This window comes from Nuphar pumila, chromosome 7 (genome assembly GCF_984573655.1).
Source record: "Nuphar pumila chromosome 7, dmNupPumi1.hap1.1, whole genome shotgun sequence".
Taxonomy (NCBI): domain Eukaryota; kingdom Viridiplantae; phylum Streptophyta; class Magnoliopsida; order Nymphaeales; family Nymphaeaceae; genus Nuphar; species Nuphar pumila.
In genome coordinates, this window is record NC_143255.1 from 37,970,205 (window position 1) to 38,042,293 (window position 72,089).

Below are 72,089 nucleotides of genomic sequence, written 5' to 3' on the forward strand. Positions count from 1 at the left end.
TCCTATGTAATGAGTAGAATTTTTGAAAAATCTTGAGACTTTATGAGAAAATATTGTTATTTGAAAGGTCATTGTTTTCTACAACAAATGGTAAGTGCATTCATCTTCCAGCTAGCAAGCAAATACTAATATGCATAAACCTGCGGAAAACAGTGCAGAAACTGCTGAAAAGTTCAAGTTTCAAAACCATAGTTATAAGAAACAAGCAGGCACAAGAAAAGATACATGAAACATCGAAAGAGAGAATGGAGTATCTAAGAAATGCCGTTTGGGATGCATGAGAAAAAGTAAAAAACAAAGAAAACAATAAGAAAATAACACGATTGCAGTTACAACTTTTTAAATTAAAATTTATTTTTAACTTTTTATCAAGAATGTTGATTATATACGTAGATTTTACGAGTATAGTTTAAAAAATGAAAAGCAGATTCTGTACTGTTTTCTGCAGGTTTTTGTTTTTAATGATGAAGGAAAACCCAAGCAGAAAACCAGGTCACTTAATGGGCCTAACTGGAAGATGATTGCAGTTACCATTTGTTGCAAACAACAATGCCCTTCCAAATCACAATCTTCTCTCATAAAATGTTTTCAGAAAAGAGTTTCTTAAGCTTGAAAGAAGCATGCAGTTACAGGCTTAGAAGCATTGCAAGATACGAAGGTTTTAAGAAGCTTCTGGTGACTGCTCAAAAACTGCTTTAAGGGCTAATTTGCACAAGAGGCTGCAGCCTTTATTTTACAAGAGTGTTTTTTCTGCAAAAAAGGACACCAACTTTGAATCAGTTTCTGCCAATTTTGGCAAGCAGAAGCGGCTTTCCTTGCAGAAAGTGGTTCCCAAGTCTTGGTGGATGCCTGTGGCAGCGGTGAGATCTGTCAAGAGGAAGATGGATGTCGGTCATTTTTATATTAACGCTTTGCATGTCATGAAAACACCACAATAGATCATTGCTATAACTCGCCATATCCTTTGCAGAAAAAAGGACAGTAGAACCTTTATCACCATTATCTTGATGAGCAGTACATAGAAAAATAACAGATGATTGATAAACAAATCAAGATTTGAAAGAATGAATCAGAACCAAAAATCACCAGCATAACTCAATTATACACAATTGAAGAAAAGAAATAAGGCGCAACAAAAATTGTGTATGACATTAAGACCTAAATGCCCAGAAATACAGCAGTGACATGCAAATGCTGATCATGGATTGAATAATTTCCGGAAAGGCCCGTCTTTACGGTCTTTCGCTGCCTCTGTCAGGGCAAGAAACCGTTTGAAGCCAGTAGTCGCTGCACCCCGGCCCAGAGCAGCTGCACGGGTGATCACATCTTCTCTGGTGGCAATGGTGGTGGTAGATGCAGGTGATGTGGTGACAGCTGGGGCAGCAGGAGTGACTGCTGCCGGAATGGGAGGAGGCTGTTGGGTGATTCCAGAACTGTGCTTGTTGAAATCGTCCAGTATAGCTTGCTGGTCCGTCTTCTTCAATCCCTGAAATATGCGATTGTGACCTCAGCAATTTGGAAATTCACTGAGTTGATTGGCAAATCTTGAAACAAATTAGTATATATATAGAGTCAATACATACTAAGTAGACTCTCATTTGGCAGGCTACTAAAGACTCGGCTTCTTATTGAAACAATAAATAACTTTTTATCCATCAGAACCATAATTTTACACCACAATCAACGTCCAAAAATCTGTATTTCTTTATCACATATAACCAAAACTCCGCCTGTGTTTAACTGTTTAGTTATACACTGCCAGTCCCAAGCCCGGATAAAGCAGGAGGGTTGCGTTAGGCCAGTGACAACCAGCATAAAAACTTAGTCACACCCTATGTATATGAACCACTATGAGTTTTGGTTCATATCGCCGACCCCAATTGTTTTGGGATGAAGGCGTAGTGAAGGAGACATATAACCAAGATACAGGCAGGCCCACAGAGGGCTCTCTGCACCTGGTTAGGTGGGTTGGCTTAAGGCATTCAAGCTGAAGGATGACAAGCACTTGATACCCAGGGTGTGCACCCCTTGCCACAAGGCCAAAGGCCTACGGAAAACTGTCCAGTTGAGCAGGGGTGGAGTACTCATGGCGTTTTACATCACCGGCATCAAAACAGAGTCATGGTCATCCGTGCCCCTAAGGGGATGTCCATACCAATGTGGTGGTTTCTCCCCATTATGGGGAGAGAGAGAGACTACTTTGTCTGGCAATGCCATGCTGTAATGGTCATTTCATAATTTGAAAAAGAAAAGGATGAAGTTCATGTATTTCATTCATGCAATAACCTAACTTTTAGTGCTTCATGGGAAGAGAATACCATGTTTTTCAATGTTCACCCTGTCACATGGATATGGATGAGGATACAGGGACAACCATTTTTTTAGAGTTTCTAATATGACTTGCATATAAGGCTTTGCTTGGGAGCAGGGTACTAGAGGAGTTGGAGATGATTACATGATGTGGCAGGGTCCAAAAGGATTTGGACTGTGTTTGGGACAAGGGAGTGAAGGTCGGCTGGGAATCACCCAACTCCAAATCCTAAAAACTTCAAATTTCAACTCCTCTGATAAAGAGGAGTTTACAACTCCTTGAATTATGAGGATTCTAGTGGGTCCCTGAATTTCCGATGGTTCAAAATTTTTACGGTATTTACCTCAGTAAATCCCCTATTCATCATGTCTCCCTTCCTCCTTAAACCCAATCTACTTGGTTGCTTCACTCAAGAGGCTAACTACGGTCACCTACAGCCAAGCATGGTGAGGAATCAGGAATTGAAAGCCTGAATCCTTAAAGGAGTTATGCTTCCAAACAATAGAGGGTATCCACAACTCCTTTGAAATGCATTTCTCTTGAAGTCTAGTTTTTGTATTTCCCCCGACTCCCTTGCAAATTCCTCCAACACCGGTTCCCAAACAGAACCTAAAGGGATATGGAACGGGAGTCAAAATGGAGTATCCGTGTGACAATGTTCACCACATGACAACTTCCATCCTATGTCACACGGACTCTTCTAACAGGGCACCGCACCCGCGTTGGACACAGCTTCCTTTGTGTTAGGTGAACTGAACCACACTGAGGTCCATTTCTATCCAAAAGTAGATTCAATTAACCCTAATCAAGTCTATTTTTATCTATATTATATATATATATATAAATGCATAAACGCACACACATACCCGTGGTGTTAACTTAAAACTGTTAAAAATTATATATATATATATATATATATATATATATATATACATATATACCCTCCCCGCACCCCCGCGCCCAAGTTTTTTTTAAAGTACCACATCGCCGCATCGCCGCATCCGTACCCGCACCTATGTGACATAGCTTCCATCCTTTTTCTAAGAATAGATTTTAACACCTTTCTGTTTTTATCTTTTCCTCCTTTTCCTATTTTTGGTTTTTCGGTAGGCAAACTGGGGGTGCAGGATTCAAAACAAAAATCCATTTGTTCATGATACCACAACCTAACCACCCAGCTATGGCCCCTAATATTTGCCATAATTGTAGTAATCAAAATGCCACTTTTGTAGTTAAGTTAGAGTTGATAAGCATAGTTGCCTCAGTATGGATCCAGAGGCCAGGATTGTAAAACTCACAGTACAAAATGAAATGAACTTTTGAGAGAGAGAGAGAGACCTTGAGTTCAAGAATCCGCTGGAAGTCTGAAGGTGTCCCTTCCGGTAAAAGGGCACGATATGTGTCAGCTACAGATTCAACAGGAGACAAAATAACCTAGAAAAAAATAAAGAACTTATTGTCGATGATATTTTGAAAATTCACAGAATTTCTCCAATTAAACAGGTTGCTACCTTCAAGAGTGCCTCAGCTTTACTCATCTCACGACTGACAAATTTTGAGTAGCCAGCAGCACCAGATGTCTGTAGCAAGAAGCAATTTGAATAACCAATGGCACAGGAAAAGGGATTTAAGAAAAAATTTATAATATGGACAATACTCAAAAAACTATATAGATAATTGACAACAAAATCCAACTATATATCCAATTACACAATTATATAAGTGAGAAACATCATGAAACTTTGAGGGCTAAATACATTTTTACTTACACAAGTGGTAGGGTTTTTACCTGCCTTCCAAGAGTTGGGATTTCCAAAAGAATTGTCTTTACAGCCTGCGTATCTAGCAGCATCTGCAATCAAACCCGTACAGGCCACCAAGAGAATATTCTAAGAATTAGAAAAGTTTCCAACATTGAACAAAGATGTACAACAGCTCAAGCAAATCGTGGATAAATAATTACTGTAGTTTCATCTATGACATTAATATTTCACTTGGAAAATTTCAGAAGAGTTACCTTGATCATCTATTAAAATGATAAAAAAATGCTATTAATGGCAATTGTACTTCCCAAAGGCTAAGTGAACATACTAGCATTAATGAGCACGAAATTTTATAGAGGCATTGTGTAGTTCTAGTGTTTGTTCTTTTGTAAGTAATGTATGATAGGTGGCATACCCTTCATCACCCTATTCTATGCATGTTGAGCCATCCTGCGAAAGTCATTCAATCATCTGTTCCTTTCAACATCTAACAATATAAATGCCAACGTCGAGATGACATCACCAACCACAAAAGCATTATAAGTATACAAATTTTATGAATTAGAATGAAGCATTTATATCTGACCATTTATTTGAGTTGATCTGACCCACACCTGAGCCATATTAACACTCTTTTTGCTTGTGAAAGTAAATTTTTTGAGAAGACTGTAATTTCTTTAGGCACGTTTAGTAAACACAAAAAACATGATCTTTTTGTGAACTAGAAAGAGAAAAAACGTGAAATAAACAACATTTTGCAGGTGAAATTTTAACTGTTTAAATTTACCAAATGAATAAAACTCACTACTCAAATAAATTCATAAATTTATAAATCAGACATCCAAAGTAACTGTCAAGGATTTTGCATTAAACTTGACAAATTGAGTTTTTCATTTTTCCTAAGTGTGCTGGATAAGGGAGACATACTTGTAATGAGATGTGCGGAAATAAGAAATGGTTCAATAATGAACCAAATAACACAAACACTTAATGTGCAAATCACATAAAACCCACAATGGAATGAAGGCCGAAAGGCAAAAGAATACTATTCAAGAAGAAATAGAGGAGAGAACACCTTACAAATGAGAGAGGGGGAGATCCCTATTTATACAAGAGAGAAGGCATAAAGGGGGGCCATTGGGGCTCCCCTTAATGAACGTTGGGGAGCCCCAACGTCCCACTAAGCGGGGGCCCCAATGGTCCCAAAAGAAGGAAAAGAAAAAAATAAAAAGAGAAAAAATAAAAAGGAAAAAAAAAATTAAGATCCTAAAAATTACATGTGAAAAGACCAAAATACCCCTATCGGGTATTTTGGTATAAATGCACAGAATAGTACACACACACACACACACACACACACATATATATATATATATATATATATATATATATATATATATTTTTTTTTTTAACACCCCTCCTCAAACTTTACGAGGAGAAGACCGAAAGTTTGCTAAGAAGAAACATAAAACGAGGAGATGGAAGAGCTTTGGTGAAGAAGTCGGTTAGCTGATATTCTGATGTAACATAAGGCAATGTAATAGTCCGCCTGAGGTATTCATCTTGAACATAATGACAGTCCATTTCAATATGTTTGGTGCGCTCATGTAATGTATGATTGCTTGAAATGTAGATCGCACTTATGTTGTCACAACACATCTTGAAAAGAGTTGAAATGACAATCCCCATATCACAAAGTAGACTTCTAAGCCAAACAATTTTCATAGTTGTAGTTGACATGGCACGATATTCAACTTCTGTTGATGGCAATGATACCTTTTGTTGCTTCTTGCACCTTCATGAAATAAGCGAATCACCTAAGAAAATGCAAAAAACAGTAATTGAGATACAATCATTGGAATTACCTCCCCAATCTGCATCAGTATAAGCAGTTAAATCAAAAGAAGAAGAGGATAAGAAAAGCCCTTTTGAGATATTATTCTTGATGTATCGCACAATTCTCATGACAACTGCCATATGAACTGTCGTAGGGGCATACTGAAACTGGCTTACTGAATGAACTGCATGTGCGATATCTGGTTGGGTGATAGATAAATAAGTAAGTGATCCAATTAATTGGGGATAAGGATTGGGATCACCAAGTAGAACACTATCTTCAAGCCTTAATTTGGCATTTATAACTTCAGTCTCTACTTTCTTATCATCTGAAATCCCGGACTTAGCACAAATATCTGATGCCAGCTTCATTTGAGATAGAATATATCCTCACTATGAATAGGTCACCTCAATACCTAAAAAGTACCTCAGAAAACCCAGGTCAGACATATCAAAAGTTTTCTTTAACATAGATTTAATGACGTCTACTCCCTCTTTATCACTTCCAGTGATGATCATAAAGAAGTAGAATTACAATAGAATCACATGTTTTCTTAACAAAGACAGCAGTGCCAGTATAACATGAAACAAAACCCAAATTAATCAATACACTACTAAACTTGTCATACCAAGCCTTGGGAGCTTGTTTAAGACCATACAAAGCTTTTTTTAGTTTCAAAACCTTTCCATTTAAACTCATACCAAGAGGAGGATCCATATAAACCTCTTCACTAAGATCACCATTCAAAAAAACATTTTTAACATCAAGTTGATTGATATGCCATTTTTTGATAAAAGCAATCGCAATAAGAGTTCGGACACTTGTCATCCGAGCAACTGGAGCGAATGTCTCATCATAATCTACCCCATACTCTTGAGCATATCCTTTAGCTACTAATCTGGCTTTATATTTTTCTAACGATCCATCACTTTTCATTTTTACCTTAAAGACTCATCCACATCCTATGGGTTTCTTTCCCTGAGGAAGATCTACAACTTCCCAGGTTTGGGCTTTCATAAGAGCATTTAGTTCATGTTTCATTGCTGCATTCCAATGTGTATATTGTTTAGCATCATTATAGTGAGATGGTTCGTAAAAGGAGTGAATGGCTAATAAACAAGTTCTAAAATGTGACGAAAAAGACTCATAAGACACAAACCTATTTAGTGCTTTAGAAATACGATTTGACCTTCTTTGAGATGATTCTTCCACAAACATATTTTGAGAGAATTGAACAAAAGCACATGGATGAGAGTTTTCACTTCTCCTAGTATAAACTTGATTGTTGTTTGTCATATGTTCATCTACACTTTCATGAGATTCATTTCTTTCATTGTCAGAGACTTGATCATTTTGATTTTCAATTTCATTAAAAGGCTCAATATTTTCAATTAAATCTGATTCATCTTGTCGGGGCAGTAAATCAAATAAAAATGCATAGTTATTGTTTTCTTTTGGCTCAAGATTTGCAAAACCATCTTCTTCTTCAAGGTTTTTAGAGATATAAAGTTTATTATTTGTTAGATCAAAGCATCGATATCCTTTTTGTTTTTCACAGTATCCTAAGAAAACACATTCAATAGCTTTTGGAGAAAGCTTGTCATTTTTGTGTGTAAGTGCATAATATTTACAACCAAAAACTCTTAATCTTTTAAAATCCGAAGACATGTTATAGAGCTTTTCGAAAGGAGAGACATTGTTTAGAGATGACGAAGGAATTCTATTAATAAGGTATGTTGAAGTTAAAGCGCCTTCGGCCCAGAAAGGCTTTAGAATATTTTTTGAAATCAGAAGAGTTCTAGTTGTTTCCATAATGTACCTATGTTCTCTCTGAAAGACCATTTTGTTGCAGTATGTTAGGACAAGATCTTTGGTGACAATTTCCATTTTGTCTTAAATAAGTTTGAAATTCGTTTGACATATACTCTCCTCCAGAATCTGATCTTAAAATAGACAAAGTACTTAGAAATGGATTTTTGATCATTGCATGAAAATCTTTAAAGGTGGAAAACACATCGGATTTTCTACTTAGAAAGAAAAACCATGTGTACCTAGTGAAATCATCCACAAAGATTACGTAATATAAGAAACCTCCCTTAGACATAACAGGAGAAGGACCCCAAACATCAGAATGGACGGTCGAGTAGAGACAAAGCTTCTTTGAGGAAAAGGAGTGGCTTTCAATTTACCAAAGATGCAATCTTTACAAGTCATAACTTTTTCATTACAGGATTTTCCCAAAAAAGAGAAGAGACGTCTTTGAAAAATTCGGATGGCCAAGTCTCTTGTGCCATACATCTATACTTTTGTCATTTACAAAACTACAAAATGACTTGGAGGGAAGAGACAAAAAATTCATAAAATACAGATCGCCCCTCCTATGGCCTTGCCCAATCAGCTTTCCTGACTGGAGATACTGCACGGAGCAATCCTTAGGTGAGAAAGAGACTCGGCATCCAAGATCGATAATTTGAGAGACCGAAAATAAGTTTAAATTGATTTTTGGAACCACCCTTACTTTTGAAACCAAAAAATTTTGAGGATGTTTTAAATCAAGTGTTCCAATATTTTCAATTTTCAAAGAAGATCCATTGGCCGTTGAAACATAAGATGTTATGGGGGTGGAATGCACATTAGAAAGGATGTGTTTATAAGATGTCATGTGAAAAGAAGCACCGGAGTCTAAAATCCACATACCAGGAGGAGATGAAGAGGTTGTGATAGCGGCACCCGAAGTAGAGAAATTTTTAAGATGTTGGAGTGCCTCTGAAATTTGATTTAGTGTGTCTTTAATGACTCTTCCATTGTTGTTGACTTCACTTTGAACATTCTCACCAACTGCGGCCACTTTCCCTTTGAGCTTAGGACATACCGATTTGATGTGACCCGGCAAATAACACCCTTTCTAAAGCCATTATTTTTAGCAAAATGAGGAGGCCTATAAGGCTTAACATTGGATCTCGGCCTAATAACGGCCAAAATTTCATCATTTTTATGAGTCATGCCAAGGCGAGTTTCCTCTTGACATACTTCGGCAAAAGCATCTTCAATAGGTAAGGCCTTGCTTCTATGAAGAAGGGATGCCCTTGTTCAAATTCCGGCCTAATACCGTGGAGAAATTGAAAGAAATGTTCTTTCTCAATTTGTTCTCTTCTTAACTCAACATCTTTCGGAACCACCCACTTGGGCGAAAGTAGAGCAAGCTCATCCCAAAGAGGGGATAGAGCACTAAAGTAATCCCGGACACTCATGTCCCCTTGTTTAGTAGACCAAATTTTTTCTTGACAAAAAAATTGTCTAGCTAAATTTTTTTTTGTATACATTCCCTTAAGAAAGAACCAAGCTTCATTGGCTATTCTAAACTTGGCAATGTTGGCACAAATTTTTATGTCAACATTGTTCATGAACCATGACAAAATTTTGGCGTGATTACTCTCCCAATCTTCTACCTTAGATTGATGATCATTTATTGCCTTAATGTGATCTTCTCCATCAAGAGCATTTTCGACACCACCTTCAATCTTGGTGAGCTTCAATGTTGGCTCAAGAGACGTCCCCATCACGAAGCCCCATAGCTTTTTGCCACGAAGGTGATTCTCCATGGCCGACGCCCACATCAAATAATTTGATCCATTGAGCTTGAAAGAGAGTTCAACTCTTGTGTCGTGCTCCATGATGACAAAGAGAGGTAGAAATGAAAAAAAGGACAAAGAAACAAGCACCTTCAAGACAACAAGAAATTCAACCGTGCTCTGATACCATGTAATGAGATGTGCGAAAATAAGAAATGGTTCAATAATGAACCAAATAACACAAACACTTAATATGCAAATCATATAAAACCCACAATGGAACGAAGGCCGAAAGGCAAAAAAATATTATTCAAGAAGAAATAGAGGAGAGAACACCTTACAAATGAGAGAGGGGGAGACCCCTATTTATACAAGAGAGAAGGCATAAAAAGGGGCCATTGGGGCTCCCCTTAGTGAACGTTGGGGAGCCCCAACGGTCAACGATCATAAATATGACCGTTGGGGACCCCACCGTCCCACTAAGTGGGGCCCCCAATGGTCCCAAAAGAAGGAAAAGAAAAAAATAAAAAGAGAAAAAATTAAAAGGAAAAAATTAATAAAAAATAAAAATTAAGATCCTAAAAATTATATATGATAAGACCAAAATACCCCTATCGGGTATTTTGGTATAAATGCACAGAATAGTATATATATATATATATATATATTAACAATACTGATGAATGTCTAATCTCCGTCAGTTAACTTGTAAGTTTTAGCATCATCAAGGTGGGAAGTCACCCTCTATGAAACATCCAGGCATCTGCTTAATATTTTAGTGATCATTAAACAAACATAAATTGAATAATGTGCAAACCAAAAAAATATGATCAAGTCAAAGCAGAGCCCAAGTCAAAACAGAAGGTTAGAGTAGTCATGTACCTGCTGAGCTCCAGTTTCAGATATCTGCTTGCATTTGTATATGTTTTGATAAAAGCGTGGGCCCAAAGATGCAGCTAACTACGATGAATTACTTCAAAAGATTAGGTACATATATAACTTTTTATTTGGGAAAAATAGAGATAATATAAGACTGTTCCATGTAAAACTCATCATAGAAAACAGCTATCATGAAGCATGCAGTTTAGAAGATTAAACTTCAGCCCAACTGTTTCAGACAGCCTTACTTTGAAAAAGAGGACCTTTTCATATAATAGTATGAACCCTGTGCACATTGCTTGAATAACTCGAGCAGTTGACATGATACTTCATTGTATGAATTGTTTAGACACTTATTCCTTTGAATTGGTTCAGCATTATCTACACCAAGCAGCCAGACACTGTTGATTTGTACTCATCTCTATGAAGAAGATATACAGGACATGCACCATATGCTCCGGTGTCCTCATATTACTAAATAGTAGACATAATAACTTATAAAACGTTTACATAAATTCATAAAGTGTCCAGATGCAACCAAAAGCTGAATTCCTTTTCATCACTCATAGGAAATAATCATGCCATAGCTCAACAGGTTAGCATAAAGATCATCTCAAATCTGACAAACCTTGTCCAGGAAAAACTGAAAATATATAGCAGAAAGCAAGCTTCCAAGCACTGGAATACTGGTCGTAAGAATTGCATTAATTCCATTGACATACCTACAGGGAAGCTTGTTAAATACTTGAAAACTTTATGAGAGCAAGAAAAGAGAGAAATAGTAAAATATAGAAAGGATATAGAAACCAACAAAGTAAATAGCATCTCACTCACTCTGATTGATCACCAACACTTTCAATTGTGCCCCAAGGAACTCGTGTCATAGCAGCCATTTCAGCTTCAAATTTTGTTTCCAAACCTTGCACCAATGTCATTAATGATTTGGTGATTACTGCTGAGAACTCATCCTGTCAAACCCATTCGATTGTCATGCATGTAGTATGTCATCTATCTGATATTTACATGGATCCTGATAATATGAACATGTACCTGGACTTCTGACATATCCACCTTCTCTGAAAATTGTGAATCAATGATCTTTGCAATGCTGTCAGCAAGTTCACCAGACTGATCACAGGTAGAAGATAATTCAACGCAATCCCATGCAGAAAATAAAGAAAAAGTTCATTGCAGTGAATCTGACTGTAGCTTTGAGGTTGATGAAAAATCACTAAATTCTGACTCAGAAAAAAAATCCATGCATGAATCTATCTATTCCTCCCTAGAAGTAATAAATGCCAAGATAAAGAGTGATCATGGGGAACCAGAGTTACCGGAAGCTTCTTAGATAGGTGGGAAGCACGATACTCCTCGCTTCTGAAACTTGATGAGAACCTCGATTCTCCCACGCTTCTCCTATACTTTCCACACGCTTCATATATTCTTCTTATATGTTGTCTTACTCAACTTTTCATGTTTTTTATGTATTCTCTCTCACTCTTCTCACTCACTTTCATGTGCTTTCTATAAATTGGTAGCCATAACTTTTAAATTTTGTTAAAAAATTAATTCTTACACAAAAAAATGATGAACTTTAATATTAATCATTTTTATTTGTGTTTCATTTTGATTCACATTCAATTCTTATATTTATTTTTTTATACCTCGCTTCCCGCTTCCTATACATTTTAAAATGCATCGCTTCTCGCTCCCACTTCCCGTATTGTTTCCCGCTTTCGCTTCCTAGTCTGACAACCTTGTGGGGGAATCTCTAGAAAACCCTACACCATATCGACAATTAGTTGGAGTTCTCACTTGCTTGTCAATTATCAGACCTGATATTGCGCATATCGCTCCCGCTACTAGTGAATTCCAACATGCGCCTACTTCTCCTCATATGCGTGTTGTTTTGCATATAGTTAGATATATTAAATATTCTATTAGTAAATGGCTCTTTTTATCATACCTCTCCCCTTGATTTTGATTGTTTACACTGATTCTAATAGGAGAGCTATGTCACATGGGTGCGGGTGCGGCACTTTCAAAAAACTTGGGTGCGGGGGTGCGGCAAATATATATATATATATATATATATATATATATATATATATATATATATATATATATATATATATATATAGTCCAAAAGTTGACCGCACCCGTGTGCCGCACCAGCGTCGAGCGGCACCCAGTTGGCTGAGTCCCTGTGACATAGTTGGAGAGAAGACCCAAATGATAAATGCTCAACCACAAGTTTTTGTGTGTTTGTAAGTGACTTCTTGATCTCGTGGAAGTGCAAAAAGCAATAAAAAGTGTCCATATCGTCAACATAAGTGAAATACCGAGCCATGTCCACTACAATATCCGAGCAGCTGTGGTTGAGACAATTACTAGAAGACCTAGGAGTTCACATGGCATTCCCTAAAGATTATATTGCAACAACAAAAGCGCTATCTATATCGCAGGAAACCATACATTTCATGAAATGACCAAACATATATAAATAGATTGTCATTATATTCGTGAAGAAATTTTGAAGACCATCTCATTGTCATATGTGAGATTGAAATATCATTTGAAGGACTTCTTCACCAAAGCTCTTCCTTCCATAGGATTTTATTTTATCTTTAGCAAACTTTCAGTTGTAACACCGTAAGTTTGCAATAAGTTTGAGGGGGAGTGTTAAATTGTAATTTTGTATTTTGTAAATATGTATATATATATATATATGTGTGTGTGTGTATATACATATAACGTATATATATATGTACATTATGTGTATGTATTTGTAGTATGTTTATAGGTAAAAAATGTAACTTTTTTTGTTTTCCTCTATTTATTATTTTGTATTTTTAAATGCTAGGTTGGACAAGTCATTAGACTAGTCTATTGGCTAGTCCTAGTCATTCTAGTCGTAGACTAGTCTAATGGCTAGTCTTTAGCTTCCTTTGTATATATAATGAGATTCAAGGTTACCAAACTAGGAAGTGGGAAACGAAATGAGAAGTGGATTTATAAGAAGTGAAAAGCAATGAATCAATTTAAAAGCAAAATAGGAATAAAAGAGAAAGTGACATGGGATCAAATAGGAATCAAAATACAAATCAAAGGAGAAAGAAATAAAAACTAAAATAAAAATAAATATTCTTAAATTTTGTGATTTCATAATGTAAAAATTAAATTCTTCTCAAAATCTAAAACTGATGGTTGCCAGTTTAAAGAAAGTACATGAGAAGTGAACAGAAAGCGTGAAAGAAAGCAGATGAAAAACATAAAAAGAAGCATATAGGAATGATGTAAGGAAGCAGGGAAGAAACATGTGGGAAACATAGAAGAGTGGGAGAATCGAGATTCCTATAAAGTTTCGAAAATGAGTTGCACGCTTCTGAAGTGAGTTTTGGGGAAGCATGGTTCTCACCTATCTATGAAGCTTACGGTAACTCTGATGAGATCTCCCTATTTTGTTCTTATACATTCTTCTTGACGCATTTCTATGTTAATACAATAACACTTTTCACATTGTCGTGTATCTTTAATCCATGCAGAAAACTTACTGCCTTCTTTTTCACAACCCTATTCCTCTCTCTATCTCTATCTCTATCTCTATCTCTATCTCTATCTCTATCTCTCAGCACGTGTTGTGGGAGCTTAGCTTAAACCTTGTAGTTTCCTCCATGGTCAGGTGAGTTGTTTTTTTCTTTTCTTTTCTTTTTTTTGTGATCTCTTCTTTGCTGTCATGGTTATGATAGTAGAGTTTTGATAGCAAACAGAGAATCTGAGATCCTAGGATCGGATTTGAGATCCTAGTATCTCAGATCCATTCAAATCTAAGATCCGAGGTATTCAAACGCACCCTCAAGGAATTTGGTTATCTTAACAAACCTAAGAGGCTAAACCATATGATCACTGGCTGATGTCATACGCTTCAAATTAGAATGTCAAGTATCCAAACTCCCTTATTAAGCACATTTCAAATAGCCAACTTGAAATAGTATAGTCAGACATTTCAAATAACTGGAACAGAAGTTTTTAAATAGTATAATCATCTAAGAATAAGTTCTCAAACTGTATGCACAAACTTAGACAACTCAACACATTGTCATGACCTTCAGTCATCGAAGAATCAGAGTTGGATGAGATTTATTCAAAAGCACCACATAAGAAATTTCTTTCTTGTTTTTTTTTATAGTTTGAAGGCCAGGATGCTAGGTTTTATATGCAATAAAGTAGTAAGAGAATCCAAGCACCTCATAAATCCAATGGATCATAATAGCCCATGCTGCTCAGATAATTTCAAATTGCATAAACAGAAAAGAGAGACCAAAAGGTGAAGGTACCGTCTTATGACAATACTCTGCTGTGTTCACAATATAGCATATCACCCTCTCATCTCTGTCAGATATCTGCCAGACATTGCAAATTTGCAATAAGAAAAAGAGGTACTCATGACAGAAGGAATTTTTTGCATGCCCGCCCTAGAAAAAGAAAAAGAGACTCCAAATACCATACCTTGATCTGTCCATCAGTGCCAGTTGCAGCTGCAACAATCCCCGTACCACCTTTAGGCAGTTTAACAGAAAGTTTTGTCGCATATGCTTTAAGTATTTTTTGAAATACCTGTTGAAAAAGGCGAAGTATACAATTGCTCACTATTTCAGTATGTTGTTATCAATAACTTGTAGATACATAATATGATGTCTACATATAAAATCCCTAAGGTGCCATCAAGTAACTGTTATGAACTGTTAAATAAATTGAACAGTAGCCAAAGTAATAATTTTAAATTTCATCATATGGTATTTAAATAATTGTACAAAGAATACGTTTACTAATTGTACTTATGAAACGAAGGACATCTCTTGATGTGCTGCTTTTGTAGTTTACTACAATGACATTCATGATGAGAAAAATAAGATATGAAACATCATGCTATTTCTAAATTTGTTAGGTTCAAAAAACATGTAGTGAACTTGTTAGGTCAAAACAACCAGGTACAACAAAAAGATTACCTGTAGCAAAATACACTGCAAAAAGCAAGCAAAACCAGGTCATGTGATAATCAAAGTGCTAACTTTCAACCAGGCAAGAAGCAAAATCATAAAATGATGACAGATCATAAGTATTTTGATCTGTAAAAAGGGACAATGTGGTCATACCCATGTTTGAGGAAAACAAATCAGCTTAGATGAGTACTAATTTCGTTGCTAATTGCTAATCAACTCCTACAAAATGGATGAACCTTTTGGCACTAAAGAGAAGTCTACCTTGGTCCAGCTGGGCAGATTTTACTCCTGGCATTGAGTAATATATAACATCGAATTATAAAGTGAGAATCATGTTAATCAAACTTCCATACAACTACAAGATCCTCGTATGATGCAAGATATTAAAAAACTGCACTTCTAAACATCATGTGTGTTGAATTGTTTTCTAATATGCATTATATTGAAAAAAAACTGATGCAATATGAGATTATGTGAAGCAGTTTATCAGTAAACAATACCAAGTCGTGATGTAAAAATTCATGAGGGATCAGAATATAGGAATTTTCTTTCGTGATTATATTCTTCAGTAATGTCATGGACAAATTGATGCTTAAATTTAACTGGTCGGGTTTCAAATTGAAAATTTAGGAAAAAAATAGTGAGACGTGATACTGAGAATCACTTTGATATCAAGAAATTTTAAAACTAAATACAGAATCAATGATGAAATTTAAGGAGCTTATTTTATTTGTAGGCATTAGTTATGGACAATCAATGCTCAAATTTAACTAATGTCAATTACAGACAGGTTTCAATTAACCTACAAATGTGAAAATTTAGGATGGAAATAGTGAGGTGTTACTACCACTTTGATGCCAAGCATTTGAGGAATTTTATAACTAAATATAGAATCAGTGATGAAATTCAAGAAGCTTATTTAAAGGAATTGGACTATCATTATAAAACACTGCAAAAATAATAAAACACCACTATGTGGCAATTTTCCCAAAGAAACTGCATAAGCACCTTGAATAAGTTGAACAATGTCTCGTTCTTGGTCAATGCACTACAACGCTTCAAGCTTCTCCTAATTATCAAAAATACCTGCAGCAAATTAGAGGAAGAAATGAGGCCTTAACCAAATTATGAAAATAACCTTTACAAAATCTTTTCATCTTTTCTCTTAGGCTTTTTTTGAACAAAAAAACTTTTTCTGAGCAAAAGAAGAAGAGAAAAAACTCATGCAAACCATGCGAGAACAAGTTAACCAAAAAATCATGACAAATAGAACACATGATATAACTAATGTTGGACGTGCAAGATCTTCAAATGCTTTTCTTGTATGTAGCATGCACAGAAATGTAAACATAAGAAAAAGCTTCAGATGCCAGAAAGATGGACATGACTTACTTGCATACTACTTGAAAGAATGTTAGTTTGACTGCCCTCCTCAGTTTCCCATGTTTCATCCTAATGAAAAATAACAAAGCAAAGAATATTGAAGCAAAAATTCATACATGGTAACAGAGAAATAAGGATTAAAAATATGTCCGGTGCTTCAAGCATCACCCAAAAGTACCTGTACAAGTTTCTCCAGATTCTCCATCAAGGTTTTCTCCTCTAATTCGACATATACAGTCAAGTGAGATTCAAAACAAGATGATATGATTCCACGAAAATTGAACTGCAAAGACAGTTTACCATTTGTCAATGACTTTTACTTGTGGGCATCTCCTGTTAATTGAAAATGCAGGTTTTAGAAAAATGACTCCTTAAGAATAAGGACCAAAAAAGAAATCATAAAAAGTGGTGACTCTGCCCCTTAAGTACCAGAGTTCAAGCAAACAGCAGTGAAAAAGACAATGTGCTGTTTAATAAGAAAATGAATGAACAACTGCATACCCCTGCTCCAGTGACAGACAACTCTCTGGCGTTCTCATGTTCCTGTCATTTGCAATATAACAAGCTGATTAGGTATATTTAACTCATATTAGGAAGAAAAATATTCAAGATTTTAGAGCATACAGGATCAGTTCCACTTCCATGGTGGACAGCCAGCTTCTTTTCGTACTTTTTGCGTATGTCTGACACTGTTTGGCTACTATTCTCTCCTTTGCCATTATCAGTTTCCTCAGCATCCACTCCAATTTCTTTGTTTAGAGTGTTGGTCTTTCCTCCACCAAACTTCTCAGCCAGTTCCTCCTCAAACTCGAGAGTTTTATGTAGTGCCTACAAATTGTCCAAAAGCAACAGCAAATACAATCAAATGTTGAATTATGACAAAGACGAAACAGCCAACACACCAGCTGTCAAGTATGAACTAATCCTTTTCACAATTTGTTAAGACCAGAGTTACCAGAAGCGCCTATACCATAGGGAAAGCGTGCTTCCCCGATACGCGTTGCGCTTCCGAAACGCGCAGGGAAGCGTCCCTTTTTTTTGGGAAGCGCATTTCCCTTTTATGGGAAACGCGCTTCCCCCACGCTTCTTTTTTATTTTATTTTATTTATTTATTTTTTATTAATTTCTTCTTCTCTTTTCGCTTCCCCCTCGCTTCCTAGGTCGCTTCCGAGACGGTTCGTGATTCGCTTCTAAGTCATCCCACGCTTCCCGCTTCCTAAAATTTTGAAAGTGCCTCGCTTTCCGCTCCTGCTTCCCGTATCGCTTCCTGCTCCCGCTTCCTCGACTGGCAACCATGGTTAAGACACACTAATGTATAGGAGAAAATCATGTGTATCGAAATATCATATTCCATAAATGAATGCAACATCATTTTTTCACAACCTTAGGGCATGTTGGACAGTCGAATTAATTGCATGTCACTACCGTATTTTTGCAGTCTAAGGCCTTCACATATTTTCACCATCAGTTGAAGATAAATTGCTCTCTTCATTTTATTTAACCCTAATGTCCAGCAACTTTTAAGTATATTCTTGAAGCAACAATCACGAGAATGAAACATTAGATGTTTGTTCTCTCTGATCATATTTTCAAGGAACCCATCTATTTTTCTAGATTGTTCCAGCTATGAAAGATCTTTAATCATTAATTCAAAAACCATTACATAAGAGTAAATAAATAGCAAAACTCTATAGACTTCAGAATCTAAAGGAACTGGATGCCTCCTACACTGGGATCCATGAGCCAAACTTCTAATCAAGACCCAGAACCAATGCATAACCAAGACTTAACCAAATCCAAATCCCAAAATACCTTAATTTAAGCTCAAAGACTAATAAACCCAACCTGACACTAAACCTACCTACTTTGGATGTATGCTATCAGAGGTATTTCTATTTTGTCCACATTTTGCTCTTTGTCTTGAGGCTCTAATCAATGTCATTATTTTGCTACTGAAAACAGTTTTTCCTTTTCTGATGGGTTTTGAGGCTTTCACGTCTAATCATCATTCTGGTACAATCACCGTCTCCATCCATCTAATATCACATACCTCTGGTCCACCGTAATCTTTGCAACCTTGCATCAACATCTGACATCATCCCAATCATTTGAAAGATTGAAAAGAAAACAAAAGTGTATAAGATACAAAAAGATCCCATCTTATCAGCTATTTACAAAATGCTATTCAGTTGTTACATTCAACTCCTCACTCAATGCATCATGTGTGATAAATTTTCCTTTATGCCGTTTGTTGACAAAATAACTCATGTTAAACCAATAAGGACTGGGGTAATTTAATCATTCTATTTGACTAAAGATGTTAAATGAGTAATCTTAGGATCAATCATGTCTCCAACCTAAAACAAAAGAAAAAAAAAGATTGTTAAATGTAATAACCTATGTCACATAGGTGCGAGTATATATATATATATATATATATATATATATATATATATATATATATATATATATATATATATATATATATATATATATATATATATTTTAACAGTTTTAAGTTAACAGTACATGTATTTGTGTGCATTTATGTATTTATATATATAATATACATAAAAATGGACTTGATTACGGTTAACTGAATTTACTTTTGGATAGAAATGGACCTCAGTGTGGTTGACCTTACCTAACACAAAGGAAGTTGTGTTCAAGTGTCACACCCGCCTGGGTGCGGGTACGACGCGGGTGTGGTGCCCTGCTAGAAGAGTCCGTGTGACATAGGTAATAACTAAAAAGTTTTATACAGAAAAAAAATAAAAAAAATAGGAATTGTTCTTTTTTATGTTCATTGTTGAGGAATGTGATAGTATATTGCTTGATGATGTCCTACCCTTCCCTTTGTGCATATGATTATTATAGATGGGTATTTTTATACTTTACCTTATGGCTGTATAGTCAACAGTTTTTGTCTTTTTGAGTAACCAAAGGGGTCAACCACTATATGTTGCAATTCTCTCATTCTTGAGCTAATGAAGTTTTCCTCTTTAGTGATCTTCCTCTATTGTTTTCTCTCTCCTTTCTTTGTTGCATCTAATATGGTATCAAAGCCATATTGGATAGGACAGAGGAGGATTGAGGCAGCATTTTGAAAGCCTAAGGAGACTCAATTCTTGCACTGTTTTGGGGTTCATGCAGCACACTCTGTACGACTTTCCTGATTTTGAGCATCTGATTCAAAGAACTATTCCATCTTGATTTTAGAAGTCTCTGGATCAAGAATCGTGATCATCAGCCTCTATTTGGATTTTTGGTGATTTTTGAAGAATTTGTGGGTTGCAAGTGATTTTGTGACCAGATTTGTATAATTTGTCCATTCTATGTGTTTTGGTGGCTTTCAATCATCAAAAAAAATTGTACTCAGATCACTTTTTGGTAGAAAATCTGCTGGGTACAGTTTGGGAGCGACTTTTGTGGATTTGAAGTTTTCTTGAGTTTATTTGATTTTCTCCATAGGCAATAACCTATTGAAGGATATATTGATTATCGGGTTCTCATGCTAGTTTGATTTTTTGATTGGCATGCTATCATATTTGGGAGTGCATTGTTCAGTTTGAGTCTTGACATAAATCGGTCGCTAGGGAAGAGAATTGGGACTAGGCATACACGTGGCCATCTCTACTTCCTTGATCAGCTAAATCAGAGTCCTAAAGATGCAGTAGAACATTGTATGGATGTTGCAGTTCTGGAGTCATTTGTCTTGTGGCATCAGCACATAGGACATGTGTCTAGTTCTAATTTCAGTACATATTGCATATGGTGTTCTTGGTATTAATTGAACATATGAGGAATCTGATGAGGTCAAATGTTGTGAGAGTTGTAGGTTAGCCAAGGGTCATGCTCTCTCATTTAGTCTTAGAGAGGTTGAGTTTGAGTATCCCTTTGATCTTGTCCACTTTGATGATTAGGGTCCTTTGGTGTCAAAAAGACAATCTGTGTATTTTGTGACATTTATTGATGATTTTACCAGATATCAGTGTTGTGAAAAGCGTTGAGGCGTAGCGAGGCGCTCCACCAAAAACCGAGGCGAGGCATAAGCCCCGAGGTGTAAAACGTAAGCCTTAATTTTTTTTTTGAAAACTTTAAAAATATTATAAAAAAATATCTAAAAATACAAATAAATAAAGAAATTCTTTATTGATTAAATAACAATCAATAAAAAATCTCAATAAGTACTAAAAATATGAGATTAACATATAAAAGTAACTAAAAAACTAATTATATAACTCGAAAATATATGAGATTAACCAAAAAATGTTAAAATATACTAATAAACTGATTACATAACTGAAATAACTGGAAAATATATGAGATTAACCTACAAAAGTTAAAATATATGAGATTAACATATAAAAGTAACTAAAAAACTGATTACATAACTGAAAAAATATATGAGATTAACCAATAAAAGTTAAAATATATTAAGAAACTGATGAGTTGTGGAGCCTGATTCATAGTTTTTAACCTTACAAAAGGGGGTCCGGGGGTTTCCCCCGGCGCGGGTCCCGCTGTGCGGTCAGCGGGCGGGGGTCCAACGTGGGCCGCCCCTGGCGGGGGGTTATAGGGGGGCAGCACCCCCTTAAGATTTTTTTTTTAATTCCGCAGCCCATTTCATAGGGGCAAAATTTTTAAAAAAAAATCCAAAAAATGGACCAAAATGACCTTGGGTGCGTTGACCGCACAGGGTTACGCACCCGCATCGCATCGATGCAGGTGCGGCACCTGTCTGGCCGAATCCCTGTGACATAGTTGTTTGTTTTCTCTTTCAGGGAATTTGAACCCAAGATTCCTTGGTTAAGATGCCTAATTTTCAGCTAAAACTTTCAGGCTTTATATAGCATGGGCACTTCTACTAGGCCCCATACCTATGATGTACCCATGCCAGTAATAGGTGGTACTCCTGACACGGATCAATCCGGTTTTTTATGTAGGTCGACCCAATTTATCCATCTTATGATCTTATCGTTGTATGGTCTATGCTTGGCAATAGCAGTGTAACTATATACTTGTTGATATTTGTTAGTTAACTATATCCGTTTGACATGCTTCAGAATTTTAGTTTGTAATTGATAATCTAACTTCATATCTAGAGCATTTTATAAAATATAAGATAATTTAGCATATATATAGGAAACTACTGTCAAATAGAGTTCTTGAGCATATGCATTTAAACTTAAATGATAAGGCAGACATTGTCCATCTGATGAATGACAATATATCATGGCATAAGTTCAACAAATGTCCTCTGCTGGTTGTAATAAAGAATTGGTGAAAAAATATGCAGCTTGCAGTGAGACGTGTACGCCTCACCTCAAGGCGTATGACGTGTACGCCTCAAGGCGTATGACGCTTACGCCTCAAGGCGTATGACGCTTACGCCTCAAGGCGTATGAGGCATACGCCTCAAGCTCAAGGCGTACGCCTCAAGACTTTTGTGCCTTATGCTTGCGCCTCAAGGCACAAAGCCCCTCGCCTTGAGGCGAGGCACGCTTTTTGCGCCTTGAGGCGCGCTTTTAATAACACTGCCAGATATACACCCATATTTTTTGTAAAATCCAGAAGAGAATTATTTGATATTTTAAAGTTCTATTTAAGTTCTATTTTTTCATTGAAACTCAATTTACAGTTAAAGTGAAGACTCTTTGTTCAGTTTCAAGGAGAAAATATGTAGAGCAGTCTACGAGAGTTCTTACTGGAAAAAGGAATACTGCATCAGAAGTATTTCCCATATGCACAATAGTAGAATCCCAAAGGAGTTCTGGATCGTAGCTGTCGAAGCAACAACATTATATGATAAATAGTATGACATCATGGGTTCTTGAAAAGATTTTACCATATAGAAAATTATTTGATAAAGAACCTGATCATGATTTGTTAAGCAAAATAAAAATTGGCAAATTGGCTCCTAGAACTCTTATGTTGCTTTATTGGATATCTCGAGGAACAGAAAGGATACATATGTCTTGATCCTATGGGGAAGAGAGTTTGGACTTTTTTAAACATATAAAATTCTTGGAGCATGTACCATATTATAAGGGTGATCAACAAGCAGATGATTCTGAATCTAGATTTTTCTTTTTAATTTCATTCCTAGAAAATCCGAAAAAATGAAAAGGAGTGGATTATGTAATGAAATAGAGAAAAATGCAAAAACAATGCCACTAAGGGCTTACAAGATCACAATCACAAAAGTGCACAAGCACAAACCAATGCCACTAAGAGCTTATAAGATCACAATCTTAATGTGCACAAGCACAAGTCCACTATGAGACAATACAATAACCAACAAAGGGCAACAACAAAAGCACTAAGTGCATATAAAACATTAAAAAATTAAATAAAAAACACAAAACATAAAAGTATTTATCTTTATTGAGCATAAATGCTTAAGAAAAACATTGAAAAATGACAGGAGATAAAAGCTCCTATTTATACACATACAAGAGAGGAGACCTTAATAGAGTTGTTGGACTGTTTCATGTTAGACCGTTCCAACAGCTTTATTGACTAGTCAACTCTATGTTGACTAATAAAAAAAAACCTAACTATATTTGGTATTTGACCAAATAGACTCTATAAAAACAGAAAAAACAAAAATAAAAAAATAAAATAAAGTATTAGTTTGCACCTAGTGGGCACAGCCTATTACAATAACTAAAATGACCAAAATACCCTTAATGGGTATTTACCTATTACATCATTTATAAATAAAATATATATATATGTATATGAATATATATATATATATATGTATATATGTACAATATGAACCAAAATATATATATATATATATGTATGAAAATACATATATATACATGTACAACTTAACACTTCTCAAACTTATGGTGTGATATACCGAAAGTTTGAAAATACAAAAATGATCAACAGGAAGGATCAAAGCATTCAAGTGTCTTCATTAGAAGTCTTCATCTTTATGTCGCATCAGAAAATTTTGCAAATATAAGTCTTTGAATGTCTTCAATGGCAATCATCTACAAATGCCTTTATCGGTTATCTCCATCTTCATGATATGATGCATCAAATATATGTAATGAAATGGTGATCTTCCGCAACAACACAAAATCTCACAATGGTATCTATTGGAGAAACTACAAGCACACCCCACAAAAGGGTATAAATGGAAGAACACAAGATAAAAATAAAAAACTTTTATTTATCATGAAAAATGCTTAAGAAGCATTAAATTACAAAGGAGGGGGTTGTAAAAAGATGAGTTCTTGGATCACCACCAATCGAAACTTCAAATAGCTCCAACCAATGTATCGAGAAAGATCACTCACAAGAACCACAAAGGTTCAAACTAATGAAATAAATCTCACACCCATGAGTTTTAGCTAGAGTATGGTACTCTAGTGCACCCAATATTTTCCACATACCCACACATATGCATATAGCAAAATACATGAAAAAATCCACAATTTTAATGGAAATCAACGCTTTAGAAATTACAATAGGTCACAATACCATTTATTTACATTTGGACCCTCACAAGAAGATTCAAGTCAGAATTTTAAAAATGTAGACTTAATACCGGCCGGTGGACCATGCCGGTGCCCCTCAACAATTTCATGCCATGCAATATATCACAACTAATGCCAATCAAAAAAATACATTACAACTTATAAAATTAAACTAAAGAGGCATTCAAAAGTCTAAAAGCACACCAGGTGGACCATCTATACAGCGAGAAACAACTACATGGGCCTATCGTACTATAAGATGGATTCACGATTCTTGATATTGCAGACTTCTTTGCAGTCATTTCTATGCATTCTAAATTCAATCAACTAAATCCACCAGATACTACAATGAACTTGAGGTGTTAACAGATTACATACAAATGTATACCTCCGTCCTATAAATTGCATATGTTTATTATTCTTCTACTTTTTAACAGGAATCTCTTTTCCACCATTTGCTAGTCCTTTTTGAACACTCAAAAATCAATAATATGTTGATCAAGCAAATAATAAGGAAAAATATGGCCATCTTATTCATCAAGCAAATATCAAAATTCACAACCAGATTCAACAAATTAGTAAATAAGTGTCCAGGTACAATCGAATAAAGTGAGAAAAATGGAAATTACCGGTAACAATACACCAACATCTGGCTTCTCCTTAAGGTTGCCAAAAATTTCCACAAGTTGTATCCTAAAGATAAATAAGCACAAATAAGACAAGGACATCAACATTGTGATAAAATAAATAAAGAAAATGCCATTTACATCATATCCACATACATTAAGGTTTAAAAAGTCTTGAGGTAGATAAAAGGAACAGTGAATAAAGCATAAGACTCAACCCTTTTTGCTTTTTAAAAAGTATTAACTGTTAACCTATTTCATTTAAAGATGCTCAATTTTCAAGTCTACCTAGTTCATATTGTAAGATGACCTTGGCTGTAATCAAATGGTATTCAAGAGAGCAACAGTCACAATGCCACTAAGGCAAAAACACACATGAGCCTCACAAGGGCAATAGGCACAATCACAAAGGCCCTAACGGCACTCACACAGTAAAAAAGTATTAATTTTATCAACCTTAAAATGCATAAAGATGCATAAATGAAAAGGGACTTCAGTCCCATATATATATAAGGAAGAGAAAGAGACCCCCACAAGCCGTTGGGGAGCTCCCAATGGCTGTTGGGAGCTCCCAACAGCTAGTTTGGTCAAAAAGACCAAACTGTCCTCCTAAAGATACTACATACCAAAAACAATATATATATGAAAAAACCTAAATGCACAGTACATAGAAAACATATATGTATACAATATACATACATGTGTACAAACACACACACCCACACACACACACACACACATATATATATATATATATATATATATATATACATAATTTAACACTTGGCACACATGGGTTTATACCACTACCTTTATCTTTCTTGCCATTTAACCCCTCTTCTCTTAATACACATAATCCAATCTCTCCCTCGCTCCCTCCCTCAATCAATCACAACAATAATCCTCTCCCCTGGTCCAAAAGGTACCAAGGTGTGCCTCTTGTTAGGATATGTCTTCAGGCAAGGCTTACACCTCATCAAAGGTCAGGCTTAAGCCTCTTAGAGAGGAGACATGAATTTCTGGTGCCTTGCCGCAGATGCTTTTAAAACAGTTGGCAACTTGGCATACATACACCAGATAACAATGTGAACACAAACACAGTCTGGTTGAAAGCCATATAAAATTTCCTGACTACTAGCTATTGCAAATTGTCACATATTGAAGAAGCTCACTGCTGACATCCAACTACAGCAGCATCCTAACTTTATGAAAAGACAAATACTGGAAATAATATAAGTACAATATTAAAGCTGTCAAATATAAGCAAATAGAGGACACAAGCCGTGACACCAAGAATGTCAAACATCATAATCATTGTTGGGGTCCCATGCTTGACACTTTATCAAAAAATTGACAGAATTTGTTAAGGGATAGTTCGTATGGAATTGAATTTTGAAAACTGCTTTCCAGGTTCTTTTCAATGCAATATGTCATAGACTAGGTTATTAAGGATAAAGCAAATCACTGATGTTCTCTAGTCCTTCAACTTGACTCACGGTCAAGAAACAATGCAGTAGGCACCTACACCAGAATAAATTCAATTCCCGGTAAAGCATCATAATAAGATTACAAAATCCCAAATAAACTGTGCTAAGTAACTAGATCTGGTCAACGTAGGGATGTGCTCCCTCCATAATCAACACTCACACTAGTCAACGCATTGAACAGACATACATGAATTTGATTTTCCCAACATCGGTGCAACCAGGCCAGTTTTTCCATTATAAATGACTACTGAGTAATATAGTTTTTCCATCATGATATTTTTTGCAATATTTTCACCAACCATTTACCCCCCAAAAAATATCCCAAGATTTTCAAAATCTCACCTATTCCAATCTATTATTTTTAATATTTACAGATTTCTGTTTATTGTTTCTTAACTACAAATAAGCCAAGATTTTCCTAGTAGATTTCGAAGGAAACAAAAAAGAATCACTTTATCGCAAGATTTTCCCATGGTGAGAAAATCCGAGGATAAGATTTGTCACTATGGTGAGTAGTCCATGCTTTGGACAGGTCAGATGTTTTGGTGTGGTGTTTGTGCCTCTGTGTGCATTTTATGTATGTATGTGTTGTATGCACACACACGCACACGTCTGCAACGGATGGACATCAGTAAGGTTCATTACCTAATTTGTTTTTGAAATTTATCTGTTCACATATATTTACATAAAGGAAACAAATTCAGCAATATCCATAGATTTTCCCATGGTGAGAAAATCCGAGGATAAGATTTGTCACTATGGTGAGTAGTCCATGCTTTGGACAGGTCGGATGTTTTTGTGTGGTGTTTGTGCATTTTATGTATGTATGTGTTGTATGCACACACACACACAAGTCTGCAATGGATGGACATCAGTAATGTTCATTACCTAATTTGTTTCTGAAATTTATATCTGTTCACATATATTTACATAAAGGAAACAAATTCAGCAATATCCATAGAGTGCCTTCATTCTGATTGCTTGACCATGTGCATGTGTCTGTGTCTACATCTAAAATGTAGATAGCAAGTTACTATAATGGCTAAAACTTGGTCAGGTCAAACCTAGATTAGACTATATTGGAGCTTGACATGCAATTAATGGAGGACTAGAAACACCCAGATCTCTGATCCAATTCAGTGTGCGTGTGGAGAGAGAGAGAGAGAAGTACAACAACAACAACAACAACAACTACGCCTTCATCCCAAAACAATTGGGGTCGGCGATATGAACCAAAAAAGAAAATCATTCTGGGTCTTCCACATGAATCCTCCTCCAATCATTTCTATCCAATGCCATGTCCTCGGTGAGGTTCAAAGCATTCATATCCTTTCCTATCACCTCCATCCATGTCTTCCTAAGCCTACCCCGACCTCTTTTAACTAATATATTTTCCCATTTCTCCATCCTTCTAACTGGAGCATCATTAGGCCTTCGCAGAGAGAGAGAGAAGTAACCTACAAAAATTTCTTGGCACTTTAAGAATGTAACACAAGAAAAAAGTTAGTCACCGAACAATTTATTTCCTCTTCATATGCACATAGAAAAGGAATTAAAAATAAAAGCAGTTCGAGACTGTAAGGATAGAGTAGATATGCTACATAATCAAATTTGTGAAACTTCTACAATCATATTAAACACGTTAGCTCACCAAAAAACAACTAAAACTAATTTCATGATACATGACATCAGAACATTTTGTTTCAATAACACCATATTTCATGTATTTCACATTATATACCAGCTTGAATGCCTCAGGCTCAAACAAAGCAACTTGTTGAAGAAGTTATGCTGCAGAGTAGTACCTTGTCACCTTACAAAACTGTATGCAGAGCAAATACTGGACTTGCCATGCTTGTGGGAAAATCCTCCAGATATCCTCATTAGCACGCAGCTGACGCTTAATCCATGCATATCTTCGTTCAACTTTATCCAGCTTTGCTAGCTCTACAGTGAAGGGCAGAAAGAAAACAGCCACATTCTCAAATAGATGCTCTTTAAGTATCCACATGAAAAAACATGAAAAAAAGCAGACCTGTGCCTTCAAAAATCTGCTGATATGCTGCAAGTTCCTTATTGCAAACTGTTTTAACTAGTTCTTCTCTAACTGACGGCTCCAAAGCATCAACCACCAGACAAGCATCTGCTAACTGCTGCATTAAATTACTGTCCTCTTTAAGCCTCACCGTTCCTAAACTGTAAAGTTAATGTAATAAAAGAAAATCAAATCAACTTGATGAACCATGGGCATGATGAAGAAACCATACTTCTTTATTGTTCTTTTGGAAGAATGGTTATATAAATGCAACCAAGTTCTAACATAAACAAATATGCGGACCAACAGCACGGTGATGATCAACGTCCAGCATATTTAAAATATAGTCATGAACTAGGAGAAAAAGAGTAATTATTCTCTTATATTCTATGAGAAGCAACAAACAAACTAGAAAACAAAATATTATAGAACCAATCAAAACTAGAATAGGCAGTAGAATCAGAATTTTAGTCAGAAAAATATGGAAGCCCATAACAGTGATGCCCACGTGGCACCCCTGCCACCGAGTACTAAACAAATTGAGACTGAAAAGGAAGCAGTCTATGCACAGATGTTCCTAATATTCACCATGAAGCATGCTTCTAGAAAGAACAACCAACTTGCTAAATCTCTAACATCCCAAAAGAAAATGAAACATACAAAAACAGAGGCATCATTTATATGGCCGTAGCATTTTCAAAACCACCTTGATACCAAGAGATAAGACTCACCAATCCACAGCCCAAAATCTACATGAACAACAAACCACTTGAGAAATAACACAATCATCCCATGAAAAAACATGAACTGCACATGCAAGAGCCAAACAACCAGTGGGCAAACAATTTGTTATATATATATATATATGCAACCCCATGCAAAAATACCTGCTAGAAAAAACTTCAAAGAGGAAAGTCAAGAACCATATGAGAATTGATGAACTTGTTAAAGTCCACTATAAGCCATACATACATGTTGACAATATCCAATAAAATGCTAACTTTTTGTGTGTTCTCAATAAGGAATAAAAGAATTACTTTGATGCATATGTAAAAGTTACTTCAGCTTATTAACAACATAGATTTTTTTTCTCAGAAGTGTTAAAGCTGCAGTTATGTAAGATAGCACTTCTGGTATTATTGTCATAACCAACCTCAGTATCAAGCCATGCACCTGAGCAGTTTGTCTGGAAGCTCAGACACAACCATATTATCTTTAAGAATAGTGTCGGATGCTTCTTGTTGCTTTCACACATACATGTACTACATACTATTCATTCTTTATTATGTTTTTATGTTTTATATAAAGAGCTGTAATCAATGCATAATCATTCACATTCTATGTCAAGATGAGTAGTAAGAATGAAACCAACTCGAACATACACGCCAATATGGATGGCCTTACCAATGATACTGTGCTTTTGCTGAAGAAACAGCAAAGGGCCCTTGTAATAAAACCCTCACTAAGATTCCAAGAACAATATATCAGACAAGACATACCTAGAGAAATCAGAGAAGATATGCGACTTCAGTAGCTGTTTGATGCTCCTGAACTTTTCTCTAAGTTCAGTTATTTTTGGCACATCCCTGTAAGCCTCAAAGTGACTGCATAGCTGATTTGCAGCCTGTAAAGAGGATATAAGCTATTATTAGAAGTGAATTTTTTCAAGTATAAATGAACTACTTTTTGCATTTGAATTATCATAGGAAAAAATTGCAAATGTAATGAAGTATGCGGAAAGATAAAGAATGCCAAAAGCATTCACAATGGACAAATACACAAAGGAAATAATAGCCAAGTCCACTATGGGACAATACATACACAACCCTTAAGAGAGTCACAAACTAAAAAATATAAAATCTCTTTTATTGAAAGAGAGCACAAAGGCTTCACTACATCAAAAAATACAAGGGGTTTTACCCCTATTTATACACACAAAGAGGGTTCAAAAAGGAGGCCAAAAGGGGGCTCCCAAAGAGTCGTTGGGAGCCCCGAACGGTCACATTTGTGACCGTTGGGGGGGGGGGGCAACGACTCTATTGTGAGGCCCCTATTTCGCATGAAATAAAAAAACAGAAAATAAATAAAAGAAAAAACTAGTTGTTTAATAAAACTATAAAAAGACTATAATACCCCTATTGGGTATTATAGTATTATATATATTGATAATTATATATATATATGTATTAATACATATGATTTAAAAAAAACCCTCAAACTTTACGAGGAGATGACCGAAACTTTGCCAAGGAGAAAGATGAAGCGTGGGGCAAAAAGAGATTTAGTAAAAAAATCTACTAACTGATATTCTGATGTGACATATGGCAGTGTAATTGTTTCACGTAGATACTCATCACGAACATAGTGGCAGTCCATTTCGATATGTTTGGTCCGTTCATGTAAGGTGTGATTGTTGGCAATATAATGGCAGTCCATTTCAGATCTGAAATCAGATTTTACATGATAAAAATCTGATCGTTGTCGATGATCAGATCTGGTGGGAATCTGATCAGTGTAAATCGATTGGATGTTGCGGGCCTCAAAACAGATGATCGTGACGTGTGGATGGAGGAGAAGTTCAAATCGAGTGGAGATCTGATGCAGAGAAGTCGTGACATTAGATCAAGTGGAGATCGGGTTTGTTGAAGGCAGTGAAGAATCAGATCAAGTAGAGATCTGATCCATTGAAGGTCGTAAGGGATCTGTTTTGTGTGTGTCAGACGCTGATCTGGAATCAGATTTGACGTCAGAATCTGATTGTGTTGGCTTTGGTGGAGCCAGGACTATATAGGATCTGACGAGTCTCGAAGTCAGATCTGACGTGTGTTTTTTTCTGCTACTGTAGTGATGCAGATCTGATGAATCAGGTCTGGTAACTGTTTGTGATTCAGCCAATATGACACATTGGTTGTCTAAAGATGGTGATCAAGAAAGGGAGCTACTTGGAGAGTATAAAGCATTTGCGAACCCTTTTTCGTATGGGTCCTCTGTCAAGCTAGATGACTCGAACTACGCGAGGTGGTCCCGGACTTTTATGATGTTTGTTTTTTGTCATCGAAAAAAACATGTTCTGTTAGAACCGGAACCACCTGATAAAACTAAGCTTGAGTCCGATATGGGCTTGGGTCGGTATGGGATCCAATTTGGGGTTCAAAAGAAACGGGTCGGATCGGATTCGGAGCGAACCACGAACCGACCCCAGCTGGGTAGGCTGGGTAGGGGTTTTCAAAGCTCGGACCCGCTCCCGGGGACCCAAAGGATAGTCCCCCAAACTCGGGCATGGGTCTTGTGGTAACCGGGTCCGGTCTGGACCCTCTCGGGTGCACCCCCCCCCCCCACACACACACACACACGGGTCCCCCTGCTCCCGCTCGCAGATTCGTTGCCAAATGGCCACCACACGCAGGGTCAGGGGGAAGGACCAGTTCCTTCCCAGGTCTGGTCGATGCACCCGGGCCTGCAACAGGGCCCAACGTGTCGCTGGGGTCCTGCAGACCAGGCCCGGCCTGCGACAGGCCCACAGGGAGGCGTGGCCTGGGTTGGGGCATACTCGGGTGTTGTGGAGTTCCAGCCAGGGGTCCCGAACAGATCTGACGTGTGCCCACAGTTAACGGATCAGGGTGGAGAGGGGGTACTAGGGGGTGCGATGGTGACACCGTCAAGCTGACAGATCTGTTGGTCTGGATCGACTGTCGCGGCTTCGATGAGGACGGCAGCATCGTCGACCACTCCCGAACACTTTTGACGTGTAGTCACCGTGTGCGGCTCCACCCGCGACTCAATGACCGTGATCCGAGTTTCAACCCCATCGAGTCGTTTCGACATGCTGGCCACGTCCTGGCTGACACGCAGCAGATTTTCTTCCATTCGAGTCATCATCTCCATCATATGCGACATTGGACCCTCGTTGTCGGTGTCCTCCCGCTCCTTTCCGGTTACCGAATCGTTCCTCGCGTCTGGAGGCATGTTGTCGGCGACAGAGGATACTTGGTGCTCTGATACCATTTGATGCAGTGGGGGGTGGAGCGGTACTCTCACGAATGTTGGTGCCACGTCGTTACTCTTTAATGCAGCAACAGGAAACAAGCTACCCACGTACAGGCCTGTTACTTGATGCAGAGAGGGAACAAATGTTCGCGTGCTGGGGTTCGGTAAATAGGGGCCCGACCCTCTTGGTCGTGTGATGCACAGTACACAGAAGAAGGCCACCGTAAATGATGGCAATGGATTATTATTTCAATAGAGGTTTTCAACTGAACAATGGAATAAAGCCTCAATTAACAGGAATAAACAAAGGAAAGGGAACTAAAAAAAAGTCAAACTACTGAAACAGAAAACAAAGATGCTGCAGTTGAACGACAAAAAGGCAAAAAAACCAAAGAAAGTTGTGATTTCAATATCCTCCTCCTGCACAAAACCCTAGGAGTGGGTTTTATAAGCTACAGGCGGACCCAGGTCTCGGCTCGCGTCTGGAGGCATGTTGTCAGCGACAGAGGATACTTGGTGCTCTGATACCATTTGATGCAGTGGGGGGTGGAGCGGTACTCTCACGAATGTTGGTGCCACGTCGTTACTCTTTAATGCAGCAACAGGAAACAAGCTACCCACGTACAGGCCTGTTACTTGATGCAGAGAGGGAACAAATGTTCGCGTGCTGGGGTTCGGTAAATAGGGGCCCGACCCTCTTGGTCGTGTGATGCACAGTACTCAGAAGAAGGCCACCGTAAATGATGGCAATGGATTATTATTTCAATAGAGGTTTTCAACTGAACAATGGAATAAAGCCTCAATTAACAGGAATAAACAAAGGAAAGGGAACTAAAAAAAAGGGCAAACTACTGAAACAGAAAACAAAGATGTTGCAGTTGAACGACAAAAAGGCAAAAAAACCAAAAAAAGTTGCGATTTCAATATCCTCCTCCTACACAAAACCCTAGGAGTGGGTTTTATAAGCTACAGGCGGACCCAGGTCTCGAGTCCAATAATGGACCCGAAACGTGATCTGGGTCACCTATGCAGTGAAACTGGATCCGAAAAGCTCCGACCCGAGCTCATCAGGGGTGCCCCACTCTGGCGCCTTGGTACCACTATCTGAAGCGGATCCACCACTCCCCATGTGCAGACCAGGGTCATTTGGTGTAAACTGGACTCAATCCTGCTCTGCATCACAAATTCTCTCCCATAATCAGTTCTAAAGATTTGAATATTGGTTTTAAATTGATTCTTTATATAACTGTGAAAATTTTTAAAACAATCAAATACTTTCGATTTGTGTTTTAAAAAGAATATCCAGGAGTGTGTCTACTATAATCATCTACAAACACAACATAATAGGAAACGCCTCTTTTGGATACGACTGGTGCGGGTCCCCATAGATCTGAATGCACTAATTCAGATGGATTCTTAGTTATAAGGTGTCTTGTTCCAAAAGGTAAAGCCTTCATTTTGCCAAGAATGCAATCTTCACATACAAAATTTTTTCCTTTATAATTTTAAATAAATGAAAACAATTGTAATTTGGTCACACTAGGATGTCCTAGTCTTTTGTGCCAAATTTTTATATTGTTCTTTTCACAAAATTACAAAAAAAGTTGTTTTGGTAATTCAAGATTATCAATGACATAAAGGTCTCCTCTTCTATGGCTTTGCCCAATCGGCTTCTCGTACTAGAGATCCTGTATTAGGCAATCATTAGATGAAAAAGCTATTTTGCAACCATAGTCCGCAATTAAAGAAACCGATAAGAGATTTAAATTTAATTTTGGCACTACTCTAATATTTGATATGTGAAAGGTGTTTTTTGATAAATACCAAAACTTTTGATTTTCAAAAAAGTGCCATCGGTAGTTGAAACATAAGAATCATTTGAATTAAACTTGCATTCAGTCAATATGGAATCATTAGGAGTCATATGAAATAAAGCACCGGAGTCAAGGATCCAAGAAGTCTTACCATGGTTGTCACTTGTAGATATGGTCGCTCCTGAATAAGAGGAAGCTTGAGCCTTAAGCATAGGTTGCAATGCCTCCATTAGTTGAGCTAAAGAGAGAACCGATGCATTTGGAGCATAGTGACAAACATTTTTATCGACAATTTCTTGTTTTTAAAAAACTCACGAGAAATTGAAAAAAATCCATAAATCTCGTATTTTTTGGCAAAATCTTGACAATAAAAAATTAATTAAAAAATATAAAAATTATTTTTTATAAGAAAGTATTAATAAAAAATATTTAAAAATAAAAATACATGCTTTTTTCACGATAAATAGCCGTTTAAAATGTAAATATCACTTTTAAATCACGATATTTATGTGTTTTCATAAATCTCGCGATATTGTGTAAATCTCGTGAGAAATTGTCGTTTTAAACTTTTAGGCAATTTCTCGCGATATTATTGCGAGATTTTCATAAATCTCGTGATATTTGTCACACTGATTTGGAGTCATCCACTTCACTCCTTTCAACCGAAATCACTCTTTTGTCTTCTTTATAATCCTCCTTTCTTTTGGGACAAAAAGTTTGATGTGTCCCGGTTCATAACAATGGTAGCAAATAATTTTTTCACCTTTTTTTGAATCATGATCCCCCCTCTTTTCATAGTTGTTGGGGTTTCTACCATTCTCATTTCTTAAAAAATGAAGTGGTTTTATAACTCTTGGTATAATTTTCGGGCTTTGACATAGCAAGCATGGATTCTTCGTCCTTAAAAGTGGACGGTCTTTTCAATTTATTTTCTTTCATAGTTAATTCTTAAAGTGTTTCAACTATGGAAGGGACCCCTCCTCTATGAAAGAGAGTGGATTTAGTTCCTTCAAATTCGAGCCTAAGCCCATTTATGAATTGATAGAAATGCTCTGCTTTAATTTGATTTTCGCGAATCTCAACATCTTGTGGGCAATGCTACTTTGGCTCAAGAAGGGTCAATTCATCCTAAGAGAGAGAGAGAGAGAGAGTGAATTGCAGTACTCCCTTATGCTCATCTCCCCTTGAGTCATGGCCCTTACTTTGTTTTGGACGTTACATATATGCGCAATATCCTTAAGACTATACATTTCTTTAAGATATTTTCAAGCTTTACTAGCGAAGTCAAACTTTGCCAAAATAGAACGCTTGTGAATGTCCACACTATTGATGAGCCATCCAATAATTTTGGAATGACCCATCCTCCATTCCTTCCATATTTTCTCATATTCAGAAACAGCTTTAGCCATTTCCTCTCCTTGAAGCGCAACTTCTTTTCCATTCTGAGTTTTTATAAAGATGAGTTTAGGGTCCTTTTCGATGTCAACCAACCTCCAAAGCCCTTTTTCCCATATTTTATGTTTTACTATGGATGCTAGGGGTGGCAATTTCTGACACGACCCGCCAACCCGACCCGCCAACCTGCCTCTTAGGCGGGTTCGGGTTGGGCTTAAGCCAACCCGTTTAATAAACGGGTCGACCCGCGTAACCCGTTTATTAAACAGGTCGGGTTCGGGTTGGGGGTATGCCAACCCGCCAACCCGGCTGACCCGTTTAATAAACGGGTTAGGCGGGTGGGTCAACCCGCCAACCCGACCCGCCAACCCGTCTGCCAACCCGCCAACCCGACCCGCCAACCTGACTACCTGCCAACCCGATCCGTCAACCCGCCAACCTGACCCGCCAACCTGAAAACCCGCTTACCCGACCCAACCCATTTATTAAATGGGTTGGCGGGTCGTGTCGGGTTACCCGTTTATTAAACGGGTCGGGTTCGTGTTTGCCACAGCCGACCCGTTTAATAAACGGGTCGGGTTCGGGTTGAGGTATGCTGACCCGCCAACCCGACCCGATTGCCACCCCTAATGGATGCCCATATCAGATAGTTGGTGTCATTTAGGCATACGGGAATGGAGACTATCACTTCCCTCCTATGTCACAGGGATTCGGCTAGCAGGCTGCCACACCCGCGCAACCCGACCCAGAGTGAGGTGAACGCACCCAGGGTCATTTTGGTCCAATTTTTTGGACTTAAAAAAAATTGCCAAGAAAATTTTTTTGACCCTATATGTTAATGGGATTCTCCAACTAGGTGCCGCACCCGCACCCGATGCGGTCAACATAACCCTTGGTGCAGTCAACGCACCCAGGGTCATTTATGTCCAACTTTTGGACTTTATATATATATATATATATATATATATTTTTTTTTTTTTTTATTTATTTATTTATTTATTTATTTATATTTATTTATATTTATATTTTTTTTCCGCACCCCCGCACCCGGGTTTTTTGGAAGTGCCGCATCCCCGCACCCGCACCCATGTGAGATAGCTTCCCTCTCATTCTCCATTTACAATAAGAGAAAAGAAGAGGAAGAGAGAAAGAGAATGCAATACAAGACTTTTTGGAGATGGTTCCCTTCCCAATGTAACAATCGGAATTTTGTTGAATTTTGTCAAGTCCACGATCCTCCTCTTGATCACGATCTTTCTTCTAACAAGCACACCATTTGTAACACCAAAGCTCTGATACCATGTAATGAAGTGGATTGAATCGAATACACATGCAAGAATACACCTTCAATCAAGTAGAATACTTGACACATCACCCACACAAGGGTCTAACGATTTGTTATTGCATATAAACACTCACGAAAATGAGTTAAGAAATACAAGGGGCCATATAGCCTATTTATAATACAAGGGCTAAAAAAGGAGCAGCCCAAAGTGATGGTTGGGCTTATAACCGTTGGGAGCAGCTCCAACAGCTACTTTGGAGCTGCTCCCAATAAAACTCAAAAAAAGTTAAAAAGTGAAAATACAAAAAATAAAAGGAAAAAATCAGGTTGTCAGCCCCTAATGGGCTGACACCTATTACAGTAAAAGGACTGAAATACGCTTGATGGATATTTCGGTTTACAGTTGAGTACATATAAGTATATGTATATATATACATACGTGTATATGTATATCTTAACACCCACTCCCGCATCCATATCCATGTGATACAGGTTTCCACCAATGTCTGGACTGCCCAAACCCATCCACCACTATATGAAAATAAAAATGGAGCCCAACCTAGCGTAATGGACCACCTGTCAAAAACCAGACACAATCCAACCTGCCCTACAAACATCAATGCTCACATGTAGCTAGGGCTGAGCCCAAGACAAAATCCATCAGACTTTGCACAACTGCTTGTAGCACAATCTTGGCTCTACTTTTGAACAGAAAAGCTCAAATTTGAACTTAGAGATTGTATCCAGTAAACAATAACCTTAAAATGAGAAAAAAAATAGCATGTCAATAACAGAGTTTATGTTAGTATTACTTTTTTAAGCTCATTCAAAGAACAAACTTATCGTACATGGAAAAAAATTAATTGCATGGTGTCAGCTTTTAGAAGGAAAAATATGATACCTCCAATTGCGCAGCCGCCTCCTTATACTGCCTCTTGGAAGCCAGTACTTGAAGTTGTTCAACAGCTGAGACTGTGCATGGTGCCAAAAGTACAAGCAAAAGACCATCAGACAGACTTAAAGAGGTTCTTGAGAATTAAATCAAAAGAAATTTAAACATTTTTTAACTCAAGAAACTCCCTCTAACAACCAAACATCTTGTTGCATCAAATAACCAGTTGTTGACATTTTAATTATCCAGAGAAGGTATGGGGAGAGTCTAAAATAGCAGAAACAATGGGGCTCAAGAATGATTAAATTTGAAAAAAAAAAAAACTGCTCAATTTTGAACATGTCAAGATGGCATGTAAACAATGTGTGACAGAAACATATAAGAACTTAATTCAGAAGACTAAGTAATAAAGCTTCATTTCCACAAGATTGTCGAATTACATAATCATATGCAAGAAACAAATATTAGTGGGATTTGGCAGTTGATACCTATATATAGATTCTAATCTATGTCACATAGGTGCGGGTACGGGTGCGGATGCGGCGATGCGGCACTTTAAAAAAAACTTGGGTGTGGGGGTGCAGGGGTGCGGGGAGGATATAAATATATAATTTTTAACAATTTTAAGTTAACACTACGTGTATTTGTGTGCATTTATGTACTTATATATAATATAGATAAAAATGGACTTGATTAGGGTTAACTGAATCTACTTTTGGATAGAAATGGACCTCAGTGTGGTTGATTTCACCTAACACAAAGGAAGTTGTGTCCAAGTGTCACACCCGCCTGAGTGGGTGCGACGTGGGTGTGGTGCCATGTTAGAAGAGTCTGTGACATAGATTCTAATTATACCTAGATTCTATCTTAGGTTCCTCTTCCTAACTTTCTTTGAATTAAGTGTGCAATTTTTTTCTTATGAAACAGATTTGGGTGAACGAGAATTTCATTTCCAAAAATCTCTAAAATATGTGAACATCTGAACATGACTTGTAAGAATCTCCCTACATGAGTACCTGTTAAATTTTTTCATTCTGTTGCATCTTAAGAAGCTCCTAACCTTTTATAGATTACAAGAGGTTTTCATTTTTAGATAAGCAGATTACAAGAGGGTTTCCATAATATTAAATGACTTCAAGAAATACAATTCTTAAGAAAGAACCAAATTTGCTCATGTAGCAGATATTGGCACACTCAAAGAGCAATGATGGCGCAAGCCAATTTCTTGAAAGAATTCCACATATTTCTTGGAAATTTACAATGACCCATTTCTTATGTCATGCATTTGAATAACCATTGTCTTTTTGATACTTGACCAGGAGAAAATTTCAACAGTACTCAAATTCCCAAAATTTCCCTTTTTAATTCCTGCCTTTTCTAGTACTAGAATTCAGCATTATCCATTTTATTGACAGAGAGATGCTCCACCAGGGACAGTGGTGGAAGGTGGGAAGCTAAAAGGCCCAATCCTCTTATTACTAATCCATTTAGGATCCAATTTGGGCCAGGCGACCCTAGCAGCGAATAGAACGTCTCCTTGCACAGCTGACAGGACAGACGCTGGAGTAGAGCCTTAGATCAGAAAATCCTATTGTTCCGTTCCTCCCAAATTGGTCACCAAGTAGAGAGCATCCAAAATCTCCAAACTTTCTTCACTTTGCTGACGTCGGAAGCCATCCAATTTGTTAGTTTGGATGGAGATATCATGCCATGAACACTAAATAACAACTGAAAGAACGGGCATTCCCAGAAAATATGCATAACCGATTCACCCGTCTGTTCACATAATACGCATCGATTAGCAAGGTGAAAGCCAACCTTTTGCAATCTATCTAGGGTGTTAACGCTGACAGGCAACAGCGTCCAAGCTAAGAACACGCTCTTGGGGATGGACCCTTGATCCACACAGCATCCCAAGGCAACCAATCCATGCCATGATTGCAAACTAAAGGATAGCACGAAGCTCCTGTGAACTTCCTATCCTTGGAAAGAGACCATGATATTTTCAGAGGCACCTCGTTAGGAATAGCAAATTGAAAAAAATGCGGCAAGCCCTTAAAATTTTGTTTCCAAACCGAAGATGCCCGACTCCATGATACTCCATGATGCGTTACTTGACCAGTTTGTAGGTGGGCCCATAAGATTGTATTTGCTTCTTAATAAAGAGATCCAAGGTGCCTCCTCATTAGCTATTCTCCAAATCCAATGACAACAGTGCATTGTTAAATTGTGATAATCTGACAATGCCGAGACCTATTATTCGCTAAGAAGATGGCATACTACAAGAAGGCCAGGGGAAAATTGGTTACTTGAAATTCATCTTTCCATTTGTTTTTCTTCTTAACAGATTTTTTTTTTGTTTTCATGTGAAAAAAAGTTTATTCCCCTAAGAAGAAAAGAAAATGGAAAAATGAATTTCAAGTAATGAATTCTAAGCTGCTTGCTTTCTGTTAACAAGATTGTCCTGTGCATCAAAAAACTGATTGAAAATAGTAGACTTAGAAGTGGGACAAACCTAACATAGTGAGACGATGCAGAGCAGTAATAGTTGTTGTAATATGCTTTTTTGCAAAGTCAAGCTTTTTGATGTCACGACAAATTTCTTGTACCATCTTTTCACTTTGCTCAGCCTTGCCTTTGATTTCTCCAATCTTGTACATAAGTTCCTGTTCACAAAAAAAATGTGGGTAAATTGTTAATGACGAAATTAGGTTTTGAGCTAAGGTGAGTGGAGAATCAATAAACTAGTTCTAGTTACACAACAAAATTAAGTCTGATAGGCTATTGATGGTAAAAAAGATACAGCTAACAATTTTGATTGATAACCTTAACAGCATGAGTTGCCGCTGCAAGATCTTCCTTTGCTTTCGTTCCTGAGCTACTCTGCAAACACATTTTTTTGTTGATACAGGTAAACAAGAAGGAAAATCAGTAACAAAAATCAATAGGCAGCTGATGGAAGTTAAATGGACAAATTTGCCATTCCAAACTCTAGTTTTGTATAAACAAGTTTGATCTGTGTAACCTGAATTATGTAAAGGGATTTATGTAAAATACATGAGAATTCCTGGAGGAAACATCTTTGTTTCTTGGCTGATGAAGGCTAAAGAAGTTACCACTATATTTTGCTACCCTCATCGATAATGAACCCCCAAGTGGAAAACTGTAATTGTTTTGTTTTAGTACATCTGACTCTCTAGATATGATCTACATGTTTGGTTTAGTAGAAAGCAGGCCTTTGGATCATGTTTTCTCGACGTGTATGTCGCATTTTCCAAAGGGTGAACAATCAACAGCCTACATGTACTGATATTTAAACACTCAAAAAATCATACTTTAGCATCAAAAAACTGTGATCCAAGGGTTGATTCCTACTATTTAGTAGAAAACATGTATCAGTCTAAACATTTTTCATATTTAGATGTGTTTTTAGATCCACAAAAAAATAATATATATTTCACCAAAAACTTGATAATTAAAAATAAAAAAATTCTTGTTAAATTAATTCAATTCCAAAGCATGGTTTTCAATAAATAAACAATGATAAACACATCTACAGGTTTGGATTATGCAAAAACCCATGCAAGTATGTTTTTTAAAGGGTCTGTGAGATCAATGGTCTCTCTGTGTGTGTGTGTGTGTGATAGGAACCCTCTAGTCAAATATTGTAGCTTTTTTATTTTTTCAGATATCTGACCCTACAGATGTGATCTACATGCTTGGTTTAGTAGAAACCATCCCTCACATCATGTCATTCCAACGTGTACGCCAGATTTTTTTGAGGCTTGAAAATTCAATGGCCTACAATATACCAAATTTTCAAACCTCAAACAATTATAATTTTACGTCAAAATCCAAAGGTCGATTCCCGCTATTTTGACCATGTTGAATACATCCATGGGGTCAGATTTGGTCAAACAACCTCACGCAATGTGTTCCAACTAGGGGGTTTTATATATATATATATATATATATATATATATATATATATATATATATATAGAGAGAGAGAGAGAGAGAGAGTAATGGGTAGGTGCTAAAAGATACGTGATAAATGAGTTTTCATTTTATTTTTAAATTCTGACCGTACATATGTGATCTATGTACTTGATTTTACAGGGATCAGGTCTTGAAGTGTTCAATTCCGACACATGGGTGGGTTTTCATAAGGTTCGAAAAATCAACGGTCCAAAATTTTTGTAAATTTGCGAGGCTCCAAATATCATTTTTTCATCGAAAACACAAGATCCAGGTGTGGATTTCTCGTAAATCGACCATGCCCAACACATTTATGGGGTCAGAACTGCAAACAAAAAAACGGAAAGACAGAAAAAACCAGGTGTGGATTTCTCTCTCTCTCTCTCTCTCTCTCTCTCTCTCTCTCTCTCTCTCTCTCTCTCTCTCTCTCTCTCTCTCTATATATATATATATATATATATATATATATATATATATATATATATATATATATATATATATATATATGAGACTGGGAGTAACAAGTAGCTCCTAAACCATCCTAAACGGCTTCAAAGGACAGAATAAACATATTCTCTTATCTTAGTTAAAAGCATGTATTAGATTAGGCATTTTTTGTGTTCAGATGTTTATTTAAAGACAAGAATCAATGGCTCAAATTACAGGGATCAGGTCTTGAAGTGTTCAATTCCGACACATGGGTGGGTTTTCATAAGGTTCGAAAAATCAATGGTCCAAAATTTTTGTAAATTTGCGAGGCTCCAAATATCATTTTTTCATTGAAAACACAAGATCCAGGTGTGGATTTCTCGTAAATCGACCATGCCCAACACATTTATGGGGTCAGAACTGCAAACAAAAAAACGGAAAGACAGAAAAACCCAGGTGTGGATCTCTCTCTCTCTCTCTCTCTCTCTCTCTCTCTCTCTCTCTCTCTCTCTCTCTCTCTCTCTCTATATATATATATATATATATATATATATATATATATATATATATATATATATATATATATATATGAGACTGGGAGTAACAAGTAGCTCCTAAACCATCCTAAACGGCTTCAAAGGACAAAATAAACATATTCTCTTATCTTAGTTAAAAGCATGTATTAGATTAGGCATTTTTTGTGTTCAGATGTTTATTTAAAGACAAGAATCAATGACTCAAATTGCACTAGTCTGAATCAATTTCATACAAAAACATGGTTTTTAGTGAATAAGAAATAATGAACGCATCTACAGGTTAGGATTAAGCAAAAAACTAGGGGTGGACAATGGGCCGGGCTGGCCCACTAATGGACCGGGCCAAGCCAGAAGCCCGGTTCGGGCTGGCCCATTGGCAAAGACTCCAGGTCAGGCCAGAAATAAATAAATAAATATATTGTTTATACTATTAAATATAATTATATACATAAAGATTCACACACACACACACACACACACACACACACTATATATATATATATATATATATATTTATATATATATAAACTGGGCCAAAAGCCAGATTCAGGCCCATTGGCCACCTCTACAAAAAACATATGCAAGTATTGAGGAACTAATCACCTCTCTCTCTCGCTATATATATATATATAGATATATAGATATATATATATAGATAGATAGATAGATAGATAGATAACCAAGGAAATGAAGCAGTAGATACATGTACAAGGCAGTGCATGTATCTAAGTATTTTTTGTCTATTTCAAGGAAATGAAGCAATACATACATATGCAAGGCAGTGGATGTATCTATTGCATGTGTTTATACATTTTTTGTCTATTTTAAACAGCCAAAAGTTTGTGCATATGAATTATTTTTTGTCCATGTTATCATTAGCAAAAACACCTTTTGTTCTTATATATTTAGGGAGGGTTTATTTAATTATTAAGCTGCACAAGAATCAGGAAGTTGTATTTGATCCTATAATTATTCTAGCACTGCTAAACAAGCCCAATGAACCGAACAAAGGGAATTCAAGCTCGGCTCATTCTTGTGACAAGCCAAGCCAAGCTCGAGCTGGCTCATTTACAAAAAAAAATGCATTTTTCACAATTAAAAATAATACAATTTGAACTCTAAACCATAGTGACCTATATCATTCAAGGTAATTTCATGGGAAGGGTTTTTCTCGGAGATATTTTCAGAAGGAGAAAAATCTCGGGAAAATCTTGAAAACTTAAAAAATTGAAAAAATATAAACAATAGAAAGAAAGAATAGGTTTTCTATTATTTCTTGCAAAAATATAAAGAAACATGTTTTAAAAGTTTTTAAAATACGAAAGAAGCAACAAAATACAAAATTGAACTTACAATATGTAAAAATATGATTGTTTTAAAACATTGCAAAAATATCATGATAATATCATGATATTATCCCTATATTTTGTTAGCGATATTTTGAAAATATCACAAGTTTTTCCTAAAAAAACATGAGATTTTCCCAATATTATCAGCTACCTTAATTATCAGCACCACTTTGACGTCTCTTGGATGGAGGCATGAACTACTTGTTCTTCCTTTTTTTCTTAGTCAAGCTGAGAGATAATCCCCAATGGGATCATAACCTGAAACCCTTTGGAATAGTACAATTCTAACCAATTCACCTATCTTATTCGACCCCATCAATTATGACTGATAGTTGTTTATGTTGTATAAGCACACCTACTAGTTGCAATTAACACTCAATCACATGAAAATTATTCTCCATAATAACATCATAAATCCAGCATTTGTTCATAAGGGCTCTGCCTTCCTGGTTAGAGGCAACCAAGGTTTGTCATTTAACATGGGATCACCATGGTTTGAAGCCCACAGGGGATGTCCCTTGACATAACGTTGAAGCTGTGTGCAATCTTTGGTGGCAGGGGGATGTCAAAGGGTTTCAACAATGAGAGGCTTGCCAATGTACTGGTTCAATTGTGTATGGTAGCCCCAATAGCGTACAATCATGAAGATGCCTGAGTCAAGTATTAAAATCTAAACCCCCAAATTTTGACTTTACAGTGACCAATCTGAAGATGAAAAGAAAAAAAATTATCATGCACACTACTTGAGGATTCAATCCCACTAGCAAATAATATAGAAATTGATTAAAAATAATATTTTACTATAGCAAACAGACAAAAAAGAGGAAAAGGTTAGGCACATATGTATTTTCTGCACCTGAGCAGAAGACCTTGGATCAGCCACTTCTTTCCATAATCATTTCTTACTCCGAAACCAGGGTTACTGGAAATGCTATAGGACTCTGGGAACCATGCTTCCTTGAAATGCATTTCAGAAGCGCACGCGGAGAAGCGACCCTTTTAAATAGGAAGTGTGCTTTCCATTTCGCTTTTCACTCGCTTTCCGCTCGTTTCCCAATATCAAAAAGTGAATTTTCTTTTTTTTGGGAGCTTGGAGCCTTTAACAATTTTTTTTTACCCAATATCAGGAAAACCCTAGTTCGCTTCTACGTCGTCCCGCACTTCCCACTTCCTAGAATTTTAGAAGTGCTTTGCTTCCCGAATCGCTTCCTGCTCCCGCTTTCTCAACTGGCAACTCTACTTCAAACCTTAGTATGCCTCTTATCCTGAGTTTACTAAATCCCAATAAACTGATTGCTTTGATAGACTGTGCTTTAATGGTTAGCTAGAAAAATTTTGAGCTTTATGGATATGATGGTTCTTTTTTAAAAGGTACATGTTATGCATCAAAAGATAATCCAGGAATTTTAGTCATCTACTATGTCACATGGGTGCGGGTGCGGGTGCGGGTGCGGGTGCGGGTGCGGGGATTCGGCACTTCCAAAAAACCCGGGTGCGGGGATGCGGCAGGGGCAAAAATGTAAAAAAAAAAATTATATATATATATATAATTTTGAAGTTTTAAAGGGGAGGGGTTCGGCCCCTCCCCTGTCGACCCAAAAAAGAAAAACATAAAAGGGAGGGGCTTGGCCCCTCCCCTGTCGACCCAATCGACCCAAAAAAAGAGGTAGATGGGGGAGGGGCTCGGCCCCTCCTGTGCCGAAAAACGAGGGAGCAGGGGAGGCTCAGCCCCTCCCCTGCCGACCCAACAAGAGACCGAGAGAAGGGGGGGGGGGGGGGGGGGGGCTCGGCCTTTCCCCAGCCGACCCAAGAAGAGAGTGAGAGACATACCTGCGAAAGGAGAGGAGCCGAGAGGAGGAGTCTGGGAGGCGGAGCTGGGGCGGCGATGGGAGAGCTCGAGCTCAGGGGGAGAGAGAGGAGAGATTAGGGCAAAAAAAAAATTGCCCTAATCCTCCTCCTTTTCATCGGGGGGAAACATTTTCTTTTCGCCCAAAATTGTGGACAAAAATGACCCTGGGTGCGTTGACCGCACCCAGGGTCGTGTTGACCGCACCCGCACGCGATCCCGCGTCGCGTCGACGCGGGTGTGGCATCTGTTTTGCCGAGTCCCTGTGACATAGGTCATCTATATTAATAACATTAGACCGTCATTGATTTTGCAAGCACATGAATGGCTCATAAAGATGGTTCAATAAAAGAATTTCATGGCTGAGGAAATTCCCATTTGATAAGGTGTGTCATTGTCATCAATGAAACTGAATGGTTTTACCATCCTCCTACTACTCATCCTTTTTACCAATAAAAATTGTCTTAAGGGAAAAGATCAAGAAAAGAATTAGCAAAAAGTAATGCGGGGAAAATTGATGGGAAAAGGTCAAACCTGTTGGCGAACTGCTGCCAATATTTCTGCATCCACACGGCGAATCTCACAACGTATCTTTTGAATGAGTGGCTCCACTCCAGATAATGAAGCCTCTGCATGTTAAAGAATGCACAGTTGTTTTAATGAAATCATATGATGGCAAATCATAATTTAGCAAATGAAGATGCATATCATTTAGCCATAACTCAAAATGCAAATAAATTTTAACATGTAACCAAAAAATAATATTATACACTTGATCATTTATGAACTCAAACTCCTAGTAAAAATGTTTTGAAAAGAAATAAAATCTAACCTGAAGAGAAAAAAGATATAAACAAGATCAATATAGAAACCCCATCTTCTTATTGCAAAAAATTAAAAAAGAAAATTGTGTGGAAAGGGAAGGCGTACACACCCCATGTGAGGTATAAAGTCTCACCCTATGAGAAGCTTAAGCCCCTCCTCCCCCATGCAAGGTGAGAGAAAAAGATGGCACCTCAATTCAGTAAGACAGCACTCTAAGCCATGTTCTAACATCTCTCTAACCTGTTGAACAATATATATCATTCAAACCAAGTAAATTGAACAAGGCATGGCCATGAACTAATATACCTCATAAATAGGATCACGATGAGATATGATTCAATATATGAGGCTCCAACTAACTATCTACACAATGTAGGATACACTAATGGAACAGCACCATCCTTTCTAAATTTACTTTTACTCATGTTGTCTCTACCTTTCTTGTTTCCTCCCTTGAATGTGCTCTAATTTCTAGATGCATATTTTTGTTGAAATAAGATGCATCCTTCTTAAGGAATGCCACCTCTAGCATAACAAATACTTCACAACACCCCAGACTCCAATTTTGAACAGCTTGCTCAAAGTCACATTAATGTTCCTTATACTATTAATGGCATCTCCAGTGATTAACATATCATCCAACAGCTCTTCCTCTAGGAGGTAGATTCAAACATTGTTGGATCACATATTGAACACATAAGAAGAAATTGTTCATCTTAATTCCTCAAACCAAGCTCTTATAGTCTGTTTTATAGCAACTAGAGCACACCTTAATCTGTAAAGAAGACTTTTTGGCTATATATCGTCATGAATGCATGTTTAACATCTAATAATATACTCCAATGACATTGTTTACTGTTTTTTTTTCATAGGGAAAAGCGTTGTGGGGTAGACCCCTTTCCTTTATTTCAATATGTACAAGTTAGAACATAACCAGATCACAAAAAAAATCACAATCTGACAAAACATCCCAGTCAGGAGGTTTGCCCCTCCACAACAACCATTCCCCTCTACAAACCCTCTTAAACAGGAGCAATCAGACCTCTATAGAGGGGGAGGAATCTAGCAAAACGAGTTGGGAAAATACCTACTTTAACCATAGGAACTCACTGTTTAAGCTTCTCGTCCCCGCCTTAATGGATTTCAGCCATCTCTGAGACACCTCATTGAGCAGCTCACTGACATGTTTATGTCTCAGATCAGCACATCCCGGTTGTAAGGCTTACAGCTGCTAGAATGAACATGCCCTTGTTATCCTGAACACTGAATGCCTGCTTCACTCATATTGTCCTCCATGTTAGAGGATACCAGTTGGAAGTCAATAACCTGCAGACCAGTCGGAAGCCAGCAACATGGGATTAATCCAAGCCTTGACCAAACACTAATATCCAGCCTCTCGTTCGGCAACCAAGGGATTTTAAGGAAGCTCTGGATACAACCTGCCTACATTTCTCCTTTTACCTTTTGAACGGAATATACAGTCACAGCATGCACTAACTATATGAACTTTCTACAACTTCCAAAGGACTATATGGTAAACTTGCCTCCAGCATTTGGCCTTCCACTTTGCCTTAACATCCTAGCAGAACCACCTAATGAATTCCTCTTTGATCCCACTGAAAGAAGATCTTAAGACCCCGAACCTCTCACAAATACTTCTCCATGCATTCGTCGCTTTGGACATGAGGTAAACAAATGTGTCACATCTTCTGCTCTTTCAAAGAGAAAACAATGGTTGGAGTTTAGTTGTCAAAAGTTTGCTTTGGCTCTGCCTAGGTTTATGGGTCTAGGCGATAGGGCCCTATTTTTTGACCTAGGCTGCTTAGAATGTTCCCGCCTAGGCCACAAGAACATAGTTGTCATGTTTCTTTAAAAAACTGTCTCATTTCTTTCTTTTTTCTTCTTCTTCTAGACCCAAAAGCTTTGTTTTTTTGTTTTCTCCTTTTCATCTTCTTTTACTTTTCTTTTTTACCTTTTTTTTCCTTCTTCTTCCTCCTTTCACCCCTCCAGCTTCTCTTTTTCTTCCTCTTCCTCTTCCTCTTCCTCTTCCTCTTCTTCCTTTTTCCTTCTTTTCTTTTCTTTTTCTTTTTTTTCCTTATTTTTTTCTTTTTTCTTCTTCTTCCTTCCCTCACCCCTCCACTCTTATTTTTTTCTTCCTTTTTCTTTTCTTTCTCCCTTTTTATTTTTTTTTTCTTCTTTTTATTTTTGTTGTTTACATGTATGCATGTGTTTTTGGCACACACGAACACACACATACATATATAAAATCTGTTTTTTCAGTTATCTCTCTCTCTCTCTCTTTATTTATTTATATATATATATATATATGAGAACGGGAGTTCATCCTATCCCCTTTTTCTTTATGTCGCCGTTAAGACCCTCCAAATATCAAAGTTTTAGGTGTTTTATGTTCAATTCGAACCATTAGATGTGTTTATCAATACTTATTTATTGTGAAACAGATTGATTTGATGGAAAAAATGTGAACATTTTATCATGAAGTTTTAGTAAGATATCAACCAATGATTTTTTTACCTCTTTAAAATACACATTTGAGCATAAAGAAGCATAATCAATTACATGTTCTTCATTCAACAACAATCATAAACACATCTAACAGTTCAGATCGAGTATAAAACATCTAAAAACTATGATTTTTGGAGGGTTCTAACAGTGACCAAACGAAACAAGGGCATGATAATCCCCTTTCTCTCTCTCTATCTATATATATGTATGTATATAGAGTAATCAGATGGTGTGCCCCAAGTTTTTGTGTATGTTCAATATTATGCAATTTCATGAATTTTACGACATGTTACACTGAATTACATACTTCATCCATAGTTACAATCATATGTTTGTTACTAAATTTAACCATCTATTATAATATTTTTGCTTTTCTTAATGTTTTATTTTTTTGGTCCCACTTAGACCGACTAGTCTCGCCTAGTCCTTTTAGGTGTCTTCCGCCTAGGCTCCAACTAGCGCTTTTGACAATTAAGGGTTGGAGAGAACCACTCCAACTTTTTGAACCTGTCTAACTTGAACAGCTGACCAGCACATCTAAAGTAACCACCCATGTTGTGTGTGGAATGCACCCACTAAACCAAATTACAATGCATGAATCCTCCCTCAGGCCTTACTACGAATTTCCTCCCAAATCACACTACGAGTAATATTGACCAATGCAGAACCATTCCACACAAGCCGATCAGGGACCTTCAATACCACTTTGTCCACCTACAGGAATCCCCTTCCCAAAATGAAGGCTTGTGGTCTACCCAACATAAGGAAACTGCTTGCACTATCGTTATCTCAAGCTCATTGCTAATTCTCCCATACATCATTCCATCCACCTCTTAAATGAGGGCATGTTTCTACCACTTGTCAGCCAAGAATTGGAACATCCAACCATTGCTAGCCTGCCCATGATGAGGAAGCTAGATATTTCATCATCCTTAGGGATTTCCTTATGGCTGTGAGGTATTTACATCTTACAAACCTCATCCAAGCCATAGTCATAAATATCGTCGAGATTTTGAAAATCTCGCAAAATTATCACAATATATTTGAAACACGCAATATTCTTGATAATATTGAGAGATTTTCAAATTCTCACCTATTCCGAAAATATCGTGATATTATCGTAGTATTATCACGATAATGTTATCAATTTTACATAGGAAAAGGCTTGATACAAAGAGGCATATTTGTAAATTGCCCTCTTTCAAACCAATTCCCAACTTTTAAAACATTGAAAACTCTTTAAAGAGTTTAAAGAGGTGCTTACCTGGGGCTTGCACAACCCAATGCAACCACCTATCACATTAAGTAATGAAGGAAACAATGAGGTGCCTTACCTCTTAAATAGAAAAGGAAGAGTCTCTTCCTCTTCTTTTTGAACGACATAGGACTATTTTTTTTAGGTTCATTAATCATTACCCATAATTTGATTGGGTGATATCTTACCCATGGTCCCATATTACTTATGTATTATCATATTATAAGCTTTATCAAATATCAATATTATATCTCATATTATCAATAACTTTTTGTTATAACTCTTTCTAATATTCTTTATTAAATACTTATTTATAATTGTTTAATAAACTGATATTTTCCCAAGATTTTTTTTTGATAAAATAATTCAAAATCTCCCAAGATATTCCATTGCAGAGAAATTACTGAGAACGACATTTATGACTATGATCCAGACTAAAGTTCCATGAAACGCTGACTAACCCATATAACCCAAAGTCACCTTATCCCAGTCTTTCAACATTCCCAATGCTACCCCCTTCCCTCGAGCTAAGGGAGGCACAACGTCTCCCACCCAATGAGGTGGAGTTTGGTATCTCCATTCCCACACCAGAGAAAATCAATAAGGCATTGTTTGAGAATTCGACTACAGACTTAGGAATTTTGAACATCATAATCTAAAAGAAAGGGAGAATCATAGGCACATTCTTTAGCAAGCATAGTTGTCTAGCAATCATGCCTTCCATCCAACTAGGCAATATTCAACCTTCACCGTTCCTTTTATCAATATTTGGTGCACATCCTCTGCCAAGTAATGGTGAAGAAATGTATTTAATGGGTGTTGCCCCCACCAACCAATGTAGCACCACACGTCACTGATCCACTCAATTCAGAGTGAGGTTTATGAGGATCAATTTTGATTTCTCAGGATGAACCTTATTTTTTCTCTAGCTTCCAAGCTATGTAACAGGGGTACTTCTACCAGCCCCTTGTACTCGTGTCATACATGTGTTATACCCGCACTAACACTTGGAGACTTCAGGTCTGGGTCAACTGTGTTTTGGACTTGACAAGATCAACTTTATCTATTCAATGATCCAATCAACGTGTAGATAACAGTCAGGATGAAAAGAGCCCAATGTTAACTATATATGTTTTGGTTATTAATGGCTAGTTAACTGTACATCTTTAACATGTTTTAGAACTTCAATTCATATTCACAATCTACAACTACATTGTAAAGCACTTTGTAAATTATAGTACAATTGTGCATTTTTTTTGTGTTTATGTGTGTGTGTGGTCATACCCCCATACGCATCCCTTTGTACCATGTCATACACCGTACCTGCACCTGTACCCATGCGACATAGCTTCGAAATCTTTCCAAATACCCGAAATGTTACAAATAGAATGCATTTTGGCTTTGGAGATGAGCAAGGCATCATCCACAGACAAGAGAAATGAGCACCAAGTCACTTCTAGGGAACTTAGGGGGCTCAATCTCCCCCAAGTGCTCCACTCCAATCAAACATTTGGTATGCAACTACTTATGTATAAAGTAACAAGACGTCACCAAGAACTTCCGATATTGGCAAAAAAGAAAACTAAGTACTTATAAAATAGAGAGTGAAGAAGCAACCAACTCCAAGCTTATAAAATCATTAGCTGAAAAGAATAACTTTATTGGTGGTATGTGAAATTCAACAACAATCATGGTTACGAAGATTCATGTGACAGGTATTTATTTCTAAAATGAAGCCCACATAAACTAGTAATAGTTTTCCACAAAGCTTGATAATTAAACTTTTACATAAATTAAAGATATGTGAGATATGCAACTATGGGAGCAATATTTAACATGGAAAGATTTGATTAACCTGTTGGGAACATTTGATTGATATATTCTAGCGTACTGGATTTATCCATGGTTCCACAATGGAAACTGTGAATCTCCACTATTATGTTATCCTAGCAAATCACAGAAAAAACATTTGTCAGCAGAATCCAAATGAAAAGAGCATACAATACACCCAATTAGTGCATGAAGTCAAACATATTGAAATTGATAACCAAGTGTCACCTGCGTAAAGGCGAACTCAGAAAACTCTGCAGATAAAGGAATAACAAAGATGTCCACTAAGAGAAGAAATCTAATGAGTATTAAACCATCAGGACGCATTTCAAATGTAATACACATGGCCATAGTTCCACATTGGCTGGCAGACTCATGATGCAACCAAAAAAAAAGAAAGCATCTATTTGCATGAAGAGGGTAGTAACATGAAAACGCTGATAGTTTGAACATTGCATTGTGGAAAATGAAAGGAAAAAGAAACCCTGCTAATGGTCACAGATGGCAGTCCCAACCATTACTAACAACAACAACAATCTTCTTAAACTACCACCTGCTCCCGTACACATGTGACACTCAATTGGAAGCTGTAACTCTAAATAATAGTTAACATTAACCAAGCATGAACTATCTGCAGACTGAATCCCATCTATCTATGCTTCCATAAACAAATCCAACCATCAGTTGCTGCCTCAATGGCATAGAAAACAAAAACATTATGGAAATCATCACCAGCGGGCATGAAAAAAGTGTGAACCACTAAACAGAATCATGGAATTAAGCATGCATATACATTTTCACGACCAATTGTGAATCCACCGACAAACACACTTTGGAAAGAACCCTCCCGATAGAGGGACAACAAGGTATTCCATAAATCTGGTAGTTTCTACTCGCAGAAACTAGAATTCAAGATAATCGTTGCTTGCTTGATCTAGAGACAGGAACTCTGAAACGACCACATATACGGTAAGTGTTTACACGCATAACCAACAAAAAATCTAAAAATTGAACAAATATAAACAAGAAAGAAGTTCGATTTCTGCGATCTGAAAGTGCCAAACCGATCTGATTTAAATTCTCCACATAAACAAAGAGGACGAGATCGCCAACACAAAACGTCCATGAGAGAGAGAAGTGGCGGGGGGGGGGGGCAATTCAGTGGCGTCGGCTGAGGCAATAGTGGCCAGAGGGTTAATCTCGCTGAAGCGACGACGGAGTGGAAGAGACGAAGAAATTAACCTGCAAATTTACTCAAAGTCAGTTGAGACCGAAAGCATGAACCGACGACTTTGAGTAAATTCACATGTTAAATTTTTCACTGTTTCCCCTCTTCTTTAAATTATTTGCGAAATCAAACGGGTGATGTAACGCCCCAAAATTTCAAACTTGCGAACCTTTCAGAAAACAGGCAAGAGACTAGAAGAAAATCTCTTTCCTTTAAGAGTTTATTTATGTAATTAGCGGAAGACTATTCTTTTGTTAAATTTAGAAAGACAAGCTGACAACTTTGGGCACGTTAGCTAAAAGAACCAAAAAGTACAAAATTCGGATATCCAAAGAAAAACCCGTGACAAAACCCAAAAACGTCCAGGACTCGAGGTAAGAGCAGGAAAAAAAATCTTAAAGTCATCTGGCCATCGCCCGTGGTGTACCTAATCATCACTTGTACCCATAAAATGAGTTAGTTTCGCGAAAAACTAGTAGGTACACAAGAGAAACTACAGAATACTGAATTAAGAGCATTTAATTCAGCATGCTACGCAGTTTAAAGCATATCAGCAGTTAAACAGGTAAGTAGTACAAGCAGATAAGCAGTGCAAGCAGGTAAGCAGTGCAACTGTCAAAAACGTAGCATGACGATTCATTTGATCGTAAGTTGTAAACTACCACGCAACTAGCTTGATTTCGTTCCTAGAACGAGGTCTCTACACCCTTATCAGGGCTTTCTAACAAACTATTTATCCTAAACAACTTTAATTTATTCTCATCTCCCAAGGCCTTACACGGTCAACTGTTACCTGTTATGACTCACTTAAGGCATCAAATTTCTCAGAAAAGCCCACCCTTCCATAGAATGTCCAAAACATTATCTAAAATCAATAAAAATCTGATTCTCACATCTGAGTCCTGCATGTAATCATGCTAAAACAAAAAACAAAATGTATAGATTCATAACTGGCTATCTCAATCAATCTCAGATCACCATAACTTTTTATGGTAATCAAAATCACAAATTCCACGTCGAATCGCTAGGTCTGGGAAATGTACGACCTCACAAGGAATTACCGCCCTAGATGGTATATCTGGTCTTAGACCATACATTTCCTCACAGGAGTTCACCGTCTTTGCGGCTACCCGCTCTTGGACAGTGTACATCCTCACAGAGAATCTACCACTCTAGCCGGTTTACCAAATCTTGATCATACATAACCTCACAGAGAATCCTTTGGGAACCCGATCCTCAACAAATGTCATATGCAATGAAAATTATTGCGATACACGCATCAACACAAATGACCGCTCTTAGGGTCGATAGCCACTATTATAATTAACAAGATCAACGTTGGATCACCTGGTCTGAAAAATGTACAACATCACACGAAATTACCGCCCTAGATGGTATACCTGGTCTTAGACCATACACTTCCTCACAGGAGTTCACCGTCTTTGTGGCTACCCGCTCATGGACAGTGTACATCCTCACAGAGAATCTACCACCTTAGTCGGGTCACCTGATCTTGATCATACACGCCCTCGCAGATAATCCTTTGGAGATCAGGTCCTCAATAGATATCATACCCAGTGATACATGCATCAATACAATCGATTGCTCCAAACAATTGACCGCTCTTAGGGTCAGTAGCCACCAATATGAGCACAAGCATGAATACCAACAATATGCATCATATCACTTCACATGATAAAACAAATCACAAGATCACACATTCCTCCAATAATGTTCCATGGACCATGAACATTTATCGCATGCTTTCAACATTTATTATCATGTTTCATTTCAATCACATCATAGAGAAGCATATTACACCACGCATCGCATCATTGCCACAAGGAACATTGCATTCCTCAAATAGGACCTCAAAGCATGCAAAATCAAAGCATGAGTTCTATACATATGAGAACACGCACATAATATATTATAAATCAACTAAACATCAACATATGTAACTCCTACATAATTCGCTAAATTCACAAGATTCAAGTTATATATGCATGTAAGACAATTCAGATCATTGCATCATCATATACATTCACAATTTTTATCTCAAAGCACATCACATTCGACATTTCTAGCATGTAACTCACGCCCATATCTTCAAGACATTTCAATCAAATTCAAGATACTTAACAATCATGTTATACAAGTATGCTATATTCACTTAGGCAATCATAACGCAATTTTCTACAATAAAACTATGTAGGCGTGATGTATTATTCACCTAAATAGTCTAAACTAATCATTTTTCGGTGCAACATGTCATCCATCTATATGCTAATATAAGCATCATAATCATAAGAATCTCTGGAAAAAAAATTTAAAGTAATTTCATCGATAAGCTTTTACTTGACAAAAAATACGTATCCAAAACACACGAAAGTCTTATGACTCATCAACCAGTGTGAACAAACTTATGTTTCGATATTATTGGCCTGCGGTACGCGCAGGCAAAACGTAGAAACAACTGACACTAGTTCGGGCGTCTGTTATTCTATGTATTTTCAATAACCCAAATAGCTAGTTAAGTCCGCTCCTAAAAGGACGGCTTTAGTCGATAGAGGATTCCCCAAAGGAAGGTAAGCAGTGTCATGTATGCATCCAACTTCTACAGAAGTATTGAGCTAACTTTTGTAGTCCCTTTTTCCTAACTCCAATGACTGGGAAGGCCGGATCTTTGCCCGTGGGGTGGTTGTTAACAACCTGTCTATTGAATTTTTATACCGCTCTGTCCTCCTCCTTGACAGACAACAAGAAGCGAATGGGTGCGTTAGGTGTTGCTTAACTAACGACCCATTCTATGTTGTGGTCTTTCAACTACTCGAGCATCTAGCCTGTGAAGGCGATCAATCACCATTTATGTGATTGCATTGTGCATTTAGCACTATTTGAGGTCGCACGACCGTCTCATCCGATCATCGCAGTACTAGCGTGTAGTGCACGACTATAAGTACTCTATAATGAAAGGGGTGTAGTTCCTTAATAGGAACCTTTGTTTTACAAAGATGTAATGTTTCTCAAACTTTACTTTTTGACATTCTTTATCTTTTGAAACAATTAACTGCTTGTGCCAACATCTGACATGTGATTTTCTATAATCTCATCTGCTATCGGGGTATCTACATGTCTCGCATGACTCGATAGGCAGGATACAGGAACAGAACCCCCGCTAAGAAGTTCGCTCAAGCCCCAATTCAGGGTTACCCGAGATATGTCGAATAGACGTACAAAACCAGTCAATCACATCCTTCCAAATGCTTCAATTTGAGCAGCCCTTTATGTTTTTGCACAGCTCCATAAATTCTCAATTCTACTTTGCAGGACTGCTCACTCGAAAAGTCAGGATTCCTGTTAATGATCCCTCTCCTTAGACGATGATGTATCGTTAAGCTCACAACTCAACTCTTGTCGCAAGAACGAGAGCGGTAAATGCCTCTTTCATCCTCCACGAGAATGCCTTTATAGCATATGCAAAAAACGAGCGGCAACAAGATCAAGACACCAGAAAACAAATGAGATGCAGGGGGAAGCTTCCCCTGCCCGGAATCAGGAAGAAGGCAGGGGAGGCTTCGCCCCCTGCTATGAAACCAAAGGAGGCAGGAGGAGCCTCGCCCCTTGCCGGCAAAACACAGGAGAGCAGGGGGAGCTTCGCCCACTGCCGGGAAACACAAGGAGGCAGGGGCCTCCGCCCCTGCCAGAAAACACAAGGCAGAATGGGGGCAGGGGGGGCAGAGCCCCCTGCCGAAAAAATAGCAAAAGGCAGGGGCTTTGTCCCCTGCCTAAAAACAAAAAAGAGCCGCCCCTGCCGGAAAATCCACAAGAGGCAGGGGGTGGAACCCCCTGCCGGAAAGGCGAGCCGACACAGAGCGGCTCCCTGCCAGCAAAAGGAAAGAAAAAGGAGAAGCGGGGGGGTGGGAACGGAAGAGAAAGAAAAGAAAAGGGGAAGAGGAAGTGGCGCGTACCTGGAGGGGGGTCGCCTGCGCCGATCCCGACAGCAAGAGGGACAGGAGAGGTGAGGGTGGTCACCTGAGGGCTGCCGGTGGTGGTGGGTCGTCCGCGAGCAGAAACGAGAGGGGGTCGGGTAGAGAGGCGTCGCCGGCGAGGTCGCAGAGGGGAGGCTCGAGCAGGCTGCCGGCGCCAGGGTCTTTCGATGAGCCGAGAGATCGAAGCAGGGAGAGGGAAGGAACAACGGGAAGGGGAGACTGTCTCCGGCGGTGCTGTCGCCGGTGGCTGTGCTTGCCGACGACGTCGGGTAGAGGAAAGCGACGAGAGAGCGAGAGGGGAAAAGGGGGGGGGGGGGTCTGAAACCCCTGCCTCGCTGTCTTTGGAAGGCACGAGGGAGGCGGTCCCTCCATTAGGTCCGGGTCGGGTCCGAGTCGGGATCCGACACGAATCCAAGTTATATTTTTTTACGCGTTTTACAGGTGAATCCCCGCCGATTTCCACCGGGAAATCGTCTTCGCGATCGGGATTCGGTGTGAGAAAGGTGCAGGAAACCCCCGATCCCCGCCGCAATCATTCGGGTATTCAGATTTGCGTCGAATAATAGGAAATCATACCGGAAATGTGGACGGAAAGCTACTTGACGCCAGAAAACGATATCTTCGCCGGATCGCCCTCGGAGGATCGCGTAAACTACTCAGATGCACATCAAGAAGTGAATGAACATCTTAAAAATGACACCCACAAAGAAGTGAATAAGGCTCTTTGTGAGCCGTTTAAACCACTCAGATGCCGCCCATCAAAACACGAACGACATCGGGGAAAAAAATATGGGGGCAAGTGATGGGCATCTCATTCGTACAGCATGCCGTTCATCTTGAGATCAACGACATCCAAAGGAGCTCTGACGACCGGATCCCATCGCAAGAAGGTTGGGTAACGGTACTAGTCTAACACTTATTATATATAGGTCCACTTCTATCGGTCAGTCGGGTTTGGCCGGATCAGCCTCAGGCACTTTTTTTTTTGGGAAATTTTCAAATACCCCTATATGTTTTGGCCTCATTCGTTCTTGGATTAACCTAACTCATGTTATTAAGTTACCATTTTACCCCTTAACTAGGAAAATAAAATATGTGTGGTTGTCAATTGAATATATTTAGCAACAAATTTATTGCTTACAGTGATACTTTAAACCATCAACCTCTGTAACATGAACCACAACTCTAACTACTACACCATAATAAACCTTGTTTTTGATTATTTTTTTAAAAACAATTATATATTTAAATTGTGATAAGCCAATCAACCCAACAATTACTCAATCCACTATAAACCAATTTGGGTTATTTGGTTTCTGAACACAAACTAAATGCATTTTCATTTGACCCAAAAGCCCATATGATTATATATAGTAGTCAAAAATTTTACTAATTCAAAAAACAAGATCAATTATCTATTGTTATGATAGTAACTATATGAATTTTATGATTTTTATTTAGATCTGACAACTTAATCCACTTAATTTTGAGCTTATATTTGGGAAAAGTGGTAGCTGCCTAACACTTATGGCTTGAATTAAATAATCGTTTGAAATGGATGTTCTATGATGGATATGAAATCTGTAATGTACCCGAGGTCCATCGGTTTGCTTTTTTGCAATGATTTAAAAATCATATGGTCCTTTGTATAGAAAAAAATTTTACCACAAATTTTCAAGGGTGAGTTTTGGGGTTGTTACACTCTCAAATCTAACTCAAAGTCAAATTCTACATACAAAACACAAAATTAATTAAATTTTTGCAAGTGGTAATGCAAAATCTTTAAACAATTCTTCAGTCTACAACACATATTGAATTATGACAAAGATATACAATGAACCAAGGTTGTTAAATGCGATGAGGCGAAGCGAGGCGTTGAGCATGTTATGAAGCGCGGCGTAAGCCTTGAGGCGTTGAAGCGTAAGCTTCATGATCAAAATAATAAAATATATAATATTAATAAAAATATTAAAAAATGTAAATAAGAACTACTAGCTTTTAATTATTTTAGTACAAAATCATAAGAAAATTGACCTTTGAAGGAAATTGACCATTTAAACCTTTGCCAGAACCATTTTGCTGAAACTTAAAAGCTAAAGGCTTCTTGTCCTCATCAGAGTCTGACTCCATTTTAATAAAAATACCAACAGGATTTAAAGACTTCATTGTTGCCCTCAAAGCCAACGGTTTATCATCTTCAGAATCTTCAGATGATGCCTTTGAACTTATCTTTTCTTTTTCCAGATCCTTCAAATCATCAGGCTTAGGTTTAGCAACCACCTTTGGAACTACTGGTCTTCTGAAATTCAATGGTTTGTCATCATCTGAATCAAAACCGTCGACTTGTTGCTTATTAAGGTTTGATTTGACGAATGGTTTGAATCTGACCGAGCAAATACTTGAGTTGAAGCCTCTGAGCTTGCAGTAAGTGCCTTCTTTATCACTATCTTTGTAGATGGTGCACCTTTATCCATTTGCAAACTTGAGTTTTGGGGTTTAGGAGCCCTTATATCAGGGACAGGCTTTTTCTGAGGCGGCTTACTCATCGATGGATCTGGTTGTTTTGTTTTGGATAGTGTGTTGGTTCTCTTGAATACCAGAGGAACATTATCATTGTCATCACTACTTACAATTAACCTACGCTTAATAGGTCCATGAACAACCATTGTTTCACGTTGATAGTGGTACCATCTGTATTTATAACATATAGGAAACATAAAAAAAAATAGGAACTACCTTCTCACAAGCCTTCTCAAAGCTGAAAGAAAAATAGGAAGCGTGTGTTTCACATGAGTGAAAGTGTTTCAAGCCTGAAATGCCTCACTTCAATGCCTCAGTACCTTGAGCGTGCGTCTCACCTCTGAGGCATACGCTTCAGGTACTGAGGCGTACGCCTCTCACAACACTGCAATGAACATCATATAAGGAGACCTCTTTCAAGAGACTGCACAAAAGAACAAGTTCATTCAAACATCAAAGTCGTCTACCAATCTGAAATAATGAACATCTAAGAAAGATGAAAATAAATTAGTGCACTACACATTCACTGAAAAATGCCAATTTTCCAACTTTTCTTTATGAATAAATATAAACAATAAAAGAAATCACAACTGAGAGTATGAGCTAATTAAAAGGTAAATACAAAACTCAAAAGACAAGGAGCCAAGAAGTGTTGTAACAACAAAAATGTAATTTGCCTATGATAAAACAAAAACATAGCACAAGAGAGGCTCATATCACTCTCATATTCATCTTGATCAGGGTATCATGTCATGCCAAGAAGAGCTACAACCTCCAATAAATTGGTTGTCATCCAATGTGCTCATTACAAGTGGTATTCTACAAAGTAGGCAAATATAAGTGTTTAACCAATTGAAAATTTTCGCTTTTACAAGTCCAATTGAAACCATCAGCCTTCATGAACTTATCTCCAAAGAATCATCCAAGTTCACTTGGGTCAACATTGCAACATTGTATTCAAGAATCTTTTCTATAAACCCTATTGCACAAGCAACAAGCAATGCTAAAAATGTAAAGCCAAAACCTCTAATATCCCATTTGGAACAATAGCCACTCTCTCGTAAGCAATTACCAGGCAAAAGAAACTTGTACTTGTTTGCATTCTCTATGACATAATATGGAAGATGAACTTTTAAATAGGAACTTTATATAGGTCCCAACTTCCCAATAATTTCCTTGAATGTGTATTCCTCTAGTAGCATGCCAAATAAGTTCACTCCTTTGTAGATGACATCTTGGATTCTTGAAGTGTTTAAGTAGTGCGTGAATGTAACTCAATCGACATGACTATATGATTTCATTTTAAATATAAACTCATTGATATGAAGGAAACAAAAGCTACAATGCCATCCTGAATAACACCAAGTAAAACAAGAAAACAAAAGACATTACAATAAATATTGTAAGAAAATCTTCAGCATATACTACAAAATCATCAACTAAATACAAAAACAATAGTTAACAGTCTATCTAATTCAACATCAAGAAAATCGGAGCAAGAACTTTTATCAAAATAGAGGAAATCATGGTAGAGGAAGATATCAGGAATATGAAAATAGCGGGCAAGGTCGAGGCTATGACAGAAATTAAAATTATCAGAATCAAGGTAGGTGTGACCAATTCAAAAAATGACGCGATTATTCTCAAAATTGCCCAGAGGCAGGTGCATCGATAGAAAAAAAAAGTGAGTCAAATCTGTGACACACTTGGGCACTCAGTGAAGCAGTGTCAATAATTCTCTCACATGTTCCAATCTGGTCCACCTCAAGCATACAAAGCATGCACTCTATCGTATGAAGATGATAGTTGGTTCCTAAATTCGGAAGCCACCCACCATCTGACTAACGATCTGGCCAACTTGGTTGTTCAATTCGAATATCATGGACTTGATTCAATAAAGGTTGGTAATGGCTCAGGTTTGAATATAAAACACATTGGCTCTTCTTACATATCTGGTTATGATTATTCTCTTTTGCTTAATGAAATTTTCCATGTGCCTAACATAGACATATTCTTTCAGTAAATAAATTTATGCAGGATAATAACATTTATTTTGAATTCCATCCTGACTATTGTTAAGGATCGAACATCGAGAAGAGTTCCCATCAAAGGCATCAGTAAAAATGGACTCTATCAAATTTCCAGGGAAAGAAGCAAAGATGTAATGGTTAGATCAAGAACTCCAATGGAGAGATGGCACCAATGATTGAGACATCTGTCACTTAGAATAGTTTGGCAAATAGTCAATAAGTTCAAATTATTGTTTTATAAAACCTTTTTAAGTAAAATTTGTGAGGCATGTCAACTTCGGAAGTGCCATAATCTTCCATTTAATTCGGCATCCCTTACTGTTTCTAAACCATTAGATATAGTCTATTCTAACATTTGGGGGCCTGCACCAATTATTTTTTATGATGGTTTTCTATATTATATTTATTTTGTTGATGCATATTCAAAATACACTTGGATATATATGTTGGAAAATAAATCTGATGCTTTAGTTACTTTTCAAAAATCTAAAATGTATGTTAAGAATGTGACAGATAGAAGAATCAAGTTTTTTCATATCGATTGGGGTGGTGAATATAAAGCCATAGCTCAATATCTTGACTTATGTGGCATAGGCCACCGTATATCGTGTCCATACACACATGAGAAAATGAGAGCTTAGAGTGAAAACAATGTCACATTGTTGATATTGCCCTTGCTCTGTTAGCTCAATCAAGTGTTAATCAAAATTATTGGCCATATGCTACGTAGACTGCAATTTACTTAATCATTCAACTACCATCACCAACTATAGGTAAAAAGAGTGTTGAGGTTATACTGAAAAAGCCACCGGACTATAATTTCCATAAAATTTTTGGTTGTGGGTGTTATCCATGTTTGCAACCATATATAAATCATAAGCTAGATTTCAAATCTACTAAATGTGTGTTCTTGGGCTATAACAATCAGCATAAGGGGTATTACTGTCTTGATCCCAAAACCAAGAAATTTTTTATATCACGACAAGTTGTGTTTGATGAGTCATGCTTCCCATGTAAACAACCTCTCTATCAAGATACCACCACTAGGACCACTAATTGTTCACTAGTACCCATCACCTTGAGTGGACTGACTTCTTTTTCCCCAAGATCGATTCTTGCTACTAGCCAATCTGGGTCCCCTCCTACCACTGAGCTTCCTACTGACCTACTCGAGCCATCATCTTCCTCTGTCGTGTCTCCTACTCATGAGACCCATAGTCCTAGTCCAGATCCTTCCCCTACCACTATTGTTCCTTCTGCTCCCACTCCCACTCATTCCATGATTACCTGCCTTCAGGATGGCACACATAAACCTAAATGTTCCTCTTCTACTAAATATCCTCTTCCACAGACACTTTTAGTTGAACTCTACACTAACCCTGAACCTACCTCCTTCAATATAGCCAATAAAGACCTTTGGTGGCAAAATGCTATGGCCGGTGAATATGCTGCCCTATTAAGGAATCACACGTGGTCTCTTGTTCCACCACATTCGTCTCAAAATGTTATTGATTGCAAATGGATTTATAAAATCAAAAGGAAGGCAAATGGTTCTCTTGAACGCTTCAAAGCTCTCATTGTGAAGGGATTTCATCAATAGGAAGGTATTGACTATTTTGAAACTTTTAGCCCGATCATCAGACCTACTACCATTCAGTTAGTTCTCTCTATTGCAGTAAGTTTTGGGTGGCAGGTCCATCAACTTGATGTTCATAATGCCTTCTTAAATGGACCTCTTCAAGAGGGAGTTTATATGGTCTAACCTCTGGACTTTTAAGATACTCAAAGACCATAATATGTTTGTTGTCTACACAAGACATTGTATGGCTTCAAACAAGCTTCATGTGTGTGGTTTCAGAAGCCTAGCTTTTGTCTTGTCTGTATGAGCTTTTGCGGATCCAAGGCAGACTCTTCGCTCTTTATATTTAATAATGGCTCTCTTATCATGTTTGTTCTTATTTATGTTGATGATATTCTATTTACCGAGAATTCCTCTCAATGGATTTACTCTTTGGTTGCCTGTCTCAATCACGCATTTGCCTAAAAAGACTTGGGTGTCTTACATTTTTTCTAAGGTGTTGAAGCTTCCTTCAGCCCTAATGGTTTAATGCTTACTAAGAAGTACACCATGGATCTTTTCTCTCGCACAAATATGTTGGTTGCCAAACCGGTCTATACTCCTCTTGCCGTCAATTCTCGCTTATCAGCACTCATGGGTGACACCTTTGAAGATCCTACCTTGTATCGTAGTGTAGTGAGTGCTCTCCAATATTTGACTCTAACCCATCTTGATTTGGCATTTGTTGTGAATAAAATGTGTTAATATAGGCATCACCCTACCTATGAACATTGGAACACCGTCAAGAGAATTCTATGATATCTCAACAAAACTATTTATTATGGTCGCCTACTTTCTCTAACTACATCCCTTGTTCCAATGGTATATATCAATGCTGATTGGGGCAGATGCTCTGATGATAAAAATTCTACTAGTGCCTATATAATTTTCATTGGGTGTAATTTAATTTCTTGGAGATCTCAAAAAGAATCTATTGTTGCTTGGTCTAGCACAAAAGCTGAGTGTCGTGCCTTTCGCCAACACTATTGTGGAAGTTATATGGATATAGTATCTAATGCGTGAACTTGGCTATCTGCTACTCGAGCCTCCAACCATTTGGTATGACAACGTCAGTGCTACCTATCTTTCAATGATTCCTATTATGCACTCCCCACTACAAGGACGAGGGTATATAGCGGCGACACTTTAACGGTGACAACAAAAGTTGCCGTTATTAATCAAGTAATAACAATGCATTTTCCCCGCTACTTGCTAGGTACTAGCAACAACATAAATTTCGTGTTGTTATTACTCTACTACAGCCATTAATCTCGTTGTTATTGCTTCATCAATAACAACAAAATAAACAACATCGTGAATGCCTTGCCCCTGGACACATGTCGTTATTAAAGACATATCTATAACGGTGACATTATATATCATTGTTAAAGATATGTCTTTAATAGTGACCATATCTAGCCATTAAATATTGCCATTAAAATACTTTAACAACCAATAATCTCGCAGTTAAAGATCAATAGCGATGATATATAAATATCACCGCTATATAAATATCACCGTTATATAAATATCACCATTATAGGGTTTACTCTATAATGGCGGTCTGTCGGGCCATAATTATAGACTATGACGGTGACACCCTTATAGAGTTACTTTATGACAATGACATAAAGATGGACCCTTTTTAAAAAAAATTCTCTCTCTCGCTCTCTGCAAATCTGTCAGTCGACCGCCTCCCTCTACCCTATAAGGAACAAAGCATGAGAAAAAGCTTTCATTGTTAAGGCATACATTTTAACAGAATGTGAGGCCTTTTGCTCAATATATCTTACTGGTATTGATACTAGATTTAACCATTGGAATCAACATGATGATAGGCCCAAGATGACAAGGACACCTAGTTTGTATGTATTTTCATATGACATTCATGTGAAAGTTGAATGTGGTTTACCACTTGTACTTTCAGATTCAAAATATGCAAGAACTCATCGGTATGTACTAAACAACTACATTGAATGTGACTCGTATCCAAAGGAATACAGACATATAATCCACAACTTGTATAACAATATTTAGGAAGCTATAATACACCATGACCAGCAGTTCGCTAGTTGGTTCCTACAGAATCATGAGGATACTTATCCAGAATTATGAATTATCGTAAGAGGACTTGAGCGCGAATCATAGTCCTATCAAACTTGTGATGTGAATGAAATTAAGTCTCATACACAGTCTCACAGTGAAGATTGTAGTTCTCAAAATAGTGGGATAATGGTTACGTGTGAAGATGATATAGGAGAGCCTGATATAGACTATTATGGTGTTTTAAAAGATATTATGAAACTCAAATATATAGGATAAAATTGGATATATACATTTGAATATGATTGGTTTGGCAATAGACACATACGTAAGGACAAATACTTTACATATATCAACATGCTTCACCCAACATACCAGGAGGATCCCTTTATTTTAGCCTCTCCAACTATGCAAGTATTTTATATTAGAGATATCACAAATAACAAAATGCATATAACACATAAAATAATAACAAAAAATGTGTACGAGATTCTATTATCTTCATTTGAATGAAATGAAGAACAAGATAATGATGTGTATCAGAAGGAAAATTGCAGAGGGGTTGATTTATTACCCCCCACACCATCAATGAAAATCCCATGCCATTACACCGAGATGATTCAGAGGATGATTAAAATATTTCGATGCATAATTTCATAGAAGATAAAGGTTGCAACTGAATCTAAATATCATCACCATAGCCAAACTGACTTTCATGCATAAAAAAAAAATCAATCAACAAAATGCTTCAATAACTATCAAGCCTAGTTATCTTCATACCATCAAAGCTATCATACGAGGGTAAGTTTCTTATTCCCTAAGTTTATTTTTTTTCCATATAGTATAGTGCTAAATATGTCTAATATAATAGATTCTTAATTTGTTATTTGCAGACTGAAATAGATGAAAAAAATTGATGATGAGTGTGTTCTATAAACTAGTTTCATCTACGTACCTCCAGAAGTATCATACGCGGGCATGTTTCTTATTCCCTAAGTTTATTTTTTCAAAAAGTATAGTGCTAAATATTATATATTTAAGGATGTTTTAAGTGTATATTTGAATGGATGTATGCTTGAGAATGTTTGATCTGTATTAATTTTTATCATAATGAGATATTATATTTAGTGTGAAACTGATTATATATATATAAACTAATTTTAAATATATATAAATTGATATATATATATATATATATATATATATATATATATTAAATTAAAGTTAGTATTCTCTTGAATGTGAACAATGTTTTATTAATGTTATCTTTATGCTTTTCCAGATTCTCATGGAAGGGTCAGAAAATGCAAAAGCATTATCGAGCCTTCAATCATAATATGATTGAAATATTCATAAGTTATAGGCTATTGACCCTCATACTGCTATCATCATAATTAACATTGTCATAATTGTTTTTTTTATAATTTTATTTTTTTTGAATTGTGAGAATGTATTCATTCTTAAAGTGTGTTTGTTGCAGGTTTGGAGAGGATGTTGGGGAGGGGGTTGGAGAAGATGCATATTTGTTTATTGAAGTCTATTTATTTTTTGAAGTGTATATTTATATTTGAATATATGTTTGAAGTTGAATGTTTGAGTTGGTTAAAGAAGTGTATGTTTCAGGATGTATAAACACTAGTGTATGTTTATATTTGAATTGATGTTTAATGTGTATATTTATATTTGAATGAATGTATGTTTGAGGATGTTTGAAGTGTATATTTTGTATTTTCTATTTTGTTTAATGTAATATAAATTTTTTTAACTAATAGAAAAAATTTATTTTTGCAGGTTTAAGGCCTATAACGGCTACATTTATGTGTTTTCGTTATCGACCTTAACCTTATGTCGTCGTTACACCTATAATGGTGACTTAATTATCGCCTTCATAGTCTAAAATGATGACTTAATTCTCATCGTTATCGTCTATAACGACAAGTTAGTTTTTCTTGTTATAGGCTATAAAGGCGACACAAAAATATCACAATTATAAGTATGTCATCGTTATAGGGTGGGTCGCTACTAATGATGTTCTCAGTTCTGGCAAGATTCTTTACTGGTGTTGGGTTACACATTAACGATGACCTATAAATGCCGCCATTATTACTTAACTAAGGCAAAAAATTGGCAAAAGTTTTTTGTCGCCGTTATAGACATATAGTGGCGATAAATAGGGCAATAACTACGAGAAAAGTCACCGCTATTGACCCTCATCCTTATAGTGCCCACAACAAATACATTGGACTTGATCATTTTGTGCATGACAAGGTTGCTAAAGGCCAACTTCAAGTTTGTTATCTTCTTACTTTAGAGCAAATTGATGATCTCCTCACAAAGCCTCTCGCTTTTGCTTGGTTTGCCTTCTTTCGATCCAAGTTCACCATCCAACAGAGCCCTCTGAGCTTATATGGGGGATGTTAGAGGATCAAATATAAGTCCAGACCTGATACACTTTAATCCAGCTGAGGTGACAGTTAAAGATAACTGTAAACACCCCAAATTTTCACCCTCATCTAGTGTTTATATATTTCATGTGTCATTGCATATCATTGCATGCATTCGACATACCATTTCATTGCATTGCATATCATTGCATTTCATTTTCGAGATCCAGCACTCCTGTTTTCAAAATATTTAATCCAGATTTGAGTTTTAAAATTTTTTTCTTTTAAAATCAATTTTAAAACCTGGGTTTTTAATCAACATTCTGTCATTTGCCAACCCCCAGGATCTTATATTTTGAAATGTTTTCTCAGAAAACAATCTGGATTCATTTTAAACTCAATTTTCAACTGATTTCAATTATCAAATGAGACCCATTTAGGTGGTGTCGCTTCTGGATTCCTTCATTTATCAAATTTCTTAAAAGTTTCAGAGTCCTAGTTGGATCAGGACTCTATCTTTTTTATCTTTTTAAGACATTTTCAAAACTCCATTTTGATTTTAAACCAGTTATGGTCATATCCCTTGTCCGTTTTCTCCATTTTGGCCAAAATCTTAGAGTCCTAGTTGGATCATGACTCTTTTTTCAGAGTCCCAGTCGGATCAGAACTCTACTTTTTACTACCTTTTCTACCTGTTTTGGAGAAAACCTTTCAAAATCTTCTATTTTGGCAAAAATCTCAGAGTCCTAGTTGGATTAGGACTCTTCTTCAAGAATCTCAGTCAGATTAGGACTCTTCTTCAGAGTTTCAGTCAGATTAGGACTCTGTCTTTTGTCACTATTTTTACCTGTTTTTAACCAATTTTTTCAAAACAAGTCAAAAACTCAAAGTTTCAGTCAAAACAAGACTTTGTTCAGAGAAACCTAGTTGGATCAGAACTCTGATCCTGATTTCAATTTTGAGAGAATCTTTCCAAAATCTTTTCATCTATCAAAACTGTTACACTTTTATCAAAGAATTTCAAAATTCTGGGATTTTATACCAGAGTCCTGATAGAATCAGGACTCTGCCCCAGAGTTCTCATCAAATCAAGACTCTATCCAAAGTTTGTTTTCTCACTCCATTTCACTGATTTTCAAAATTTCTGTTTAAATTTCATCATTTGCTTATCAGAAAACAAAAAAATCTTAGAGTTCTGAATCAGGACTCTTTCTCAGAGTCCTAATCAGATCAGGACTCTGAACCAAAACTTCAATTTTATCCTGTTTTTAACTGTTTTTCAAAATTCTCTCATTTATTTTCTCAGAAAATCCAAAAATCTGAGAAACCTAGTTCAATTAGGACTCTGTCTTCAGAGTCTCAATTGAATCAGAACTCTATTTTATTTCAATATTTGTTATTGTTTTAACTGTTTTCACAAGTTCTTTCATCTGTTTTTCAGAAAATATCAAAAAAAATCTAGAGTTTCAGTCTGATCAGGACTCTGTCCCAAAGTCCTAGTCCAGTCAGAAGTATGTTCTGAAGTCTGTTTTTACTTCCATTTTCATTTTTCTCTATTTGTTTTCAAAAAATAGGTCATTTTACATAGTCCAGTTAATTCAGGACTCTATTTCAGAGTTCTGATTGAGTTAGGATTCTAACCTTGACTGCGTTTTCTGACTTATTTTACCATTTCTGATAAAATCTTTCAAAAACTTCTTCATTTGGCTTTTAAAATAAAAAATCTCAGAGTCTTAAAGTTTCAGGACTCTAGCCCAGAGTCCTAGTTCGCTTAGGACTTTATTTTCAAACCTTTGAATTCCATTTATTGATTTTAACCCCTTTTAAAGCCATTTTCAGTACTTATTTCAAATTTTCAAAACTCTGATGTGGGGCCCACTCAGTTGGCGCCATATCTAGAGGAGTTCTGACTCAGTCAAGACTTTGTGTCATTTCAAATCTTTCAATCTCAAAATCTACTTTTGAATATCTTTTGAAAAAACTCTCATTTTCAAGTTTTAAAATCATTTTTTGAAAATTCAAGTGGGGCCCACTCTGGGTGGCACCACATTTGAAAAAGTCAGGGTTAGACTAGGGTTAGTCATAGTTCTAGTTAGTTTAGAGGTTAGGAATCTATAAGAGTCCAAACTTGATTTTAAAAATCATATTTTTTTACTTTAGATTTTAACCTTGATTTTAAAGTTTTAAATTAAGGTTTTTGAAAAACGCCAAGTGGCGCCACATTTGGAAAGTTCTCTAAAATATTTAGAAGTTTAATTGAGGTTAGTTAGGGTCCCTTAAGGGTTAGAAAATCACAAAAAATCGTCCTTCCTTGGTGGTTTTAGATAGAGTTTGAAAAAGTCAAAGTTAGTATTAATTAGTCCTAATTACATGGGTTTTGAAAAAACTATAAAAAAGGGTCTTTAGAGGGGTTAAAGGAGGCTGTTTTTCTCTCAAATTTTCGCAGCCTCCCTCCTCTCTCCAGCACCTCTTCTTCCTCCATTGAAGCTGCAACCCCAAGGTGAGTTTTTTTTTTAACATTATTTTATTATTTTTATTAGTTTTTTATGGTTTTATATTAGATTTCACCATTGGCACCTCCCCTTTCATGGATTAAACCATGGATTCAACCTCAAGAACCTCAAGTTCAATTCAAGAAGATGATCTAACCCTATTCCAAGCTATTTTCCATGATTCTAATCCATTAGAATCGTTTATTGCATTGTTTTTATATTCTTAACAAAGAAAACATGAGATTTAACCGATTAAATGGATTAAATCCATGGTTTCAAGAGTAAAAGCAATTTCAGCCATGGATTCCCTGTGTTTTATTTTTTTTTAGCATATTAATGTTTATTACATGTGTTTCATCATAAAAATCAATTTTGTTTTGCTGTTTAGATAAATTTTTATGGTTTTCATGGATAAATCATATTTTTTAGTGTTTCTTAGATTTTTGCATATCTTAATTTTAGATCAGTAGAAAGCATGTTAGTTCGTATTAAAATCTGTATTATAAATTGTTGATTTTTTTATATGTGATACACGAATGTGTCAGTGAATTACTGTAAAAAAATCAGACGTTTTGGGTTTTTGGAACCCTATTAATAAAATACAAAGTCAAATCAGGATTTATGTTGATTAAAATCGTTGTTTAAATTCAAGCATAACTTGCAGTTGTGTTATTTCTTTCATCTGATATCCGATTTGAGATCCGTAAAGTGCAGTGGATTTGTGTTAATATAATATATTCACTGTAAAATTTTCAATTTTTTTTGTTTCTGTTTGGTATTTTCCCTCTGTCAGAAAGTCAGATTCAAAATTTAAAACTTGTTAGGGTTTACCAAAACCTTAATCTGACTTATATTGATCATAGATCTAAAACCATAGATCCGATTCATAATCTATAAAAAAGGAAGCCAATTATTTTTCTGTCTACTATTCACTTCTAAAATTGCATAAATTTTTGATAAGGTCTACTATTTATTTCTATATTTACAACTAGAAGTACCTGTTTTAATCAATTTTAGATTCGTTATATTTAAGTCCAGATTGACGGAAGGGTATCTCCCTCACCGAAGATGATTTTTCCGATCTGTAAAACGGAGATTCTTTATTTTTCTGTCTAATTTGTCTCTGTAAAATTTCAGAAATTTTCATGGTGAATTGATCCCTGATTCGGGTCTAACACTGAAACTGGTATGTGACCATGGGTAAAAATATCATATTTTAGGGTTTTAATGTAATTTTCGAATTGGAATAATGTAAAAAATATATTTTTATGATTCCAATATGATTTTAGGGTAATAACAAGTGCAGGTGCCGATTTTTATCAATTTTGGAATCCAATTGATGCTTGAATGGATTAAATTACAAAAACAGGGTACCCGTAGGATCCCAAAACACTGCCAAAATCATGATTTTTGTGATATTTTTGGATTTTCGTGTATAAATTC

General features: G+C 36.9%; 1 protein-coding gene across 1 annotated transcript; it reads right to left on the reverse strand.

The window, feature by feature from the left end:
• Positions 1-963: 963 nt before the first annotated feature.
• HIT1 (Membrane trafficking VPS53 family protein) lies at positions 964-57,851 on the reverse strand. Its single transcript, XM_090014232.1, has 25 exons — positions 57,539-57,851; positions 52,365-52,455; positions 46,438-46,532; positions 40,592-40,648; positions 40,281-40,431; positions 37,775-37,845; positions 29,892-30,016; positions 28,393-28,553; positions 28,163-28,304; positions 24,874-24,937; positions 17,373-17,576; positions 17,250-17,291; positions 16,927-17,031; positions 16,758-16,817; positions 16,374-16,451; positions 14,872-14,979; positions 14,700-14,765; positions 11,413-11,490; positions 11,197-11,330; positions 10,991-11,084; positions 10,366-10,443; positions 4,101-4,163; positions 3,823-3,891; positions 3,650-3,745; positions 964-1,486 (listed from the first exon to the last, which is right to left on the reverse strand). The coding sequence occupies exons 2-25, from the start codon at positions 52,411-52,413 to the stop codon at positions 1,199-1,201; spliced, it is 2,478 nt and encodes an 825-aa protein (XP_089870358.1). The 5' UTR covers positions 52,414-52,455; positions 57,539-57,851; the 3' UTR covers positions 964-1,198.
• Positions 57,852-72,089: the final 14,238 nt, after the last annotated feature.

Coding starts and splice junctions, on each gene's coding strand:
- HIT1 (XM_090014232.1), bottom strand. CDS start 52,413: ATGGATAAATCCAGTACGCTAGAATATATCAATCAAATGTTCCCAACA. Junction 40,432..40,591: donor CGGCAACTCATGCTGTTAAG/GTTATCAATCAA, acceptor TTTTGTGAACAG/GAACTTATGTACAAGATTGG. Junction 3,746..3,822: donor AAGCTGAGGCACTCTTGAAG/GTAGCAACCTGT, acceptor ATTTTTTTCTAG/GTTATTTTGTCTCCTGTTGA.